This window comes from Beta vulgaris, chromosome 1 (assembly GCF_026745355.1).
Source record: "Beta vulgaris subsp. vulgaris cultivar EL10 chromosome 1, EL10.2, whole genome shotgun sequence".
Lineage (NCBI taxonomy): Eukaryota > Viridiplantae > Streptophyta > Magnoliopsida > Caryophyllales > Amaranthaceae > Beta > Beta vulgaris.
The window spans coordinates 62,378,078-62,450,166 of NC_079202.1; the positions used below are offsets into that span (position 1 = coordinate 62,378,078).

Sequence of the window (72,089 nt, forward strand, 5' to 3'; positions counted from 1 at the left end):
ATAAGATTACAGTGTGAGGAGCTCTATGCAACATCAGATCGCATAAATCCAATGAAATAACTCATCTTAATTATATCATAAATAATGGATGCTATCTAGCTTAATTTACCGGCGACTGACCTTGTAGTCTCAAGAAGAGGACTGGTAAAGTCTTATGAGAATGGTAACTGAAACCTGAAATCGAATCTCGTCTACATCATTACGTTTAATCGCTCATTTAGCAAAAAAAAAAAAATAAAAAAAATCTTGTATCATAACAACATTATTGTAAATACATTTATATATCTTCCTTAATTCAATCTAAATCTATAAAATATTAAAATGGAAACTAACATATGTACATAACACCTTATAAAATGGCATAGCTTATTACGAAAGCTTATAGATTGGGAATGCAATGCTCTTATTATCACAAGAACAGCCATCAGTTGAAATCAACATTGGGCCCACTTAAGCACTGGGCCCCACTCTGTGATTATCCACCAACCACTCCTTCCTCTCACTCTCTCTCTTCTTCACTCTCCTCCGGTCGACAATAACAACAACAATTATCGCCCAAATTTAGACACAGAAGAAGGCGGGAGGTTACAGAGAAGAAAAATGGCGTGTTTTGGGTTTTCTTCCATTTTAGGAAACCCTAATTCCGCGAGTCTCTCTCCTCCTTCTACTCCTTCCCTTTCATTCTCTCCTAAATTCTCTTCACTTTCCTTCAATTCTCATCCTTCTCTCTCTTTTCGCTTCCATCAATCCCTTTCTCCACGCCATTCATGCAAACATCATCATCATCATCTCAATTTTTCGGTAACTTTTTTCTTTAATTCTAATGATAATTGTAATTTTCTATCAATTTTGGATTTGGAATTCAATTATACAGGTTTCCAATCACTTTTAATATGGATAATTACGAGGGATTGGAATAATGTGATTATTATTGTTTGCGAATAGTGGGGTGGGGGTATTTGAATTGGAATTGAAGGAGTGAATGATTGATTGTTTTTGTTACATATTGTTTGCAGGTTATGGCATCCACTGGTAACTCTAGGCCGTTGAGGATTATGATTTCCGGTGCGCCGGCATCTGGGAAAGGGACGCAATGTGAGCTCATTACTGGGAAAGTAAGTACTCCGTCCTTCAACTCAATTCGAAGATAAATGGATTGAGAATGTTTCTCTAATTCAAATTGTAATTAAATGTTATAATGCGACATGTTATTGGAATTGGCTCAATGTATATTTTCAAAACCTTAACTTTATAGCGGTTTTGAAATTTGCTAATGATTTGATTGTGAAAGGTGTGGATGGTTAATGTTGTGTGCTGACAAATGTGGAAGTCAAAGTGTCGCAACTAACAGAACAGTGAGGGATTGTATATTGGGTTTTATTTGAAGAATGCCTGATGATTATTAAGAATGTGCAGTACTACATTGTCTTCTGCCAAGATGTTTGTATTTGAGTTAACTTAATACCATGATATGAACCATGGAATACGTATGCAGTTGAGCTTGTTGTGGCACATTGGCTGTATTTTTCTATGTCTAATGTTTGTTGGAAGATGCTATAATCTCTCAAACCATGGCGTTCTATTTCCAGGCCTTCGTTGACATTTAACAATCTACTTAAATATGTTAATTTTTAGTTTACTGCATGAATTCCTCTTTATGGGATTGTCCCTGAAGAAAACAAATGAATCAGGTAATCCTCATATATGCAGTATGGTTTGGTGCATATTGCTGCTGGAGATTTGCTTCGAGCAGAGATATCGTGTGGTAGTGAAAATGGAAAACGAGCTAAGGAATACATGGACAAAGGACAGCTGGTTCCTGATGAAATAGTTGTCATGGTAAACTGCGTAAGCTTAGTTCACAACTTATTTCTTTTTGTTGACGTCTTTCTTGACTAAGCTTTCATTATGTAGATGGTTAAAGACCGTCTGCTGCAGCCTGATTCACAAGAGAAGGGGTGGCTTTTGGACGGATATCCAAGGAGCTTATCTCAAGCAATTGCTCTTAAGGATTTTGGGTTCCTGCCTGACCTTTTTATTCTTTTGGAAGTAAGATTTTGTTTCTCATATGATTTCTTTTGTTTTTTAAACAGCCAGATTAACCTTTTGCACCACAAATTTATCTAGGTAGATTTTCAGATTATACACTTATTCTTTGCTTGATTCTGCTAAATTTTTTTCTTTTCTTTATTTCTGCTTTTACAGTTGATTCAAATGAGTGTTAGACATACCTACTAGGTCATTACCATGGTTATATAGCCTATAGGCAACATATGACTCCTTAGGTTCCTTTAGTTTAAGTGCCTGGGTAAGTAGAATGTAGAACTCAGCCTGAAGAAGACGAACTTCCAGGATCAAACCTTGGCCATAGGAGAGAGCAATGTTTGTGGTTTAATCAGTATCTAACCTATAACAATCTTTTTCTGGCACCCTGCCCCTTTTCTCCTTTTGTCTTTTGCTTGCATGGAAACCCTATACTTAAGAAAGGTCATACAGGGTGTTCTGGGTTTTTTGAAATCTTAGTGAAAGCAATATCTTTGGACATATGTGTGATGTGCACTAGCTATAGCTCTAGCCTCTAGCAGACTGAGGATGTGCTTCAGTCTACTGATCATAGATTTTATTGCATGGAGTTTTATTCATTTCATTTGCTGAGTTCTTTAGGTTTACTTGCTTTTTCTAATTAAATGTGCAGGTTCCTGAAGAACTACTTGTTGAGAGGGTTGTTGGACGGAGACAAGATCCTGTTACTGGAAAAATATACCACTTAAAGTATTCCCCTCCTGAGAATGATGAAATTGCTGCCAGACTCACCCAGCGCTTTGATGATACTGAGGAAAAGGTATGCACTGAGGCTTGTGTTTTCACTTGTTTTTGAGGGATGTATGAACTGAGTCATTGACTGTGCTGCATATTTTCACTTTCATTTCTTTTGAGATTTTGTTCTACCTTGCGCCCTGTATAGGCATGTTTATCATTTAACTTTGCTCTCACTTCACTGGCTGTTATTTAGGTAAAGTTGCGTTTGCAAACTCACCATCAAAATGTGGAGGCAGTGCTCTCCATGTACGAAGATATAATCGTTAAGGCATGTCATCAACTTTTCCTTGCATCTGTTTGTTGATCCACTTTTTCTTTTCATTTTAATTATTTTTTCCCTTTATAGACGTTTACCATGTGTTGCCTTTGAGTTTCTCTATATTGGCTGTTATTTTCGTTTATATGGTATCTCAATACCTCTCCAGTGCCTATGACAAACTCTCTGATTCGTCTTTTTGCCTCCCTTTTTGGATGGGCAGACTAGACTATATTTAATATTCTGAGCTCTGTACATGCCATGATCTGGATTTCTCTTAGGGGGCGGTTGACTTATATAATAGGAAATAAATGGTATGAGTATGAGAACCCTATGGTTATGGATGAGAAGATCCATGACTTTTTTTTAGAAACACATTACTAAAAGGGTAGGTATGGGAATTTCAATCTATAGGTGGTGGTGGGTATGAGATTCAAAGGGTTCAGGGGGATAGAGGATGAGAGAGTAGTTTGTGTTGAACGTGTAAGGAAAGAAAAGAGTATTTGCTTATGCTTTGATTGGAATTTGCATAAGATCACATATGGTAATGAGGTTCCACACCCAAGTTACCTCAAACAAACAACTTTTCATTTTTAAGCAGCACATCCATTCCATTCAAGAACATTTAATCAAAGTTAGTAATCTCGACATGTTTTCTGTGTTACATGTCAGCAGAAAGTAACTCCTGAGTCTAGTTCATGGTAAAAAGTTAAAAACTTATATAGTTGCTGGTTTATTTTTCTCTATATATACTTTGTGGGAAGCACCTAATACCATTGGCAGGAGCATCTTCTGAATGCTTCTTTGAATATGTTATATGCCATACTTTTGTCATATGATCTTCATGGTGGCAAGAGGAAATATGGAAGCCCATAACTCAAAAAAAAACCACTCTTGTCCCTATTCTATATCTATAGCATGCTATATTCAATTATTCTTTCTTCCTTCCACGGCCAATGAAACCACCCTCTCACACATGCAGACTGCTGACATAATGGCCTTTGCTACCCAGCATTAGGGGCCTGTGTGTCTCAAACTATCACAGAATTTTCTCCAAACCCACCAATATGCGTACCATCATGAGTATCCATACATCCCCCTCCCCAATTAGCATTGAACATGTGAGATACCACTTCAGCTGAATTGAACCTTTTGGGATCTATATGCTGAATTGCTGATAATTCATTATTGCTCTATTTGGTGGAGAGGGAAGATTTCAGTAGTTGATTTATTGATTATAATGTTCTTAAGTAGAAGAGAATTATTATATGAGATGGGTGTAGACAATAAGACGCCTTATTGCCTCAAGTCATATATCTTTTTAAGGAGTACATATGTTGGTATATCCATCCCATCATAAGATTCACATCTCTATGAAGGTTATCTGATAAACATCAATTTGTATCCATAGCGGGAGAATTGGGTTTCAAAACACAAGTATATCATTGAGCGTGAAATGAACCCAATTTGACTTTTGGAACGCTTATATGTATGTCCCAAATTTTTTCCTGAAAACTGTGTTTTGGTCATGATATCATCAGTCCAAACTGAAATGATAAATTTTATCACCCGAATATGAAATCAACCCAATTTGACACTTGAAAGGCTTATATGTTTTTGACCCAGTTTTTTCCTGAAAAATGTGCTCAAAGCACATATTCAAGAGTCCAAATTGAACTGATTACACTATCAACCAACTTGGCTGACATGTTTGACGGATTTGAATTAGTTTGTTGCGTTTTGTCCATCCCAAAAGTTGGAACCCCCCCCCCCCCCCTCCAGGCCCATGCAAAATTGTGAGTCATTACTTAAAGTATCCAACTTTTCGGGACAGAGGAATTAATAGTCAATATATTCATCAGAGAAGTGCTGTTATGTGCTATTTTTACTCAGGAGCTGTATATTGCTAGTTGCAGGTTGATGGGAGTGCTGAAAAAGATGATGTATTTGCTCAGATCGATAAGGCACTCTCCAATCTTGTGGAACAAGAGACTGCTTCAAAATCCGTGGCAGCCTAGATGTAGACTAGTAGCAATTGGGCATAAGTGCCCATCCTTATTTACGCCAAAGGTTCCGTATTTGTATTAGACATCCGTTTCTAAGACTGGTAATTGTCTCGGTTATTGGTAATTCTTTTGTAGAAAGATTTTGATCAGGTATATATAGAAGCAGCTCAGCAGCTTTTATAAGAAATTCCCCAAAATTAGTTTCCTTTGTAGACAAATGGAAGATCTGAAGATTGTAGCTTTTGTATAATGAAAGCTTTCATGCCATTGTACAATTTTGCAGGCATCCTATTACTTTTGTCTATGAACCATAAATAAATTTAAATATGTTTGCTCTGTTCTATTGTGAAAGTATTGTTAGCAGAGGTCGTGTGCGAAGGCATAAAGCTGATCTCGGGCTGCCCTGCGTCACCCAACAAAAATCAGCCTTTTTTGGTTGTGTCACTGGTTTGGCCACAATTCAGGCAAAATAAGGTCTCATGCTCTGTAGAATCAAGTCCGGCAGCCCGACTTGGGTTGGCTCGGGCTGAGTCGGATAGACTGGTAAGTGGTAGCATAGTGTGGTTTACTGGAAGTTTTTAAGACGTAGAAGAATCGCTGAAATGTGGAAAACTATCTGAATGACTGACTTAGGATTTAAAATTCCAGTTTTTTAAAGTCTATGGTTGACGTCAACCTTACAGAAGTCATACGCCAAATATAGTTGATTGCATGAGATATCTTTATAATTTTTTTCCTACTTTTCTACCTACAGATAGTGGGTGCACCTGTCCATTTCTTTGTATTTTCTTTAGCTAGGACAATTTAGAAGAAGTTTTTTTTTTCTTTGTGGAGGATAGAAAATTCCTGTTGACGTTTGAAAAAATTTACAAAGTTAACAAACGAAAGAATATGATTTACAAAAGGTAGAAAAGTCCTCCCTAAAAAAAATTAGACTTTCCATGATGGAATTGGTCATCGTGAGGACACAGTCGAAGATGGGGACAATGTTGGCTGAACCAAACAAGCTGTCAGGGCCCTCTCCAAGCAACTAACAACTTCTGACATGGACGGTCGACATCGGCCTCGTATACCAACGCAATCCACAGCAAGATACCCTATGAACTGCACCGCCTCGATTTCTAATGGTGTTGGAGGCGGTACGTGTGGGTCCAAAACCCTATGGATCTCGCCTCGCATAATGTACGGCACCACAAAATCCACAATGTTTCTAGGCATTCCTTCATCATTGGTATGGATTGCTTTGTACCCACTAAGTAGTTCCAAGAGAACTACTCCAAAACTATAGACATCACTCTTCGTAGTCAATATGTGCAGTCTATAGTACTCAGGGTCCACATATCCTAAAGTACCGGCAGCAATAAGGGAGAGATGAGTCTCACCGTCTTTGGGTCCCATCAATGACAACCCAAAATCTGATACCTTTGCGGTCCATTTACTATCTAGAAGTATGTTAGAAGGTTTAATGTCTCGATGAATGATAGGCGGCACCGCATACGCGTGTAGGTAGTCGATTCCCCTGGCTGCATCTAGGGCCACTTGAAGCCGGTTTGGCCATGACGTGAGTGGAGATGACCCCTTCAACTTGTGAATATGGTCATGGAGAGTGCAATTACTCATGTATTCATATACAAGTATTCTCTCATTTGCATCTTCGTAAAACCCTAGTAGGCTTACAAGATGTTTGTGGTTAAGCCTAGAGAGAAACTCGAGCTCTGCCACAAATGCCACATCCTTATCTTCTTGCTTACGCTTGACTCCCATTGGAGTTGGAGCACAAATTTCTGCCCGCTTAATTGCAACCTCTCTCCCATCTTCTAATATTGCATGATAAACTGTTCCAAAACTCCCTATTCCTATTCTATACTCTTGGGAGAAGTTGTCAGTCACTTTAATCAACACCTCTAGGGAAAACTCTTCTAAGTGTCCTCCATTTCCCATACTATACATATGGCTTAACCGTTTCTCCAATGCCTGTGGCGCCCTTTGTTGATCTTCTGGCTCACGTTGTGGTCCTTGGGGATTTCCGGCTAGCTCAATAGGTCCCGAATCATGCACTCGACTTCCCCCACCTCCACGGTATCTACACAAGAAGAAAGCAAGTGATGCTACCAATGAAAGGGACCCTAAGCACCCTACTACTAGCAACACAACCATTCTGGCTGTCCAACTACTACTATCCCTCGAAGGCGCAGTCGTCGGAGCCAAATCCAAGCCCGGAGACAATGGCGTTGGTGGTTCCATCGGACCACAGCGCTGGCACACCATCATCCCCTGCCCACAAAAACTACCATACCCTGGTAAAGCACCACAAGAACCACAATGACTAGTACAAGGTCCAGGCATCACCCTACTAAAGACCATATGATTCCTATCAAGTATGTCATTCCCCCAACACATGACTGAAAAATTTGAAGCAACAACACCACAAAAAACACTCCCTTTTGCTACAATCCTTGTAAAATGAGTCTCCTGCAACGTCGTTGGCATCCTAAATTCGTCGTTCCCCCAACAAACAACCGTGTCATTAACACGCATAACGCAGCTCCGATCATCTCCTAATGCTAAATCCTTGAAAACTCCCTCAGGTTGATTACTTCCTACCCTATCACCCCAACAATATAAACTTCCATTCAAACTTATTGCACAAGCATAACGTGATCCAGCTGCAATATAACTATAACTCCCATTTCTAGGCTCTTGTCCCACAACATTACTATCATTTCCTAAGCAAATTACACTACCATTCCCATCTAATAACCCACAAACAAAATCCTCACCAACAGCAATGCTTGAAAAACTTTGTGTAGAAGTTGATTCCCATCCATTCCATAGCCAACAATTAATAACATTAGACCCATTTACAATCCCACAAACATGGTGATTCCCACCTTCAAGTTCACTTAAAGCCGGACCGCGATAAATTCTTTTCCTTGATATGTTACTCCCATTAGCTAAGAATCTCCAACATTCCATGACTGAAATGGTTGTATTAAGAGATTGTGATCTCATTGCACAAATGAATCCATTCCCACCCACAATGCTAGAGTATGAAACATTATTAGGGAAAGGGATTTGGATTCCACTTGGGAAACTAGTACAGTTTATGAATGATTGTGATTGATTAGATGAAGGTACTTCTAATGCACAAACTAATGTTTGGTTATTAGAAGTATAGGAAATGGAAAGAGTGGAAAGGGAATTAAATTGATGGGGAAAAGACAGGAATGAAAAAAGAACTAAAATGAGAGAAAAAGTTGGAATTTTGAATGGGAAAGCCATAGAAATGATGGTTTCATTGTTTTTGGAGAAAGAGTAAGCTAAAAAGCTGAAATGAAGAAGGTCTTTAAAGTATTGTGTAGGAAATTACAGATGTTTTATAGTCTAATTTTACGCGTTAAGTGGAGAATGAAATGATAGTTATAAAATTATTGAATAGTTGTTGAATGACTAAGTCGTATACTCGTATACTATAAAGTTTGAATTGATCATAATAAAGCTTAAAGGTTACACTAATATAGGACTAAAACAGGCGCGTCAACATCCGAGTTACTCGGTGTGTCAAGTGGGGAAACTCGGTTTAGTTGGTAATGGCTAAAGAGGTTTTTGCTTCGAGTTGCTCAATTAACTCATGTGGATTGTGGAGTTAAGATTGTTTAGATACTCGTGGGATTCATGCATGCATTGTGTTATGGTTTTACTGGGCTTGTTCTCTTCGGCATAAAACAACTGAATTAAATTGAATCGAATTGAACTAAACTAAACTGAAATGAATAGTGATATGTGAGAGTATGGGCCTGTTCTCTTCGGCATAAAACAGCTGAAACTGAACTGATTGGAGCTGAACTGAACTGAACTGAACTGAATTGAACTGAATTGAATTAAATTGAATGTAATGAATATATAAATAATATCTAAACAATAATAATATGAATATTAAATAATTATTATAATGATGAGTAATAATAATGAATAATAATAATAATATTTTGGATATTTTTAAATGATAGTTATAAATAAATAATATTAATAATCATAAATTAATAATAATAATTAATGATAATAATGATAATTAATAATAATTAAATTATATTATTTGTATTAATATATTAATACTTAATGATGATATATAATAACAATAATATCTAAGAAGTAAATTAATATTATTATTTTAATTATTAGATTTAATAATATAATAATATTTAGAAATAAAAAATAATGATTGGGTTGGACCGTGAAATTACATCATAAATCGTCTTGACGTGATTTGATTGGTTTATGGGCTAAAAAACGTGGGTTTATTTGTGCTTTGACCTAAACCATGTTCCTCCTAGTAATAATAGTAATAATAATGAGTAAAGCTATAATAAACAAAATAATATATAGAAACAACAATAATAATAATAATAATACTACTTAGTTGTAATGATATAAAAATAAATAATAATAATAATAACAGTAATTAGTAAAATAAATTATATCAATATAATAATAATATCTAACAAAATGGTTATAAAAGAATGGAGCTGAACTGAACTGAACTGATTAGAGCTGAACTGAACTAAATAAACTGATTGGAGCTGAACTGAACAGAACTGAACTGAAAATAAGCTGGAGAGAACAGGCCCTAAAAGTATTGTCCAGAGTTGAACTGAATTGAACTGAATTGAACTGAACTGAAAATAAGCTGGGAGAACATGCCCTAAGTATTAAAAATAACTTTTTGCTTTTTGAGGTTGAACTTCGATCATCAATTTAACTATATTATTCTAAGTATTGTGAAATTATTTCAAAATTGAATTTAAAAATATATATTTTCTCGATGTAAAGAGTGTAGAACTTAAAATTTTGAGAATTTAGTTCTTATGTTTTTAAAAAAAAAATATTGGAAAAGTATAACTTCTACCTTGTTTACCTATCCACTTTGACCGTATTACTTAAGTAGTACTCCCTCTGTTTCATTTTAATCTACACACTTACACTTTTCACGCATGCCAATGTAAAACTTTAAGGACATATATCTTTAGTTTTGTATTTGTAAAAATTATAAAAAATACATATTAATAAAATACATACTAAGACGAATCTAACAAGATCCCACATGACTATGTTTTTATTCACGTATAAATCACAAACAAGGGTCAAAGTGCAATTTGTGAATAGTGTAAAATGTCAAAGTGTGTAGATTAATATGAAACGGAGGGAGTATATAAAAACAAATTTTATTGTGCAGTGTTATTGGAATTGTCTAAGTGTATATATGTTGGAAATATTCATTTTTCTAATTAGCTTATCATATTAATAATCAAATTGTGTATTGCGGTGTCTTATAAGAACTTAGAGAGTTGTGGACTTGTGGTTATTACTTTAGATTTGAGATTGATAAGCTATTGTATTAAGGTTGCGTTTGACAATAGCTTTTCAAGTATCACTGCTAAAGGTGAGAAATGGTGTTTGGTGGAGAATTAAGGTAGGTTATAATGGTTGATGAGGTAGTGTTTTGTGAAAACTAAAATCTTAAGATAGTAACTTTTGAAATAGTAGTTGTACGTATAACATAATTCATTTTTGTTTTACTTATTCAATACGTACGTAATTTTATTGAACACTAATTCTATTTAAGCTAATTTACTTGCTAAACTATAACCATTAATAACTATATATTTTTTGATGAACACATCCTATATATATTGACATTCCGAATGACAATTTATATGAAGTAAACAAATTTATAAGTGCTCTAGCAATATGAAATGAAGGGTACTTGCATGCTCAAATAGTATATTTTATGATAATCTTCGATTCATTGCTACTACACGTTTAATCGTTGTCTATAGATTAAGAAAACAAAGATTGAAACTTTGTCAAATATTACATTTTTGTAAATAAAGATTTGACACCTAAATTTTTTTTTTTATTTTGAAGGGGATTTGACACCTAATTTCTATACAAGGGAAAATAATAATTAGGCAAACGGATAGTTCACTTGACACCAAAAAGGTAAGAATAGGGTTGTAAATGAGACGAGATAATTCGCGAGTTACTTGAAATCGACTCGGTTGAAACTCGATCAAAGCTCGACTCAAGTGAGCTCGAAATAAATGAATTACCTTGAAGCTCGACCCGAGAGATTGGTGAGTCGAGTTGAGCAACTCGATACTCGAATTGAAAACTCGTGAGAAGCTCGAATAACCAATAGTTAATAGCAAAATACGTAAATTCGACATTTTTTTACCTTATTGTTACTTTTAACGTGAGACACTTGCAATCTATTCAAAATCTACTCGATCAAAGCCCGACTCGGTCAATGCTCGGTCAAAACTTGACTCGAGTGAGCTCAACTCAACTCAAACTCGACTCGAAATGCTGATGAGTCGAGTTAAGCTAGTTCAAAACTCGAACTCGACTCCCATCATTGACACCCCTACTCCTATGATCCAACTTGTTCCTGAATCATAAAACCTCACTATAATAGCAAGAGCATTGAATCATTGAGCACTTGATCAGTCACCAAAAATCGTCCGTTAATTCAAATAATATTACTCCATAATCAAAAGTCAAGAATGGCCCACAATTACTGGGTCTTGTTTCTTCCTCTTATTCTTACAATAGGTATACTTTTTTTGTCTAACTACTACATCTCTTTCATAAAAAATTTTAGTTGACAGAAATGTCAACAGTTACAAAGTTCTACTTGACACTACAATAAATCAACTGTAAGTTTCATGTCATTTAGTCCAATAATTTCTCACTAATAATTTATTCTAGAAACTGTTTATCTGAACTCATATGTAGTTTATACTTGAGTGATATATGTTGAAGTAGATTGATATTTTAAGATTCTTTCTGCTGATTTAAATGTGCTCTTAATTCATTTTATATAATAGGGTATGATATTTGACTATTTCAAATACATTGATGTAATCTATGACCTACATACATCTTAAATTCATGCATTCGATTATTCAATAAAAGCCTACATTAATAAAGTTCTATAGTACAAGATTAGTCCACTTTATGGATACTTCTATAAGAAATACTAATAATGTAACGTTATTAACACTTCGGTATGACTATGAATTTTAAAAAATTTCCTATTTTATTAATTTTGTGAATTATCTAACGGTTGGACAAAATATCAATAACAAATTTTAATAGGCAAAATTAATTTCAACACTACAAACTATACCTCGGGTGCATCCAACATCACAAATTTTAACTAGTAGCCAAACCACCACAAACTATTTGCCTAGGTGCAGTTCATGTCATAGTAGCGTCGGAGGTACCTTTTCTCACCAACACTAGTACCATCTCGAGCTTTCTCTCTCTAAAAATTTTCTTCTTCATGAAGATATCTAAGAACTTTTCCTAGAAGGTTCAGAGGTATTATAAAAAGATACCTCAGACGTCGTTTACGACACACACAGCACACCATCTCAACCAATAATTTGTGGTGTTTTGGCTACTATAGTTAAAGTTAGGGGTGGTGGATGAACCGACGCCATATTTTGTGATGTTGAGGACAAATTTGCCTTTTAAATATAGCTCTTAGTACAATATAACTCATAAGTCGTAACTAATATTCAGAAATCCGGATATTTTACACCGTGTTAATTGGCATTATTATATATATGTTTTTGATATCGAGGGTATTATTATTGTTATTTTCTTGTGAATACATAGTTCATGACTGAATTATGTGACAAAAAACAAATGAAGCAGGAAATATGACACGAAAGCCTCATGGGTCGAGCTCGCAAAAAATCCGGTCCAACTCAGCTCGAATTGTGAAATTGGTGGGTGGACCGCGGCCCATATTTCTTGAGCCCAATCCACTAAAGTCTATCCAGTCCGGACCACGAAACCGGTCCTGTCCGGCCTATGAACCGGACCACCCCAGTCCAAGTAAATATTGAACCAAATTGTGTATATTTTAATCAAATTGTATATATTTTAATCAAATTGCATATATTCTATTTCAATCAAATTTAAAAATAATGAAATTATTTTTTTATATTCTAATTCAATCAAATTTAAAAATAATGAAATTATTCATTAATATTAATAATTGTATATATTTTAATTCATTTTAAAATTTTTATGTAACAATAATGAATAGTTTCAATGATTAAATAATTTTGAAAAAAAAAATCCCATATTGGTCCGCCAGCCCGGTCCAGCCCACCAGACCCACGAACCGCCAGATTCGCTTCTCGAACCGTGAAAATTGGTAATAGACCGGTGTGGACCAAGATTTTTCAACTTGCGAAGTCCGCTCAACCCATGAATTTTACGGTCCGGTCCTAGGTCGTGAAATATCAGCACAGCATGCTACGATCCACGACCCGACCCGTCCAGCCCGCATCAGTGGCTATCACTACTTTGAAGATACAAAAGAAGAATATGTAGAATGTAGCAAGTGTAATATGACTTGTCAAGAAATGCACCAGAATGTGGGCGAAGGGGTTTGTAAGTTGTAGATGTTATTGTCCAATGGCCATGCGTTCCATCTCATCCAATGAAGGTCGTTGCAGCAGGACCCACACCAGCTCAATCATCTATTGTTGAATGTTGATCTTCCTTGCCATCAGATTGGTTGGAGTAGGACCTCGAAGTTTTGAGTAAATCTCCTCCATGAAAATAAAATTATTTGGATTGTGTTGTTAGATTTAGAAATGTTAGATTTCGTAATAATTATTGATTTCCACATCGTAGTGGTCCTTTTTTTTGCCGATTCGTTTGCGTATTGAGGATGTTATTATTTGTTTTGATGAGACGGCTATGTGATTTTTCTCATATTGAACCGATCACACGAAATAAATATGTAGATTAAGGCCTCTAAAATTGAGAAAAAAAGCGTAAAACTAGTATATAAAATGAGACAATTTAGGTGGATTTTTAGATATACAAGTCTCACACACTCTAAATCTTATGCAAGCTCCGAAACTTCAACTTTGAAATTCAAAGAGATCCATTTTTCAATTCTGAATTTGTCAATAATCTGAAACTCACATTAACTAAGGAAAGCTTGAGTCACAATTTCTATTAAACAACAAATCTGAAATTCATTTCATTTATGTGTGCAATATATAAGAAGATAAATCCTAGGCCCATATCTCAATTATAGTTGACAGGTCCATATCTCCATTATAGTTGACAGGCCCATAGCTCCTCAACCCACTAACTCAAATCCTGTAAAAGTAGCCATAGGCCCAAGCTCTATATTAAGCAAGTTGATCTGAATCAATCATGATTTTGTCTCTATTGTGTAAAGAATTTTATTATTTTTTTATTAGGAAAGATAATTGATTTGAAAACCAACTCATGCTAGACTACTAGTTTGCGGCGCATACCAGTTCAGAGGTTGGTTACAAGATTAAACAATTCAAAACTAAATGCCCACCATATTGTTGGGATGAGGATTCGAATCCTCTTAAAATTCGAGATGGTAATCCATTGAACTACCACCTCTCCCTCAAAAACTTTTATTGTTGATGTCTCAAATTATATTTTCCAGTATACAGTATATCTAGATTCAAAAATAAAAATTGTTTTTTTTGCTGTACCTCAACATAATGTCCAAAACTTATGTAATTTAATAAAAAAATATCTCAAATTTTGAACCGTGAACTAAAGGTGTGCTCTTCAAAGTTTTAGTTAAACTACATACTATGTTTCTAATGACTTTTTATTTTGACTAAATGCATATATGTGTTAATATATAATGAATAATATATGTCACTAAGAAAATAATCAACGTTTGATAATTATATAAAAATCCAATATTATGTAAAATTATAAAATCGTATGAGGGAGAACAGTAGAATGTAAGAGGTGAATCATAACATTTTAGAGGATTCATTGATTTTTAATGTAGCATTGTATGTTACTAAACTTACTAGTAATATACGTAGTTCATCTCTACTAATAAGTGAAAGGGGAGGAAAACAATGCCCTTCTTACAAAAATTTAATATATATCTTTAATGAATTTGAATTGTCATATACAATAATTTTTTTTTTCTTCCTACTTGACATATATATTGAACAAGTTAACAATGAAATTGAATTTGAAATTTCAAATAAATATAAAATTAAGAAGAATCATTTTCGCTTCTTACATATGTGTGAACTTAATTGACACAATTAAAAAAAAATAAAAACTTGAATTTCATATTGTACAAGTGTGGGAAATAATTGTGTTAACCTTTTGTAGGTTAACCTGACATTCAATATATATAGTGTTTACAATACAGACCTATGACTATGAAAGTACCCTTCTACCCTTTACAATATAATATTATCCAATACACCCCTCAATCTTTACGAGGTGAAACAACGGATAGATTGGTACGATGTTTAGTAAATAAGTCAGTAGATAGGCCTTTAGTAAAGATGTCTGCAACCTGAGACTGTGTAGGAACATGTCGAACAATAAGACCTCCCTTGGCAACCATTTCTCGAACAAAGTGATAGTCAACATCGATATGTTTGCTACGATCATGATGAACTGGGTTAGCAGTGAGATAAGTAGCAGAGACATTGTCGCAATAGACAATCACAGGACGACGGAGAAAATGACCAATGTCAGCAAGAAGTTGCTTGAGCCAAATAGTTTCTGCAGCTGTGTAGGCCACTGCCTTGTATTCAGCTTCAGTGGAGGATTTGGAGACAGTAGGTTGCTTTTTAGAACGCCAGGAAATTAAATTCTTCCCAAGAAAAACAGCATAGTCAGTAGTAGAACGCCGTGTGTCAGGACATCCTGCCCAATCTGCATCAGAATAGGCAATAAAATAGTAGGAGAGCTGCTGCTGTACAAATAAGCCATAATCCAAAGTGCCCTGCAGATATCTGAAAAATCTTTTCACAGCATGAAGGTGAGTAGTACGAGGAGCATGCATAAACCGGGACACCATATTAACAGCGACGAGTCATAGTTAAGTACTGCAATGCACCAACCATACTACGATAATCTGTGGGATCAGCAAGAAGTTCTCCATCAAGCAGAGACAATGTTACTCTAGAGACAACAGGAGTGGTAACTGGTTTAACAGTATGAAGATGGAATTTACGAAGTAAATCAGAAACATACTTATGTTGAGAACAAAATAAACCAGAGGAGTACGCACAACCTGACACCTAAGAAATAATGAAGATCCCCTAAATCCTTCATAGCAAATTGAAGAAAGAACAGAAATGAATTTGGCAACAAGAGGAGGACTACTACCAGTAAGGACAATGTCATCAACATATAAGAGAAGAATAATGAGATGACCACGATATTTGAGAGTGAACATAGAAGTTCACAACTGCTGCACTTGAAACCAATAGATAAAAGAAAGTTGCTAAACCGGAGAACCAAGCCTAGGAGCCTGTTTCAAACCATAAATGGACTTTCGAGACGACAAATATGAGTAGGTTTAGATGGATGAATAAAACCCGGAGGTTGACGCATATAAACCTCTTCATTAAGAAAACCATGGAAAACATTTTTGACATCTAACTGACGAATAGACCATTTAAGAGAAACTGCAATAGTAAGAACCAAGCGAACAATAGTAGGTTTAACAACAGGACTAAAGGTTTCAAAGTAATCAATACCTGCCTGCTGGTGATTGCCAAAAACAACAAGTCTGGCTTTGAACCGCTCCACAGACCCATCAGAATGATATTTAGTCTTGAGTCCCCCCCTGTCACTCCTCCTCCCTCGTCGTCAGTAGCTAACCATCATCCGATGGTTACAATATTATCCAATACATATTAATAATTATACTAGATTCATTTCAAAACCTAAATATTGATTGTTATTTGGTAATCTTTATTATATAAATTAAACTCTTCCACTTTATTAATATTCAACGATTAAACCTTATACACAAATTATTCCATTTTATTTGAGCACAAGCTTTAATCTGCTTTATATTTCCTTTTTCTTAATAATATATTTGAATGATAATGATCAAATAAATAAAAAAAACCTACGAAGCATTGATTTAAGAAAAATATATTGAAAAAATAAAAAGCAATTATAAATGTCTTTTCAAATTAATTTTTTTATAACACTGATGAATAATAAATTGAGAAAAAAAATTAATATGATCGACAAACACATATGTGCAAAAACTGCTAGTATTTTGGTAGGTTAAGACTTAAGAAGATCCATGTGTGAGGTAAGTGTAAGAGTCAAAGAAAAAACAAACTCCCAAAAAAAAAAATAATAAAAGTGGAAAACATTGAAAAACAAAGAAAGTATGTTTGTGCATTTTTGGAAAATAATCGGATGACAAATGGAAATATATCACGTACAGGCCTGCAATATGGTCTTACCACTAATGTTTTATGTGATTTACTTACTTTTTAAGGATCAAGATTGACATAATTAGTCAAAGGCTCCTTTTACGTTTTTATGATAGGGGTTTGATTCTTGCCTTTTATAATTTATAAAAATTTCAAATTCCCCCAATTATAAGGGATATTTGTTTTACCTCGAGAAAAATCTCTTACTTCTGTGTAATACTAGTTGTATATGCAAGTGATGCGTGCGTCGACAATTTTATGTAGTTATACATAAATGGATATGTTTTTTATCCAAAACAATTTTGATAGTGATGTATATTATTAAGATTCTTTTGTAAATGTTATTATCTCTTTAAATTAAAGGTGAATGATATTTAACTGTTCAATACCTGTAAAATTTGGTCGATGATTTAATAATTTTCTTTTCAGCGACTTTAGGATAGTTCTTTAACAATTATAAATTTTAATAAACCATATTGTTTGAACTTTGTAAATATGAAATATTATGTTATCACGATATATTGTTAACTTTTTTTTGGTAGAAGATTCTAATTGATTTCGTGAATTGATTGAGTCAATCTAGTTTGTCAAGTTACTAATCGTATTGCATATTCCATTTTTGACCTACTCATATGACAAGTTTCATCGATTCTCATTTTTCATTTTTCTATAAAAAATAATACATTATTGTTTTAAATTATTAGAGGGTATTTTAGTCACTTCAAAAGAGGACACTACACCTCCTCCCTTAGCTTATATAATAGAGATTTTTTTGTGTAACTGATTTATAATCTATTTGTTGTCTAGTTTTCGTATTTTGGACAGTTTTTTTATTACACTATTCATATAGTTTATTTGTTGTCTAATTTCGTATTTTGGACAGTTTTTTATTATACTATTCATAGGCTCTACTTTAACCATGGTTTGTTAATTTGTTATATATCGTAACGAACAACATATTCATATGAGATTTTACTTGATAATAATACTCAAAATATTGTATTGATAAACGTAAAAGTTAAATTCTACAGATCGAAGATTTTCTACTCAAATAAAAAATTAAAGACATTACGCACTTAGACATATTCCATTGACCAATTTGGTAAATTGAAATATATTTCCTAATTAGACAACTACAATCACCCCCCCTCCCCCCAAAAAAAAAACTATAAATACTTATTCATGTAAGACGTTGACTATGTACTGCATATCTCAACCTAAAAAAAAGTACTTCACATCTGTATCAAACATTCAAAAATGGCCCAGCAATTTTTGCATAAACTTATGCTCTTATTCGTCTTAACTTCACTACTTTCAGGTATATATTAGTCATCTACAATGCATCATTCAAGTCAGGTCTAGTTCGGTATAATTTGTTTTAGATCATTTTTGAGTGACGAATCATTTGATTTAGGTGATATACGCATTTACACTAATCAAATAAATTCAAAAGTTCAATGGATGCAAGACATTATATATCCTATCGATTGATTTGGATTAGGTCAACATTAAGTGTATTAGGTTAGGCAAATTTGTCATCACAAACTTTTTATATGTCAATATTTAGGGAAAGCAACTTTGTAAACTTTTTCCGACAACTTAAGACCTTGTCAAATGCTTAGCCAAGTAATCGGGCAGGTTCCAATTTGCTTTTGAGTTTCTCTGATAATTTGAATCTTGAAACTATTTTTTGCCTGATAACTTGATTCTTGGACTTATGTTTGAATAAAATTTTGGCTTCATATAGAGGAGTAATATGCATTTCATGCTCAGTGAATGCCTTTAATCGGGCAGGTTCCAACTCATGTCAATGTTACAAGGTCTAATAATTAGATTAGATAGGCAATAATTTTTGTTTAGAAATATTATATTATACTTATTTAAAGTTTTGCACTGAAAAGATGAATTAATTAAGGAAAATGATATACATTTTTTTTTTTTGAGGGGAGGAAAATGATATACATAGCCCTTAAGAATATGTATAAGAAGCTTAAAATAAAAATAAAAATTTGAATCAAGTATTTATTACCTCAAATGTGAAATTTTGTCATAAATTCATAAACTGTTTCCATTTTAAAACATGTATTTAATGCTTATACATAGCCCTAACATTACCTATTAATTAATTGACACTAATCTCATGCATATACAGTTAAGTGTCAATTGATTTTATGATTTATATTTCCTATGTCCAATGAATATGCAGGATATGTGATGGATAAAGTGAGTGGAGGAGAGATATGCGTTATAGGACTAGGAGAGTGTGGGAAAGATTGTGAAGAAAGGTGTACACAAATGCATCAAGGAAATCAGACTCATGGGGAGTGTGATTATAGCATGAAGCCACCACTATGCAGTTGTTATTACGATTGCACTCCGCCTTCGCCTCCGCCTCCGCCGCCGCCAGCAAAAAAATGCCATGAAAACGACGGTATATGCAGCCGAGAGGGCTGTGATGATGAGTGCTGTATGGCTAAGTGCAAGAACAAGTTCCCTGGAGAAAGTGAGGTACTAGGGATATGTCAAGAGATTGTAGGGGCTTCTTATAGACTTTGTTTGTGCGAGTATGATTGTTGAAATTGTACTCCTACTATCTAAATCAATTCTTATAGTAGTCCTCAATATGTAATAAGACTTTAAAAATAATTTTTTTTCGAGGAATACCCTTGACTTATTCTTTGGACATTGACCAAGTATTTCGTGCTTTCGATTCAGTAAAATCAAAAAATGCGAGGCACGTAATCCACATTTCTTATGTTTTAACCCTATTTCCCCTTCATTAACTGATAAATTCAATGTTAGAAAATATTTGGTCGAGGTCGAAAAATGGAGAAAAACAGAGTTGAAATATAAGAGATGCAGTTTACTTGTACGTCCTCCACATGTTTGATTTTAATGATTCAACATTGAAAAATGCTTGGTCAATATCGTAAAATGGGATGAGGTTATTTCTCGCAATGATATTTTCTTCTTAAGTTCTTATTTTGCCAAAAACTTGTATTTAAAAAGTTGTTTATGACAAATTTCCCTTTCTAATAATATTAATTCTAGAAAAATTTTGTATACAATAAGCATTCGTGAATGAGTGGAAAACACTAAACAATGATATGCATATACAAAAGTATGTATACTTAGCGGTTCTAATATGGTGCTGCTTTTTTTTGGGCCCCTTTCGGAAACCCTATGGTAAGAAAAGTATATCTCTCGATTGTCCTCGTATAGGACCCTCACCCAAAGGTCCAACAAGCACTTATATATCTTTAGGTTGTCCTCGCACAAGACCCTCAATGGATGCAAGACATTATATATATCCGATGGATTGATTTGGTGAAATTTCGTGGCGAATTTTGATTATATGGTTTGGTTTATTTTCTTGGAGAGTTGGAGTTAATCTTTGTGGATTTGATCACTGTCTCGGATCCTACACTAATTGAAAATGAAAGCAATTGGTTAAGCTCGTTCATCATGCAAAAGGAGAAGTAAGATTAGAGTACTCGACCAATTCTAAGTCAATGTAATTAAATTATTATAAAACACATATCTATTGTTTCATGTTGGAAAACAAAATATCAATAAGCAAACAACATGTACATTAATAAATAAAAAGAGATGTGTCATTGGCTTTTTCAAGTCCCATATGTCCATTGGCAATGAGGAAAGAAAGCATAAAATCTTTAGTTATTGTGACAAATTACTCATAATAAGTTAGAAATGTAAGTTTGACATAGTTTTTATTTGTTGTTTGTTTTGGAGGATATAACTATACAACCCACATAAACAGGGCTAGATGAAAGTGTGTAAGGAGCTCAACGACACAGGATTCCAGAATTATAAGGGTCTTAAAATATACTTCATTTTGGAAAAATTACTTTATATTTGAGGAAATCTCCTTTATTTTTTTACCCTTAATAATTTTCTCAATGTTTCAACCTTCCATCTTATACCCCAATCTTCCATCTTTATTTTATATAAATTTGAGGGTCTAATTTTCGTATTAAAACAAGGGCACAAAAATCATCAAGACGGCTCCGCAGAAATAGTGAAATGAGGAAAGTTTCAAGTTGATGTTACTTCTAAATATAAATAAGTTTTAAGTTGATGTAACATATTAACCATACTTGATGTTTTCATGTTTGAAATAAAAGGTATTCATACCATACATAGAGTTCCACTCAAATGCCACTTTTACTCAATTGACATAGTTGCAAATATTGTTAACAAAACACCATGAAAGATTAGTAGACATTGAAATGGTCGAAAATTCATTTAAAAAATTAGTTTACAGCCACCTATTCTCTAGGGATGCTTCACATGGTGTATGAAAGGTCGTTTATCATTAATAAAGTTGTGAAACCAAATGCCCAAAGATACATTCTAAAAGATTTCATGAATTGGTCGAAATAATTCCTTCCCTAACTTGTTTTGTGAAGAAGTTGTAGGATTACTATTATAAATAGTTTGGAGTACAAAGCTTCACTCTTCATCTAAGTTCTAACGATCATCTTCCTCCCCGTTCTCTTACATATATAGTTGAGCGTTTGAAAGAGCCATATAATATGGCTCTCAACCACTCCTTTCTTGCATCCTTGTTACTTTCATTTGTGGTCATCGCTTCTGCAAATAACTACTACGCTTATAGTACATCGCCAACATATAAGTCATCATCGTACATACCATCTTCATACTACTCTCCAACTCCGATTTACAAATCTCCATCTTATATACCATATCCTGAATATAAGTCTTATTCTCCATCTCCCGTTTATATGTCTCCATATCCTGAATACGAATCCCCACCTTACTCTCCATCCCCTGAATATAAGACTCCATCCTATTCTCCATCTCATGTTTACAAGTCCCCATCTTACTCTCCATCACCCGACTATAAGTCTCCTTCGTATTCTCCATCACTAGAGTACAAGTCTCCGTACTATTCGCCGTCTTCGGAGTATAATACTCCATATTACTCCCCACAATCAGTTTATAATTCTCCTTACTATTCTTCATCCCCAGTTTACAAATCCCCTAAATACTCTCCATCTCCCATCTACAAGTCACCACACTACTCACCATCTCCGATATACAAGTCTCCATACTACTCCCCATCACCAGTATACAAGTCTCCGTATTACTCACCATCTCCAATCTATAAGACTCCATATTATTCACCATCACCAGTCTACAAGTCTCCATATTATTCTCCGTCACCAGTATATAAGTCTCCTTACTACTCCCCGTCTACTGTTTACAAGACTCCATACTACTCTCCATCTCCCATCTACAAGACTCCCTACTATTCACCATCACCAGTATACAAGTCTCCTTACTACACCCCATCTCCTGTATACAAGACTTCATACTACTCCCCATCTCCCATCTACAAGACTCCATACTACTCGCCATCACCAGTATACAAGTCTCCATATCACTCACCTTCCCCTATTTATAAGTCCCCATATTACTCCCCATTTCCTGTATATAAATCCCCCTATTATTCTCCCTCACCAGCATACAAATCTCCTGTTTATAAGACTCCATACTATTCTCCCTCTCCCGTTTACAAGTCTCCATATTACTCCCCATCACCAGTGTACAAGTCTCCAAAATACTCCTCATCTCCTATCTACAAGTCTCCATACTACTTCCCAACACCAATATACAAGTCCCCATACTACTCCCCTTCACTAACTTACCCTGAAAAGCATGAGTACACTCCATCACCTAGCTACTACAAAACGCCCAAGTACTCTCCTTACTACAAGCCATACTCTCCTTCACCGAATTATTACAATAAACCAGTCTATTCTCCATCCCCTGCCTATGAAGCGCCAGTTTACAAGTCACCAACTTATTCTCCGTCTACGGTCTATAAAACTCCTGATGGCTACTAATTTATGCACTACTAAACTATAATTGATTACTTTTGTATCACTTTATTTTCTTTGATTTTTCAAATATTCAAGATGGATTGATTTTGTACTTGTTTGTTGTATGTACCTGAATAAATAACAATTGATTTCCCTATGTTGTCAATCATATTGTTGAGGATGATGTTTGCCCTAATCCTTTCTAATGTTAACATAATTGATCTTATATTGCATTTTATGCAAAAGGGGTTTCAAGATATCACATGCTATCACGTGACATAAATGAACGGAAAATAAATCGACGAAAGAAACCGGTATGAGGTAGTTGTCAACAACAAAATGATAAAGAAGGTAGTTTAGGACAATATACTTTTTATAAGGTAGTTTCTCGCAAAAAATTGAAAGTTAATGGTATTTTAGGACAAAAAATCCTTAATATAATTGCAATATATAGTTATTTGTAACTATTATTATGTCCATCATTTCCATATACACAAATTATTAGAATAGACGGTCTAAATTTAACATAAAATTAGACGAATCCAAGATTGAAAAGTCCATTCCATTTCATTCTAGCCCAACAATATTCTAGTCATCCCTTCACTTCTCCTTCCTTTTTATCTTGATTATCAAACTACAACAAATAATTTCAAAAAAATAACTCGGTAGTTTTACAGAACGAATTAAACTAGTTACTAAATCGATTAAAGTAGTCACTGAATGGATTAAAGAATGTCTTTACTGTATAGATTAAACTGATCACAAAATAGATTAACCTGGTACCTAAATAGATTAAACTAGCAATCGGTCTTGCATGGACCCGGTTCACACTAAAAATAGTGTGGACCAGGCCCAGGCACGTGACCGGTTAAGAAGTACTCACTTATACACTATATCAAAAATAGATACACTATATAAAAAATAGATACATTATATGATACATAGGTACATTATATCAAAAAATAGATACACTATATCATAACTACGTACACTATATCATACAGAGGTACACTATATCATAACTAGGTACACTATATTCTATAGGAACACTATATCAAAACTAGGTACACTATATCCTATAGGAAAATATTTACTTAAACGCATTACAGAAACATAGACTATATCAAAAATAGATACACTATATCAAAAATAGATATACTATATTATACATAGGTACACTATATCATTTTAGCACACACTATATTATTTTAACATACTATATCATTTTAACATACACTATACACTATCCTAAACTCGCGTGATATGGATCGGGTGCACACTAATTAGTGTGGACCGGGTTCATATTAGTTTTTTTATTAAACTAGTCATTATATTAAGATGGCATGTTTCTCTCTTAAAATTAGAATTGGGTCGTGCCTAATCTATACAAATATATTAAAAGGCGTGCGAAAACAAGAAACTGTGCCACGTGGCGCTCTCCCTATGGAGTTTTAGTTCATGTAATCCATGTACAATAAAAAAATTAAGAAAATGCATAGTATAGGGTTTGATCACAAGACCTCAAGTATATATACTAAAGTTTTAACCACTAGGCTAAGCTGTACTTATTGTTATTATCATAAAGTATTATATTCATAAATGAAATTTTTTCTTACCCAGGGCATAGCCCGAGCCTAATAACTAGTTTTAAGTTAAAATTAGGCGGTCTCTTGCAATAACACATATCAAGTTTATATATATACTTCATATAATAGCATTATAAAAAGAATTTGCAATTTGGTTTCATAATCATGCATCGCAAGGAAACTGACCTAATTTCCTAAACTAGAATGATTAGTTGCAAGTTGGATACATATGCCACCAAGCTTTTCCACCGTCCAAATGCTTAACTCAGGTACTCCATTCATTTCCCTTTGTTCTTCCTATTAAGATCCTATTAAAAGACTAATTAATTATCAAATTTACATTACAAAATTTTGGGGTACGGTACAAAAAGTTCTTTCTTATGCAAGTATAATGAATGGATGAAAACATATGCAGATGATCCTGTAAAAAAAGAGAGTATATATTATGCTATCTGTAAAAGAGATAGATTTACTGCTCTTTTCTAATTAAAGATCAATACAGTGTACATCTCACAGAAGTACAGATAAACTATCTACTACAACATTTTCTAATTGACATAAAAGTAGATTTCTCATGAATAGTTGAACCTATATGCAGTAGAAAATTATACAAGATAGTTTCTTCAACTAAAACAAGGGAGGATAAAAGTATTAAAACAAAACCTTCTGAAGTTTTTCAGAGTGATCATCCAGAGACTTGAAAGCACAAGGATCAACATCGACGAGCATCTTAACAACATCTCGCATGGTGGGACGAAGAGATGGAAGCTTTGTGGTGCATAGAGTAGCAATCTTTAAGACTTTCATCATATCTTCTTTGTTGCATTCTGATACTATCTTAGTATCAAGAACATTAAGCTCGCTCTTCTTGTCTTGTAAGGCACACAAAACCCAATGGACTATGTCTCTTCCTTCTCCATATTGCTCCTCAATTGGCCCTTTTCCTGTCAGCATTTCAAGAAGTACTACACCAAAACTGTAGACATCGCTCCTTTCCGTCACCTTGCATGTATAAGCGAGCTCTACATGGACATCGAAAAGGTTTGATGTGGATTAATCACAAAAGAACAGATATAAGAACACTGACTTAAATATTTGAAAGTTTATCTACAATCTGATACATCTAACAAGATATCAGTTTAGATACACAAGAGACGCGAAAAAGATTGTAGTTGCATAGATATATTACAATTAAGGATATGTGACTGAAGTAGCCAAATGCAAATTTTGGGCATTTAATTTCCTCAACTATGTTATAAGACCAAGCTTCCATATATATAAACTATAAAGAGTGCAATTTACTTTCCTGTCGAGACAGGGGAGGATCTTATGCCTGTTGTTCTTTCACCTGATTTGAATTGAACTCAAACCCTTTTTACTAAAACTCTAGTGATTAATACTAAAAAGAACTTGATTCTTGCTGAATTTTTAGTGTTCTTTTTCTCATATGGGATTGCAGATTTCTACTGAACTTTACTGATCTCGAATGCTTTATACTAATTCTCTAGTGTTTACTTTTGTTGATTCACTAGTACTTTTCTTATTTGGGAATATTATTTTCTACTGGTTATTATCGGATAATGAGAATACATAATGCAATAGTTCAGAAGATAGAGAACATACCAGGAGCAAGATAGCCATAAGTACCGGCAAAACAACTAAACTCAGACCCTTCTGGAGAATTTTCTGTGTCTCTGGCAACCCCAAAGTCTGATATTTTAGGCTCATAATTTTGATCAAGTAAAATGTTGGTTGATTTTATATCTCGATGAATGATAGGTGGTGAGCAATCATGATGCAGATAGCAAAGACCCTTTGCGACTCCTAAAGCAATCTTGTACCGCTGAATCCAATCTAATTCCGGCTCCCCACCTTTCATCTCATGGTGAAGCACTTGAAACAAGTTACCCTTTGCCATGTACTCGAAGACTAGAAAGGACGTGTTTCCTCTCAATAAACAAGCATAAAGCTTTAATATGTTCCTATGTCTGATTTTTCCCAAGATATTCATCTCTGAAGATATCACCTTAAAGGAAGTCCCCTTCCATAGTTGCTTTACAGCTACTGTTCCACCATTTTTCTTAAGCTCCAAACGATAAACCTTTCCCGTGCCTCCAATACCAATCAAATTCCCTTCATCCAAGTTACAAAATTCATCCACATCAAATTCCAAATGATGGAAAGACTCAACTTTCCATTTTGGTTCCTTTCCTTCAAGATCATCTTCGGAGCAAGAGTAGTTTGATACCTTGTAGTGCCTGTAGTAATTCACAAATAACAGCCCGGATAAGATGAAAACAAGGAAGGACAGAAGAACACAAGTCAGTATCAGCTTATTTGAAAGGCCTGATTTCTTACGAGTGTCTTCACCATTGCAAACTCCTATTCTCCCATAATTTGTAAAGATTTTTGTTTCCTTTTCGACACAAAGTCCCTTGTTTCCTAGAAAGGAATCAGTGCTGCCGATCTCTAACAACCCTGGAGGAATGATCCCCGATAGCTCATTATGAGATAAATCTACCAAACTCAATTTCAACTTTCCTAGATTGCTCGGGATGGAACCCTTAAGCCTATTGCTTGAAAGATTGAGAGAGTTCAATGAAGCCATTTCAGCAAGTGTAGTAGGAATTCTACCATCTAATAAGTTCCCGGCAAGATTGAAGTCAGCAAGCCTCGTGCACTCACTTAACTCCTGTGGGATGGACCCTGTAAGAAAATTTCCTTGCAGCTGTAACGACGATAGCTGTTTTAAGTCGCCAAGTTGAGGGGGAACAACACCAGAAAATGAATTATTACTCAAATAAAGCCTCTCTAATTGAGTAAGTTTTCCAATTTCAGGTGGAAGCACCCCTGAAAACATATTATTCTCCAAAATTAGCTGACTCATTGCAGCAGAACTCCCTATGTCCGAAGATATCTGTCCTGAAAATTCATTGTCACTAAGATCCAATATATCTACATTAGGCATTGCCCATATACCATCCGGGAGTTGGCCTGATAAACGGTTCTGATTGATTCTGAACCTTACAAGTGATTTACAATCAGCATAAGAAGTCGGAAATTCACCAGAAAATCCATTATCCAGAGCAAGCAGGAACTTCAGGCTCCGGCTTTCACACAAGTAACTCGGAAAAGTTCCAGTGAAGTTGTTCTCTGAAATATCTATACTCATCAAAGGAGAAAATCTCCCAAAATTTGCAGGAAATTTCCCTGAAAAACTGTTTCTGTAAATCGAGAAGCCTATAAGATTGTGCAAGTCTCCAAAACCTTCAGGAAGTTCCCCTGTAAACTCATTCTCATACAGCTGAAAAACTGTCAAGTTCTTCAGATTCACCATCTCTGGAGGCAACTTCCCATAGAAATGGTTAGCTGAGATATCAAATTCCTGCAAAAGAGTCAGGTTTGCCAATTCTGAAGGGATTTCGCCTGTCAAATTGTTCGCGAAAAGCTCAATTTTCGTCAGTTTTTTAAGCTCGGAGATTGATTTTGACAATAACCCAGATAACCTGTTTCTTGATAGATCAATTGTATCAAGCTCTTTCAGATCAAAAATTGATTCTGGAATTTCTCCTACTCTCTTACAGTTGGATAAAAACAACCAAGTTAAGTTCTTCAGATTGCCTAGATTTTCTGGGATTTTCCCTTCAGTAAAAAAATTATTTCCTAATCCCAAAGAGATCAATCCTCTCAAATTACCAATCCAAGTAGGAAATTCTCCAGTCAAAAAATTCCCAGAAAGATCAAGCACCTCTAAACTCCTTAACCCAGAAAAATCAGGAATTTTACCCACCAATCTATTGATGGTAAAGTTCAGAACTTTAAGATTTCTACATTGGTTCAACTGTAATGGGATGTTACCAGAAATTGAGTTTGATGTAAGAACAAGGGCTTCAAGGCTTTGTAGCTTACACAAAGACGGCGAAATCTCACCGGACAATGAAGCATTTTCAAGCAAAATCCTACTCACAGCTCGAGTTTCCGGGTCACAAGAAACACCAATAAAGTTACAAGGAGAGTTGGAAGAAGTCCATGATTTAAGGTAGTTTGATGGGTCTTTTAGGTGGGATTTAAATTCAAGGAGGACAGTTTTTTCGACCGTTGGAAATGCAAAATTTGGCGGGAAAAAGAAAAACATGAAAAGGAGTAAAAGAAACATGAGTTGATATGAGGTGGTTGCCATTTTTGTTGAAAGAAAGGGGTAATTGGGTTATTCAATAAGGAAGATAGGACAATCTTGGCGTGTAGTAAACTTCCATTTTTTTGTTTAGTGACTCCATAACCAACTTTTTTTGAGTACCTAAACAAATGATAAATAAAAATTATATATTATTATACAAATATTATAAATTGAAAGTAAAACATAAAGAAGAGAATTTTAAGTTTAAGAATTCCTATTTGAATGCTAATGAACAAATTTAGTAGTTGGTGTTTGGTGAAAATGAAACACTATCACTGTTTAAGTGTTAAAGTTGAAATAAATCCTTCCAAAAAGTCGATTAATTTTGATAAAGTAACTCTCAATATATACCTAAATGCACAATGAGAGCATATTATCACAATATTAAGAATATCTTAGTCTAGTGGTTAAGATTGAGGTGTCGTGAACGATAGTTCACAGGTTCGAATCCCCCTCTCTTTTCTTTGTACTGCTTTTGTGGCTCATATGGATAAAAAAAGAGAGCATATTATCACAGAGCGCTGATAAGCACATACCCGGTATTTACAACTTACATATTTTTTTTTTATATTTTTTTTTGGGTTTTTACTTACATATATTCATGATCTGATTCACATTATAGTTGATCTGATTCATATTGTAGTTGATCTGATTCATATAATAGTTGATCTGATTTCTCTCCAACATGATCAGAGTTGTCTAAGTCAACTTTTTTTGTCTTTTTCTGGCAAAATTACTAACACACCCCGGTATGGACACTGTTGGCCCATACCGGGTATGTGCCAATACTTTCTCTATTATCACAATATCACTTATTACTATATTGGTTTTCTACCTTTCTCATGCATAGGATTATGTGGGAAAAAAATATTCATTTATGAAGGATCTTATCTAGACTTCCATCAGCACGGTGTTAAAGAGTATTGGACATCGTGAAATAGAAGATAGAAAGGAGATAAAAGAACGGAGGAATTATATCATTTTACATGGTTCTGTTTTTTTTTTTTTTTGTGTTGGGTTTAAAATAGTTGCTAGTTCTACTTCATACAATCATACAATTTATTTCAAGTTTGATAATAATCTTTAACCATCATTAAGTGCAATGACTACCCCCCATGTTCCATAAAGAACCAATAAGTGTGTCAAATTGCCGATTGTGATCACATGGGGCATAAAGAAATTTATTAACACCGATTTTTTACTCTTTGCCCCTTTTGTAGCTCATGATCTCACATCATTTGTCAATCCAATAATAGTTCAATTACTATGTTGAACTTCTTAATTCACGTAGTTTTAATAAAAAACTTAATTAAAGTTTAAAGGAAGTAGTTGATCTACAAAGAGGGTGTTAATGTGTCAAGGAAATGTCATCAATAATGTGGATCGGAGTTTTCTTTTTGGCGTTAAATAACGACTAGATGCAGACAAGATTCAATCCTAGATCTTAAGTATTATCCTTATAAGACTTTACGAACTAAACTAAATAACATCCACGTTAAGGTCAGAGTTTGTGTGAATTAGTGAAAACAAAAGTTCAAAACTTTCCCTATTTTTACCTTAAAAGGATAACTATATTAGATTAGAACTTTCTTTGAAGCCACTCATATAGGGGCCATCTCCAATCAACCTAAATCATTGTAAAACATGCATGTATGACAAGCCACAAACATGGCATGTACTTGCTTTCTAAATTACTCCATATAATTTTGATTGATTTAGAAAGCTAATGAGGCCCAAAATTCAAGGCAAAAGATCACAACTTTATAATTCTTTTTTCTAATCATGATCCCGATTTAAGCAATAATTAACTATTTATCAATAAAAAAATAAAAAGTCCCTTAACCTTACTTAATCAAGTACTATTGAAACCCCTCTTTAAAAAAAAAATACTATTGAAATCCATTAAATGTCCACTTGTGAGTGTCCCACATTGGAGAAAGAGGAGAAAATAAACCACTTTATAAGATTACGAGTGTTACTCTTCCTGGCTCGCTCCTATCACCAACTGGTTTTAAGATAGAACCTCATAGTTTGTAAGTGGGCTAAACTTTCCTCCTCCTTATTGGATTACCCAGACTCATTTTCATATAATCTGAAATTTAACAAGTACTATATCCATATTATTACTTACAACCATTCTAAAAAAGCAAGAGACCAAATCACAGAAAAGAAAATGCTACAAAAAGAAACCAAAGTTTTATTCAAAATACATTAATATACTACTTTTGTTTGGATTTAGTTGTTTGGAGTACAAGATAGCTTCAAATTATTATTTGGTGGTAGAGAGGCCACAAAGACAAGAGATAAGAATCGATCATAAAATTTCTCGGAATTGAAAGAGAAGCTCTTTTTAACTAAGCTATCCCTCGCTCTCAACATTACTTCAAATTATGACTTTAACAGGACTAGATTAATTTGGATTTAAAGAGAGTAAACATACAGTAGAGTACCTTGATGATGAGTTGACACTGCCAAAACTCCTAGCAACAACTTTTTCTGTAAGAATAATATGATTCAGTGTAGTAAAAGTTGGATTAGAGAAATAATTACGATGTATTTTCTTAACTTGTAACTCTTTTTATTAGTATGTATAGATAGATGTATGGTATGAAACGAGAGAGAGAAGAGAGGAAGGAAGAGATGTAGAGCCAAAAAAAATATGATTAGGAAGCAAAATATATGAATGGGTAATACTCATGGAGTGATAAAATAGGATATGAATTTGGTGAAGTTTGATAAAGACATGCATGGACCCAAGTAGTCAGTGTCAAGTCAAGAAGAGTGGAAAAATCTTGTCCATTCTCGAAATAATTAATTACTCATTATTTAAGGTTTTAATGTAAGACATTTTGTTCAATAGTTTTCCAAATTAAGTTAGATTTTTTATTTGTTTTTGGCCATGATTAAGTTAAATTTTAAATTTGGTTTTGGCCATGCAATATGTATGTTTTATGGAGATTAGGGTAAAAAAATCAAATCATAGAAAAGGAAGTGTGAAAATGAATTTGATCAATGAATAAATGTTTTGTCATGGAGGCTTGAGGATGTTGGTTTTTCAAGTATTTTATTATAGTTTTTTCGAAGAAAAATTTGATTTAATCTTGCTTAATTGTATTTTGTTTTTCTTTAATATCTATTGTAGATGTCGTTTGACCTTCAATTTAGAGCTGGTCATTTTGGTCCGGCCTGCTTTTTGTGCGGGTTTTGCACAGAATTTTTTGGCCCGCGGTCGAGCCCGTCCCGAAATTTTTTAGTCTATTTTTTGGGCCGAAATAACGGGCTTTGGTACAAAATTTTGGCCCGAATTCAGCCCAACCCATGATCACCTCTACTTCAATTAATGAAATTTCTCTTTCAGAAAAAAAAAAGTCATTATTTAACAAAAATAAGTTTAGTTCAGCAAAATAAGCGCAAAACCTTAGTCGTATTATAGAAAGAGGAATACACTTATCATTATTTAGGCTTTTTTCTTTTTCTTTTTGCATAAAATATCTCCAAAGTTCATATTATATATATTGTATAAACATGTAAGTTTGTCAAATGTTGTACGTAGAGTCCATGTATCATACATACCGCCGATACCGGTGTACTATATGTACAACTAAAACTATTTTTTGCTCATTTGCTCGTTAAAATATCTGAACTTTAATAGCGAATATTAGAGCTAGCAATTACAGCACTTACCCCAATCAAACTATGCTGTAAATTGTAGCAGAATTCTAGAAGGTCTATTCACTTTTACTATGGATGATTTTAACCTGGAACTGATATTCAGAATCACGTATGTGATCAATTTTAGTTACATTTGTACTTTGATGCGAGAATAAAGGCTTTTATTGATGGAAACTTGTAAGAGGATCTTCATTTCCGGACGCATTTGTTATCTAATGAAGAATTGACAATTTTCTTGTTTGTCTTAGCTTATTATTTCACCCCAAAAAAATTTAGGAGTTTAAGATTGTTATAACAAGGAGAATGTTTCTGCAAAGACAATCACATACTTTCTATATTCCTTAATCCTTATCAACTTTCTTTAAAGTTAATGTACGAGATTAAAAATAATTATACATCAATATTAAATTACCTAATAACCAGATAAAAAAGCATCGACGTTTTAAATGAACTACCACTATTTAAACGGCGAATGGATCTAGATTAACAATATTCTACATAATAATTCTTTTATATCTAAAACTTTAATAGAAGAGGAAGAAATAACTACAGTAAAGTCATACATTACAATGAGATACTCCATTTGTTTTACAAAAATTGTTGAATTTTGGCACTATTTATCTTTACCACTTCAACCATCACTTGTGTTCTATAGGTAAGGAAAAATATTATCATGTGAAATTTTATCCGATTTAATCTCAATATGTACTCTCGAAATATCAACTTTTCATAATTTTACAAATACATAATCAAATATATTAAAACTCAAAATTTCGCATAGTAAATATGAAAATACAAGTGTGTAAATTTTAGTAAAATTAAACAGATGGAGTATTATTAATCAATCTCGAGATCTCGAGGAGTATACCATTACTCAAATCATAGAATTAAGGGAACATTTATTTTGAGGAAGGAAAGATATTTCATTTGAGTCTTTTTAATGCCTTATGCCAATTTAAAAATCCTTTTTCCATACCATATAACATATTGATGCAATAATTGTTTGGAGTTTATGTATAGGGCGGCCATGAATGTAGGCCTATAAGCCATTGCAACTCCATGCCTTGACAGCTTATTAGGCTTGTAAAGATAGTGCCGAGACTGCCGACAATATGCTAATAGGCCCTTATATGAGTGGAAGTTGGTCCTACACTTTCTAGTCCTGTCAAATTTATGCCTCAATCCATCAATCGATATGCTACCAACTATTAAACGTGTGCACATATGTACAGAGCTGTACTAGTTCTCTAGTACATTAATTGATGCATGGAAGCTCAACCTTTTTTGTTCTATAGGTGATGCAATGCACCTAATTATTTATCAATAGATTTTCTTTTTAGGAACAAGTTTTGGGATATGGTTAAATATATTTTGGTCCATATGTAATGTGACATTGAGAATAATGGTGGATTTAGAATATTTTGAAGTAGGACATGTGATAATGGTGCAAGTAGACTGTAGAGCATTATGTGGTTTTTGAGCGTTAGGGTGTTGTTAGCCAAAAAATGTCGGAAAGGTTAAGGGACAAACATGATGTGGCGTGATATGATTGTGTAAGGCGAGCAATCCTTCATGTTAGTTACAAATAACCAAATAGGTAAAATTTACTTGAAGATTCAATCATAAGATGATATAAAAATGCTCGTTTCGATCATTTATATGAATGTCACATCTAGAAAATAGCATTTGTTACAACGATAAAGTGCTTTAATAAAAATATAATAGCATATTACTTGATCCTAAAAACTATAAACTTCTCCAATTTCATCTTAGTGTTTTAGTATAAACTTTCTCAATTTTATATTTTTTTGGCTTGTTCAAAGTCAAATTTTAAAACATTGTACATATTGGTTAAAATATATTAATTAAATTTAGACACAAAAGTCTTTTTGACATAAAACATTCCTACATTTTGAATTACTTAGAACAAATGGACATTTACACTAATCATACACTATCTTTTGGCCATTTAGTACGATTAATATGTAAGATTAAACATAGTCATGTGAGATACGCTTAGATTTGTTTAAATGTATATTAATAAAAATATCACTTTTCATAATTATTACTTATAGAATAGAATAATCAATGATTAAAGTTGTGTATTGGGAGCCGTGAAAATCCTAGTGCTACAATGAATTAGAACAGAAGCAGTAATATCTATTAGCATATACATCAGTTTAATATTATTAGTATATGTGATCAAATCTATACAAATATATTAAAAGGCGTGTGTGACAATGTATATACGTCACGTGTCACCTCTATTACTCCACTAGAATTGTCCAATGTGTACATAAGTCATGTCGATTAACAAAAGTAAAGTTAACTTGCAACAAGATTTGAACCCATGACCTCTTGCTATTATAAAATGACACAATTACCATCTCAACCAACTTTTAGTCATGCTTTAAATGTCAACAACAAAAATTTAAATTACCATCTAGGAAAAGACATAATACAATAAGAAGCCACTAGAGAATCAACCCTATTGGTAAAAATAAACCCGGAGGCCATTGCTTTGCATTATGAAAAAAGAAAATATCACTTACAGAACTACAGAAGTGGAAATAAGGATGTGTAAATCAATAAACATTAAAAAAATTCTAAAAAACTATTTAGCAGGGAAACTCTCATGAAATCATGTTTCCCATTTCCTAAACTCGAGAGGACAAAATCTCTTTGAAAGATCAGCGAGTTTCCTGCCTCAATGATCTTCAGTAACAAAATCATATTTTCCCAACTAAAAATCTCTTAGCTAACTCTATAGTCTATGCCCTATTATATACATCTTTTGTCGGTAATAAACTAAACTACAACATATTTCTATGCAACAATTTTAATCCTAAATTTTGGGTTTCACGAGAAATTAACAAATGGGGTGCGTGTTCAGAGGCTTTTTCGAGGCAACACAAATGTGCCAAGCACCCGCGCAATGTTACAAGTCACAACGGCTTTCCGAGAAACGTTTCGGGAGAAAAATATGGTCGGACCTAAATAAGTCCAAAAATACCCCAAAAACAGTCAAAATTGAAGGTTATAATACACACTTTCGTACTTTCCCGTGGCTTGAGATCCGGAGGGTACGGGGTGCCTTCTAGGGACATGGGATGTCATTGGATAGAAGCAAGTGGCTTGGAACGAATATATGGATGCATTTAAGTTCATTTTGAGGCAATTTAGGGTTTCACGAGAAATGAACAAATGCGGTATTCAAAGGCATTTCGAGCTAAGGCAAATGGTGCCAAGTACCCGCGCAACGTTACAAGTCACGTCGCCTTTCCTAGGAATGTTTTGAGAGAAAATATGACCAGTCCCTAAAAAGTCCAAAAATGTTCCAAAAACCGCAAAAATTGAAGGTTAAAATACACGCTTTCAGACTTACACGGGATCCGAGCTCCAAACGCTACAGGAGGCCTCCTAGGGGCATGGGAGGTCATTGAAAAGGTGTCATGTGGCTTGGAACGAATATGTGGATGCCTTTACGTTCATTTCGGGGCAGTTTTAGATTTCACAAGAAATGAACAAATAGGGTATTTAGAGGCTTTTCGAGGCAACACAAATAGTGCCAAGCACCAACGCAACATTATAAGTCATGTCGGCTTTCCTAGGAACGTTTCGGGAAAATATGACCAGGCCCGAAGAAGTACAAACATGTCCAAAAAACAGCCAAAATTGAAGGTTATAATACACGCTTTCGAAATTTCCCGGAGCCCGAGCTCCGGACGCCACGGGATGCCCCCTAGGGACATGGGAGGTCATTGGAAATAAGTCAGGTGGCTTGGAAGCAATATGTGGATGCTTTTTACTTTCATTTCAAGGCAATTTTGGATTTCACGAGAAATGAACAAATGGGGTATTCAGAGGCTTTTCGAGGCAACACAAATAGTGCCAAGCACCCACGCAATATTACAAGTTTCGTCGACTTTCCTAGCAACGTTTCCGGAGAAAAAAATGGTCAGGCCCGGAGAAGTCCAAAAACGTCCCAAAAACATCCAAAATTGAAGGTTATAATACACACGCTTTCGGACTTTTCCAGGGACCGAGCTCCAAACGCCACGGGATGCCTCCTAGGGGCATGGGAGGTCATTGGAAAGGTGTCATGTGGCTTGAAACGAATATATGGATGATTTTACGTTCATTTCAAGTCAATTTTGGGTTTCACGAAAGATGAACAAATGCCGTGTTTACAAGCTTTTCGAGGCAAAACAAATGGTGCCAAGCACCCGCGCAACGTTACAAGTCACATCGAACTTTCTAGGAACGTTTCAGGAGAAAAAAATGGTCAGGACCAGAGAAGTCCAAAAATGTCCCGAAAACAGCCAAAATTGAAGGTTATAATACACGCTTTCGGACTTTCCCGGGCTCCGAGCTCCAAACTCCACGGGATGCCTCCTAGGGGCATGGGAGGTCATTGGAAATGAGTTATGTGGCTTGAAACGCATATGTGGACGCTTTTACGTTCATTTCGAGACAGTTTAAGGTTCCACAAGAAATGAAATAATGAGTGTTTATGGGCCTTTTGAGGCAACACAAATGGTACCAAGCACCCGCACAACGTTACAAGTCAAGTCGGCACGTCTAGGAATATTTCAGGAGAAAATATGACGATGCCCGAAAAATTCCAAAAATCTCCCGGAAACAGCCAAAATTGAAGGTTATAATACACGCTTTCGGACTTTCTCGAGGTCCGAGCTCCAAATGCCATGAGATGCCTCGTAGGGCCATGGGAGCTCATTGGAAAGGAGTCATGTGGCTTGGAACGAATATATGGATGATTTTACGTTCGGTTCAAGGCAATTTTAGGTTTCACGAGAAATGAACAAATGGGGTGTTTAGAGATTTTTTAGAGGCAATGCAAATGGTCTCAAGCACCCGTACAACGTTACAAGTCACATCGAACTTTCTAGGAACGTTTCGGGAGAAAAAAGGCCATGACCGGAGAAGTCCAAAAATGTCCCGAAAACAGCCAACATTTAAGGTTATAATACACGCTTTCGGACTTTCCCGGGGTCCGAGTTCCGAAATCCACGGGATGGCTCCTAGGGGTATGGGAGGTCATTGGAAAGGAGTCATGTATTGAAACGCATATGTGGACGCATTTACGTTCATTTCGAGACAGTTTAAGGTTTCACGAGAAATGAACAAATGAGTGTTTATAGGCCTTTTGAGGCAACACAAATGGTATCAAGCACCCGCACAACGTTACAAGTCAAGTCGGCACTTCTAGGAATATTTTGGGATGAGAAAATATGACGAGGCCCAAAAAATTCCAAAAATCTCCGGAAAACAGCCAAAATTGAAGGTTATAAATACACGCTTTTGGAATTTCTTGAGGTCCGAGTTCCAAATGTCATGAGATGCCTCGTAGGGCCAAAGGAGCTCATTGGAAAAGAGTCATGTGGCTTGGAACGAATATATGGATAATTTTACGTTCATTTCAAGGCAATTTTAGGTTTCACGAGAAATGAACAAATGGGGTATTTAGAGGTTTTTCGATACAATGCAAATGGTGCCAAGCACCCGCGCAACGTTACAAGTCACATCAAACTTTCTAGGAACGTTTCGGGAGAAAAAATGGCCCTTTAATAATAATTGTTTGTTCGTAATGACACTAATCAAGTCTCTTGATAAAACATTAAAAAAAAAAAAAAAAAAAACTCATATCCATACAGTTCATATAGTATTTTCTAATGAACTAAAAACTTACACGGTTAAACATTTTGTTTATATTACGTTTCACACAAATTATGGATTAAAATTAGTGTAACATCATAATTCATTATATGGGCCATCTCACTTAAATGTGTCACTATGCACGTTCTATTGTTCTAACGTTCATGTTCTTGTAGTATTATATTATAGGGCATAGGCTAGAGGTAGTGGTTGTTAAGCTCCTTCAATTAAAATGTACATTTTTGTCCTTTTCAACTTAACATACGTAAAACAGATGCAGTTTAGAAGCCACAATCATCCTTCATTTCACAGATTGAGATATATGTACATTTTTGTCCTCTTCAACTAAACATCCTATTTATGATATTTTTGGATCTGTCCAATGTATAGCCATACGATCCTTCCCAATCTTTTGAGCAAGCTAAGCCTACTTTATGGTGCAATTAGTGTCTGTTTTTATTTAATACTCTTTTGTTTGTCAATACATGATACATAAACATTAAGGTAAGAATTGAAAAGAGTGAGCAGCAGGTGATAACCTAGTGGTGTTGACGTCACCTCCGATTCCAAAGGTTATGGGATCGTGTCTCACCTCTTGTGAGGAGGGATCCCCAATTTCCCTTCTTCCCTGTAAGGGACTTCATCTTACTTTTAAAAAAAATGAAAAAAATAATAAAAAATAAAAGACTCATTTAAAAAAAAAAAGAGTTTTCTAATGTGTTGTATTTGTATGTATAAAAGTATCCAAACATAGAAAATATTGCATACTTTAAAGAAGGTTCAAATCATCTTTCTCTTTTTCTCTTCCACAACATCCGCTCCTATTATCTTATTTATCGCTAAAGATTTACTTATAAGATGGTAGCACAAATAATCTTTGCAACGTGTTCGATGCATCTATTGGTCGATTAGATGTTTATCATTCCTCCGTCAAGCAATAAACATTATATCACATCAAATTACGACAATCAACATCAGCAATAAAGTGGCTAGCTGGGAAATCTAAATCATACAAAGGAGATTAGAGACAAAAAAAAATCTAAACCATATATACATATCAACCAGAATCTCTTAGCATTTGGGACCATTAACCAGTCATATTAAATTTCCTCCAATATAGTTTTGATTGAATTTACCACAAACAACCCACAAAGCACCCTTGTGGAACTTTATGGACCGCCATGAAATATAAGAAAGTAGTAACAATGAAATTTCATGAGTTTCCACTTTTAATTAGAGTTACGTATGGATATTAACCTATGATTTGGGTAGGATAATATCTTATTTTCAGTGACATATTACTCTTATATCTTATTCGATCACCTAGCTTTTTGACGATTCTTCATTTATTTATTTTTCCATTGAAACCAACTATAGAGACTAATAAGAAGTAAGCAATATTGAACAAAGTGGCTAACAAAGTAGTTAATTGAATTAAAATTGTGGTCCTAACTCCCATTACAAGCAAAATAATGTACATGGAAATTGAATATGTTTGATCTAATCCTTTAATGTTAGATAGCATGCCAAGCTTTGGATAAGGCCATGGTAAAATAATTGTTTTACAAGCTTGTTCAACTTCTTTGTTTGCTAGTCGATTCGCAACACTATTTGCTTCTCTATAATGATGCTACTGTAGTTGTTAAATTTATAATTTAATATAATATAATAACTAAAATGTTTTGTTGATATTTGTTTATTATGATATCTTTAGGAATTAGGAGACGAGTTATTACGGTTTCAAGGAAACCCTATACCTTAATTTTGTTACCCGTTATCTTGTTGAGTTCGTGCCATTGAATATTGAAGAATATTCAATAAACTTCTACCTTATAGAGGTCTTCTCAAATGCCTCTATCCTACACATATGTTTGTATGGATATTTTGTCCTTTTAATTAATGCACTACCCTTTTAGTTTTAAGGGGAAAAAAGGTGGATGAAGTTATATGGAGAAAAATCTATCCAACACCTCTCTTTTTTTTCTTTTTTTGGAGGGTGCAAAAGAGGTCATACAAATGCACTAGTTCTCCTGAACTTTGTGCTTCTCAAAGTGCTCCCACTTTAGGTAGAAGAAAGTCAAGTGTGTCCATTGGTAAATGCGCACAAAAAAAGCCCAATACTTCAGTGTTGCTTTTCATTTTATATAGTATTTCCTCCGTTTAGAAATAGTTACACCATTTGCATAATATTTACTATGCATATGTTACACTTTGATTGTTTTTGTTGATTTATATTTTAGAAAAAAACATAATCATAAAGAATCTTGTTAGATTCGTCTTAATGTTTATATTTCTAATATCAACTTTTTATAATTTTTACTTACTAATAATTAAAGATGTTAATGTTTGAAAACATGCATTAGCAAGCTGCAAGCATGAAAATATAAAATGGTGCAATTATTTGTAAACAGAGGAAGTATATGTTAAGCGTTATATCAATGTCTCTTAAGTCTTAATAGGAATATATATTATAAAAATATCATCACATATATTAATATTGACATAAAAAATAATCTAATACAGTTATAGATTTCATAATTTTATCACATCAGTAAAACTATAATACTACTGTATTACAAACTTGTGCACTCACATATGGAACTTCTGGACATAGCACTCAGTAGTCCAGTACGACTTCATAAGCAACAATCATAGCTAAAATAAAGATTAATACAACAAGCTTTAATGAGTGATGCTCATTACACTTAATAAATAAAAACATTATAAATCATCCTAACTGTTTGTAATGATATTGATTAACACCATCATGCAGAAATATTCTGTACAAATTTTCAGAAAAATAAATTTAATGCTTTTGATTAACTAGTGCACTATTATCACTCCATCTTCATGACGTGAAATCACAAGATCATCTGTCAGCATCTACATATTCATAACTCGATAACATGAAACACTAACTCACAAATTTACCAAAACTTTGTACGATCTAGTCCTGGCCACAGACCAACACATCCTAAAATAGTTTCGCGTCTTCTTTTATTGTCGATCACATATGAGGAATTTTAGTACTGTTATCCGCGCCAAGCATGCAAAACGCATATTCTAGATGGACCAAAGAAAGCAGCGTACAGATTATCGTGCAGAACTAATCAAAATCCAGATGGGCCCGTTGTTCCTGGGAAGAGTTGTTGTATCTTGTTGAACACATCCATTACCTGAAACCAAAGATACCAACATGCAACAAGAAATGTAATTTATTCTCCTTCTAATCAACCACCTGAAATATTAATTAGTCATCTTGTTCAAGAAGGAAAAAAAGCTATATGGAAAACTTGTTCTGCACCGGGCAGAGCGAAGGAATTGGTATGGAGCTCACACCATATTAATTAACCAAACAGCGCCCTCCTGACAGCTTTGGTGCAGAACAATTTTCCATATAGTGAGTCTTCAACAAGTAATTTCAATTGAAACAAAATTATGTAACTTATAAAGTTTCTACTCCAAATAGCACAATTTGTAAAATTCGGGACATCAAACTAATATAAAAAACGTTTGACTAGGAAAATGAAACTGCTTGCCATAATTAGTTTCCTTACCTCCTGGTCGTTTTGATATTTAACAATATTCATGGGGTTTTGCGAAACCTGCAATAGCAACAGAGTTAGAAGAGTTTAAAACAAAAAAGAAAACAATTGGCTACGTAGAGCAAGAAGAGCATACATCCATAATCGCTTGTTGAACTCTGGGGTTCTGGAATGCCATGGCAATATCAGGATTAGCCATTATTTTTGAGATAACTTCTTCAGGTGTCAGGCCGATTTGATCTGCCACATAACCCAGTAATTAGTCCATAGATAAACAAAGACCAAGAAAATTCAGAAGATAAATCATGTCTTCTTTACAAATCATATGATTTCAAAAATTATAGTTTATAACCAACTGAATACAATCACCCCAAAGGGTCCAAAGGTGCAATCAGCTACTACATGTGTCTATGATAAAGTGTTGGACTTGGGAATTTTTCCGAAAGTGTGCAAATCTTCTGGCCTAAATTGAATAATTTGTTGGCTTTATAAGCATAGTACTCCGATATGAAGAAGTAACATATAGAAGAAATGCTAATGAGGAAACAGCCCGCCTCATTCAGAAAAATTGGAAAGGAAAAAATTGCTAAAGACAGATTTGCATCAACACTCTACATCATGAAACTCACAAACTGCTGCTTACTTCAGGCTATTCAAATCGAAATTTTTTAGATTTTCCACCATACTGTTGTCCCATTCTGGACTTCCCCCCATGTTGTCCCTGGAAAAAAGAAAAACTTAATAATTAGCATCGAGATTTCAGTTCAAACAAAATAAAGCTCTCGTTAGGCAATAGGTATGGAGACAATGGTCAAAAAAACCATAGCTACACAAGAGACAAAACGATCAGGCATAATTGCACAGCAAAAACCAGGTCACAGTTACTATTCTAGTTATGCCACTGTCTTGTAAGAGCAGCAAATGAGTTGTGAAGATCATAGGTGTAAGTTGACCAAAAACAAATAAAAAATAAAAAACAGTTTCAAAATAGTAAGCCAAAAAAATTTAACTCATGGTTTGCGACATAATTTTGAAAGAAGCCACACAAAGGGCACTTAAACTGCTAGATGGGAAGAGAAAATCAACGATAAAAGGGAAATTGATCGCCCACACTCTACTGACAATCTCCCATGGAATAGAGTGAGCTAACTTATTCTCCTCTATCGTCATAAATGACCAACTAATAGACTCGAAATCAGAACTGAACTCCAGATGTCTTAAATGATCAGACGAAAGATCACTAGGAGCAACATTTTGTGAATTCAATGCATTAGTGACAAGCAGACAGTTTTTTTCCATCACAATGTTCTCGAATCCTTGCTCCACTGCTAGTTTGATACTCCACAAAATACTGCCTTCCACCACTTGAGCTTCTCACCATTGACGAACCTGCACCACTGCACACATCCACGGAACCCCACCAGAATCTTTGCACACATCCCCAGCACCTGAGCCTTGAACCTAGCGACTTGCATCTACATTCAACTTCACCACATCGCCCAATGAAGGTACCCACACCTCAACCTCTCTGCCACCACCACCACTGCCCAATAGCCACTTATTACAAGCTTTCAAAATCAACCAGCAATATGTAAACAACAGCTGTCCCTGATCCAACTCAATTTAGCAGCTCTCTCATTAATTTTGAACACTGCTCCGTAGATCAACATAGACAAAAGACCAGATACAGAAAGTCCATTGATCAACTAAAAAAACAAAAGGATGGCATCCAATGAACCAAACATACACAGGAAGAATATGAAACTCACAACATATCCTGCAGTTGCTGACGGTAAACAGGATTTTGTAGCATCCCTGCCATAAAGTAGGTTTAGCATCTTCAGTAACATAATTCAACAGTCGCCAAAGCAAAAGGTAAATACGAGAACATGATAAAAATTAACGATCAAAGAACATATACATAATCAACTGTGGCAATGAAAAAGCATCTTCTCAACATTGAAGTAATGAGAGAACAGAATGAAATTAGAATCAGTCTATTGAAAGGCATGAGCTTTACAGGTCCGCTAAAGGTCCTAAATCACATGTCCTAACCCAAAATTAATATTTACTAATATTTGTTGATTTATTACAATGGACAATTGCCAACAGACTCCAATATGACCCAAAGCTGAACTAAATGAGTCATCACCTAAATATGACTAAACAAATTGAGCCGAACTGAACTCAGCCTTAACAACCTGTTTGCCACCTCTATTAAATAATGATGGTTATGCACTGTTGCTTATTATTAAGTCCTCCCACTCCACTCGTTGTTAAATGGAATATTTACTAAAACAACCAGGAAGAAGTGGTAGCAAATAATATAAAGTAAATTGGAAAGCTTTAATGCCCTCTGACAGCTTTCAAGCAATTTCAATTTTGATATGACGCACATTTCAAATGAATGAAAACATAAAATGGTCCAGAGTCCAGACTTTAAGGACAGTTAACAGAAAATATAAAAAAAAATCTGATTCAGCATGCTTACATTTAAAGGTAGTAGGATCCCTCATCTCCTCAGGTAGATGTCTGCAACAAGGAAACATTAAATTAAAAAGCTTCATGGTGTTTTACTCCAAGATTTTAGCATATCAAGCTTAGAATTGTTAATGGGAAAAAGAAGGAAACAACTAGATGTACATACCACACCACAAGATAACCAAGTAAACTCCATTGCTATGGGATGAAGGTCAGAATAAAAATACGCCTCTCATAAAAAGTGCCCCTTTAATAGAGGATATTGAATTAGGGCTCTAATGAGATATATAAATGTCTTTTTGCTAAGCCATTGAATTAAATCTTCCCAAAGTCTGGTTTCAGAAACCATCTAGACCAAATGTATGAAGCTGTAAGGGAAGGTAGAAAAATCTTCAGTACCTTGGAGGATGGAAGAGAACTCTTCTGGAAGACCTGATTCCCCTCCTTTTATGCCAAGGCCCCCTAAATATAGATGAGGAAGAAATCTATGCTTCTTCTTTCATATCCCAAGGATCACTAGATGTCTAGACCTAGTGAGCGCTCAAAGTCTAGACTTCACAAAACCTCTTCATATACCTTCTTTTGGGGTAACATACAATACCTACTTTAGGCAAAGCGAAAAAAATTGTTCTGAGATATCGTATGGTTACATATAGACTAAGAACTCCTTCACTTTGCTATGATCGTGGACGTGGACCCTGAATGGTTATCGCATCCCAGCACCCCCTTCCAAGAAACAAAAAAGCAAAGATCAAATTATAAGAAAATGAAATTCTTCTCGTAGTTAGCTCTAGCTCTTAGAGCACATTCATATCCAGCCAACTCTTCATCCTGTGGGATAGAAAACTCAAGCTAATTTCCTGTTCTTTTGATTCCAACAACCTGAATCTACCCTTCTTACCATGAGGGACTGGTCTAGAGCCACTGGAACATGGGATATTTTCCACCTCCAACCAAATTTGTTTTTACACCCCCCCCCCCCCCCCCCCACCCCATGGGAGTGGCTTCACCCAGTTCACCAACTTATCCAAGTAGCATGCTTCTCTTCTCCATCTAGATATACTATGGTTTTGTTGCTTGGGAGCTATGGAAAAGAAGAAATCTCTAAGCCCTTTATCCCACCACACATCTTGGATGATCTCCACAATATAGGCCTACCTGAAATTTCACAGCCAACCCCAAACCCTGACCTAAGATCTTCCAGCCTCCATTAGACACCCCCAAAGGCTCAAAAACACACACACACACACCCCAGTTGAAATAAATGTGGATACCTGATCTTCCAATTCTTCTTTAAGGACCGGGTGGCTGGTTTCCAAATAAAATGAAGTACAATGAGGCAACAACAGAGTAACTCTTAGCCACCCTAGCATCAGGTCATCTGGAAAATAGATGGAACTAAACAATCATAGCCTCACACTACAATTGATTCTGACCATAATCTACAGCATGATCATAATATGAAACTAAGGTCTAAATTGTGAAATGATAGCACAGAGCTCTTTGAGAGAAGTCGTAGGAGTCTCACATTCGAGGAAAGTCTAGTGAACAAAGGACACAATGTCATCTAACCGCCCTAATTATGCACTACTTCTAGCCTACGTTACTCCGACACCCTATTCAACCTCGCGTGTCGCGTGTCGACTCGACACGACGCGCGACACGACGCGCGACACGCCTGGAAATGGGCGTCGATACCCGTATCGGAAAAGTGTCGGAAATTGGACACCCATTTGACAAAACTAAGAAAGAAACACAGAGAAAAGGGTGAAAAATTACCTACTTTGTTGAAATTGTAAACCCTAGATCTGCTAATTGAGGTCGAATTACACGAAATTTTCTCATAATTTGTTAGGGCTTTTCCTCAGGAGATCAAGTCGTGATGGGCTAATCAAAGAAGAACGGTTCGCACTTTGCACTTTCGCAGGCTGCCATTGTTGCACAGTGAGAACTGAGAAGAGAAAGAAGAACGAAGGGTGGTAGAGAAAGAAGAGACTGAAAATTGAAATAAAATACTCACGTGGATTGTTAGCTGTATACCACCCCTCTTTCTTTTCTTTTCTTTTTTTTACTTTTTTTACTGCCTTTACTATTCCCTTTTGACTTTTCAACTTCCAATATATTTTTTTCTTTTTTCAAATCAAAGACCAAGTAAACACATTATAGTACTAGTTCTTTTCTTTATAATTTTCTAAATGTATTAGTATTGATTTTATTTTAGTATTGATTTTATTTTTATTAAAATAAAGTGTCGGAAATTTTTTCCGACACTTTCAATCATTGACGTGTCTAGAATATTGGTCAAGACACTCTATTGACCGTGTCGGAGTATCGGCCTAATTTTCGGAGTAGGGTGTCGGATCCTCCGATCCCTACTTGGATACGACACCCGTATCCGTGTCGGAGTAACATAGCTTCTAGCAATATCCCCACAAAAGTGGTGGGTCACAGCTATAATTCTATTACTCAAGTAATCTATATAAACTATTTGCCCCAAAACAAAAATTGCTTACATATGGAAGAAGTCATGAATCAGGTCTGGCAGCCTACTTATGGGAAGGATTCGGGATCATATATGGATAGAGGGGGCGGGGTTTGAAAGGGAAAATCTTAGCTTTCATAGAACAGGTATGGTAGGAAGCTCGAAATGGCATCTCATACAGAATAAAGTCCAAGATGACCAAGCCTGCCATCACCACAGCATACCTCGGGTAACTTTATGGTATTAGTCTACTCGTCTCACCGTACCAACTTCCACCCATAAGGCCTCAACGTCTTGCCAATGATTTTGGTGGATCTCAACTTCAAATATAGGTCTAGGCCTTAGGGTCCATTTCTGCCTCCCAGTCCGAGCCATATTCCATTTCTGCACCTGGGTCAGATCGAGTCAACAAAGGTACGGCTGGGTCATTAGAAGAATCCAAGCATCAGAAGTCAGAATTGATGCCTTAAAACAGCTCCATCCGCAAAGATGGACAGCAAAGCCATTGCCAGAGCAAATTCAATATTACTAAAAGAATGCTTTACAATGCTGCTGATCAGTGAGCATTGTAATGAAAGTGATAAGGAGAATCAAAGCTTAGGCTCAGAGATAGAAATAGCCTTCTCGCATATCTCATTATATTAAACAACACATATCCAGAAAGAAAATCAACTTTCAGGTAGGCGCATGGGTGGTGCAGATGGCTGGGTGCAGGAGAGATATAGTGAAATACAGTAACTACAGAAGAATGAATGTCAGAAAGTATGTTAAAACCATACAAGTTCAGAGAGAAAGAAGATATATTACGGAAAAACCATCTTCTGCACTGTTGGATCTTCCATCATTTTCTCCAGCGTGTCCACAGATAACAAAGAACCGTCTTTTCCTGGGAGGACATATATGTCACAAACAACATTCCGTGATGTTAAGGAAAGAAAATATAATCATAAAAAAAATCATGTTGAGCAAATTATAAGATACATCAGAAGTAAACTCGCGAAATTGATCATTCATTAAACAAGAACATAGAATCTGATGGGTACAAATGCTCCAGCTTAGTCATTTTACTCAATTAGTCAATTCTCTCTCATAAAGGGAGAGGCAGCCATACAACAGGTCTTATCACTCTTATTTCATTTATTCTCTATTGGTAATTATACCTTGAGTATAAGAAAAATACACAATCAGTTGTGAGCTAAGCCAGGTGTAAATTTCACTTACGAGTAGATTGCGCCTGCTCTGAAGTGCTTTCCTTTGAAGCAGCTCCGTTTTGTACTACCTGCACAAAATGAAATTAGACATGCCATAATTGGATTAAAATTACCATACCAAACTTATTGCTGCCCCATTCTACCTCAGCAAATTTAGCATTCTCGGATGATGTTGGTGAAGATGAGTCCTTATATTCCTCAAAAGCAGTATTTTGAAAAGTTTCTTCAGGGGTGACATCCATAAATGCTGTAGACAAGAAGAGCGTGACTTGGTGAGAAGTAAAACAACTGTCATTGCTGAATGTTAGTAATGAGTAGTGTGTACAGTGAGAAGTAAAACAAATGTTGTTACTGAATGTTAGTAATGAGTAGTGTGTTGTCTGTGTACAGCAAATCCACATGGCATCTATGGAACATACTTAAGAATTAAGATAATAGGCGATAGTACACCCCATCAAACACAAACTTGGCTAGAGAATATCAGGAGGTCTAATCCCCAAAAAATATTAACCCATCAAACCAGCCAGGAATAATTGACAAATTTTGTTCTGCAACTTATTCCAAATTTCTTGCATTATAATTCTTGGGACATGGTACGATATCAAGTCCCCAGTTTATGGTAACACAAGGAAGTCAATAGCTACTAAAGAATGTCTAAGATGAAAAGAGATAATACCAGATCTTTTTGCTTCAGTCTTTTTCTCATTTTCGTCTTTCACAACTGTGGGGCCTGAGGATTCTGTTTCAGTAGCAGAAACATCTACTGTCACCGTAGCTTCAGAGGCAACAGAATATGGTGAGCTAGCCTGGCTTGGTGCAGCAGAAGCAGCTGACGCAGAAGATTTATTCAGCCCTGATGTAGATAGTGATTGGTAAGGAAAACCCGAAGTACTGGGACCTGGTGTAGCTGGAGGAGGGTATGCAAAAGGGGAGCCAAAAGAAAAGGCTGCATTGCTAGATTGATTACTTTGAGGGCCCATCTGATTCATCACAGTCTTAAAAGCTTGTTGCATCGCAAATTTCTGACAGAAAATCAAAAGCTCGATGTCATGAGAACATATAAATATACATGAATAATTTTTGGAGCATAGAACGCACCAACAATGTGTGCCATCTCAGATGATAGTTTTTAAATCTAAAAAAAAGGCAGAGTTTTAGAATGACTACAATAGACATTATGCTTAAGATACGAAAATAATGAAGTTCGACTTTCAATAAACCATGAGTACTTGAGAAATTAACAATAAAAATAAACAAAATGAGCAGAACTTTCACTACTATCATCAAAAAATCAGTCATTATAAGAACAAAAGAGCTCAAAATAATAAAATATTAATAAAGTACTAATTGAGACGAATCAAACAAGTGACTATAATTTTTCCTTATAAATTGAGAAGATTCTCTCTACATATGAATAGTGTCAAGATTCCAAGTAAGAAAGATTAAGAAAACAAAGGGAGTATAATAGTAAAAACATATAGCTACAATTTTATAAGAAACATACTTCCTCTTTTTCTTTTTACTTGCAACCGTTTGACTTTCACGCTTGCCAATGCATAAAAATTAAAAATTATAAAAAGTAGATATTTGGAAAATATACATTGAAATGAATCTAACAAATCCCACATGAATATGTTTTTCCTTAACTATAAATCACCAAAGATAAACAAAGTGGAGCTTGTGAATAGTGTAAAAGTCAAACCGTGCAAGTAAAAAGAAACGGAGGAAGTATAAAATAAAATTAGAAATAGGATCGTTTTACTATACTACATTCATGATTTTCAAAATTTCCTTAGACTCCCTCTGTCCTCCTAAACATCTTGCTATTTATATATCAAAGAATTTCAAGGTAAGGAGGAGAGAGAGTGAAAGTGGGTCCTTTTTGTTTATACTAATAGGGGAAAATATGGTTGTGAGAGAGTGTAAATTATATCAGTCCAATAAGTGAGGTAAAAGAGCATAAAAAGGAATGAACATAAAAATAGGAAGATCTTCTGGAGATGGACTTTATTAGTTTATGTTAAGATCATCTACTCTTTATATTATACATGGGCTAGGACTTAGTGGAAAATAAACTGCAACATAGTAACAAAAAGGCGAGAATTGAAAAGGTTAAAACACGTCAACCACAAAAGATTCAAGATAACAGCACAAGGTTAGATAGAGTTATGCAAGTACCATCACTAAATACCTATTGATGCACTTTACGGACGTAATGGATGAAATGTGCAAATCCTCTACTTCTAAATCTACGATTGTCAAGCACTATCAACATATGATTTTCCAAAACTATCATTGTACAAATTTTAAAAAGAAAATAAAAAAAAATTGTTCTAAACAAAGATTTCAAATCCCATAAACTATTCTAGTCACAAGGGCTTTCTTATTCAATAACAAAGTATTTAGCCTATTTATTATTTTTACAACTAACCCCACCATAAGTGAAACTACAACCATACTTCCATCTACTATGAAGAAACCGTATTTTGTTCAATCATGCATTTCCTTACGTGTCAGACCACCTAACCACAATGGTTCATGAATTTACCTCTACTCTTTAGCATCAGGCATCACCAGTGGCGGAGCCGGGATTTCAAATTCAGCGGTCACAACACAAACGATATTTTTGAAGATCGGGTTGTTTTTCTATTACCTTTTTTTTTATCTAGGTGTATCACATATCATTTCCTATATTTATCGTTCCACATAAATTAACTATATGAAAATCAACCCAACAAATTACCATCATATAAGTACTAAAATAGAAACTAAATTACCTGCTAAGAACCAAGATGACTCTAAGCTAATTTCTCAACATAAACAGCAGATTTAGAGGAATTAAAAAGAATTACTAATGAATATTGAAAGATAAAACTACTAAGATATGATTATATTAATTATAAACACCGATCACAACCTAACCAACATTCGAGAGGTTGGAGCTCTCCCAAGTAACCATTTCCCTGACTCAACTTATCAATTTTCAAGATGCCTTTTCCATTCACAGTTACTCTATATTTATACTACTCCCCTTAGCAAACTACCCTACTTATTCCCCAAGTAAACTAAAGAGATAATATCTAAAATACCCTTCCCCCTACAATATTAGTTCTTAGCATTATCATGTAAAGTAATTAACATTACTTAATTCTATACTTTTATTTTAGTTACCATTATTATTAATTTGATAAATTAGATATTATTACCCTATAAATTAACAACACCTAATTTCATACTCTTATTTAAATTCGCAAATTCACATAACAGCCAAAAAAGATTCAAATATACAATATAGGAAACTAATAATGGTAAAAAAAAATACTCGACGCCATGAATAGTGGTGGTGGCCTAGTGGGTCTAGGGGTACTGTCAGTGGTGACTGGTGCACGTTAGCCGTTAGGGTGTGGCGGCGTGAATAGTGGGAAGCACTTTGCTCGGGGGCTGTGAGAGACTAAGTGGTTTAATGTTTTAAAAGTAGTGAGGAGAGAAATTTTTGTGACAATTTTTTTTGATGGGAAATAATTTGTGAGAAAGTGATTTCGTAGGTTTATAAGTTTAGATCTCTTAATTTTTTTAGATTAAAGTTTATTAGTTATTGATGGGGCCCATTTCCAAAAATAAAAAGCATGGGAGTGGGTCGGACAATTCAGAGTCTTAGAGATCAGACAATGACTTTCCAACTTTCCCATAATCCCATATATCCATGTGATTACCTTCCATCTTTGAAGTGTTGCAGTCTTCTTCACTCCGGCCTCCAAGTCCCAACAATACGATTTAAAAAAAAATTTCAACGAAAAAACATCCCATGGCTCCGCCAGTGGGTATCACCTTTTATTTTGAGGGGAGATTTTAAAATATACAAATAAACAAGTTAGCCTCACACGCACATAATCACATTGCACATCAGGCACTCACTATACTCATTTTTATCTTTTGTAATTTCATTCTTACTTTGAAGTCTCTTGGTAAAGTTGTCTACTCAGCAAAAACATCCTCAAATTGACAACAGTTCTATGAATATCTTACTTTGTTAACCAACAAACAGCATCTACGCCTACAGAGAAGAGACAGTTTGGTCCAACTTGATTAGAGTCATGTGGTCTCCTGGCCCTCCCCTATTTCAGCCACCAAGCATTAACCCAGGAAACAATGTGTTCATTAATCTCTCAAGTCTCAATTCACCAGAAAAGTGGATATTAGATCCCACGTAGCTTCACCCGTGCATCTTCAATACAGGATTCCCGCCAATTCTGATTTCCACGCTTCAAGTCATGACGCATTTCTATCACCATTAAAATTGTGTTCCATGTTTGTTCTTTCTAACACTAGCGCAAACAGTCTAAAGTCATAATACTTAATTGACGCATTCTCTAATACCATATTCTAAAACAAAACCTTTTCCAAGAAGAATACGCCATAGGCCAATAGCATAAGCCAAACTCCTTTGCATGTGGTAGTAAGCACATCCATGACTGTTGATATAGAAAAAAGAGCCATAGCTGCTGATTGCTGTCAACAAGAAAGGGATAGACATCTCCATATGGTTCCTGAAGTGGTATATCGTGAAGCTATTCTTAAATACCACATATAAGCATGAAGCATCTAGTAGACATCCTCTCAGACTTGAATCCTTCACAAAACATAATTAAGCACTTAATCGTTGGCCTTCTCAGGACTGATAAAAACCATGTGTAGATGGCCTTTTATAGTACCTCAATAACCATTCCAAAAGATTTATGGCTCTTTGTTGGCATGACAGCATATAAGTTCTTTGAGATCTATGTTTCTTTTCCAATCTCTTCTCCAGCACTCCGTTTTACAATATAGTATGATGTTGTAACTCAGGTACCTTAACACCTCTATACTTGTTATAATGGTAAATGAAATCTCTTGTTTATAACACAATAAAGGTTTTAAAATCTTACTCACTTCAAACTAAAGTACTGACATGACAGATCATTAAGCACCAGCTCAAAGATAAATTTCTAGAAGATGTTACTACAAATTTCAACTTATATCTTCCATTATGAATTTAAACCATTCACATAAATGTGTTATGAAAACATTTAAATATATAGGGGATTCACGACCCCAAGATAAAATTCAGATATATATATTTTTTATTTATTAGGAAATTAAGTTAGCCTGAGGGCTAACCCCCTACAAGGCTACTAGCCTGTAGGAAACACCAACACATTGGCTGGTAACGCATGCATAGCATGTTAAGGAAATACAAATGAGGGTAAGGATCGAACCCCTTACCTCAGGAGCCAAGGGGGAGCGCTCTACCCACTTGAGCTAACTCCTATCCTTAAAATTCAGATATATATAAAGCTTACAACTTCCATCCTTCAATTAGTAATACAATCAATTGGGAGTCACACAAATCAAATAGGTCATCCAAATAACAGAAATACACCAAATATACTTTGTTGCATAGAAATAGTTCTTCATACCATAAACCACATGAAAGGAAATAATAATTCATACATCAAGAGGAAATTCATACTAAATAGCACAAATGTCAATAATACTACTTACCTGCAACCTTGAAGCAACAAAGGAGAAAAGTGCAGAAAAGCCAACACCAACTCCAATCCAAAACAAAGGTGACCCACTACAAGCCAACATCAACATATGTCATCAAGAACCAATCTTTCAGCTAAATTCAATCCAAAAGAAAAAAAATGTAACAAAAAGAATTAAATAGAGAAATTACAATTGAGAAGGAGGAGGTGGATAAGGCTGTGGATTAACCCCAACAGAAATTGTTTCTTGAGCACTACCCTTATTAGTTGCTGAAGAAGTGCTTGCAAATAACTCAACTCCATTATTTTTCTTATCATTATTGCTACTATTACCAGATTTTCTTCTAGAATTAGGGGTGGAAAAGGCAAAAAGTATAGTTTTTGATCTGGGTTTTGTAACATAAACAGACCCAGATGGTTTTTTGGGGAGAAGAGGGAGACCAAAGCATTGTTTGGTAGAAAGGGTTTTATAAATTGGGGAATAGCTTAAACCCATTACTGGTTTTGAAGAAATTAGGGCTAAATTCTCCATTCTTCTGCCCCAAAATTAAAAATTTCAAGAAGCAGGGAAGAGTGTTAATGGAAATGGTGGTAAATTGGAGGATGAAGATGTTAAAGTTTGGTGCTTTTTGTGGGTTTTAGCTTAGTGTGCGAAGAGAGAGAATATTGGCTTCTGTGGGAGTGTGGGACTACGAAGTACGAATGAGCGATATTAGGAAGAAGAGTGTACATAACGGGCTTGGAAAATTTGTTCTACATCCTTATGATCCCTTTGGGCTTTGAAGATGGCAATTTCAACACCCACACAAAAGTGTTTTTCTTTTTTTTACAAGAAACCCACAAAGTTATTGAATCAAAGCGAGCCTAATTGACGATTATAGATTGGGATGGCAACCCAGTTCGGATTCGATTCTAGTTCGTCCTGATTTGAAGAAAAAAATCCGAGTCGACTCTGACAAAAAAAATAATCCAACTCCGTTTAAAAAGTCCGGCTCCGACCGATCTCATAAAATAATCCGACTCCGACTTTCAGTGAAAACCATAAACATACTATTAATTTTTTATGTTATACGCATCTTCTAAATAATAAGGGATCTTTATTCTTGAGAGTTCGACGGGATAAAATAAAACCAAACAATATGTTATTTGTGAATTAAATGTGAGGAAAAGTATAGTTATGTAAAAACTTTTTAAATTTATCTAAATATATATTTGATTCAAAATATTAACTTTTATTTTTTATTAAAATATAAATAAAGATATTAATGATAAATTTGTGCATTTTCAAACCTGAAACTTCAAATAATGCAATTATAAACAAAGCAAGCAAGAAATAATAATAATATTGGCAAAAAAAACCTTCACAAATAAATAGTTACATTTTATTTCCTCGAATTAGACCTAATTGGCAAAACTTGTCAAATATTTTTTTTCCAAATACAATTTTGACCTAATCTAACCTCTACTCGTACTTCAAAAGTTAGTGCGAAAATGCCTAATTATACTATTCTATTATCGTACTACTTTATCAACTAGGGCATTACATTATTTACATGCAACTATGCAAGCAGTTGAACTCTCTATTATTTCATTTAGTTTGATTTATTCTATAACAAGAGCCAAAAATAACTGATTACATATTCACTAGTGATCAGTATTCAGTACCTGAACTTCTATACATCGCCCAACAATTACTTAAAATCGCCTAAAAATAGTTAAAATTACCTCTATAACCTTCTTCCTTTTTTTCTTAAATCATCACCACCCACCTGCTGCCAAACACCCACCACCACCACTATTTCAAACCCGAAGACATTTTCTTAAACAACCTAAACTCTCCTCTCTTCATCTTCTCCACCATTTCCTCCAAATCACAATTTTCTCCATTAAATGGTAAAAACCCTATACATAAAACATACAAAACAACACCACATGACCATACATTAGCCTTCGCACCATAGTACCCTCCACCTAAGTTGCACGAAAACGGGACACGGAAACGGACACGGGGATACGGGGACACGGGGAAACGCGAATTCTAAAAGTGAGGAAACGTTTTGGGAAAACTTTAAACTATTTCCATTAGTAATTTTAGTTACTGTACTGCCTTAGCTTTATATTCTAATCAAATTTCAATTGTCTTAAACCTTTTGAATTACTGATATATATAATGGATATGGAATAGTAGCATATAAATACATTGATTCAGTATTGACTATAGTCCTAGATGAACTGCATAGTTGATGACAATAGTTGCAGGCTTGCAGCCGGCCAGCAGAAGGAGAAATATTAGATAGGGTGTCCATGAGTGTCAAAAACGTTTTCTTGTGTTTTGACACGCAAAACGTTTTCGACACGCAAAACGTCTACCAAACTGAAGTGTTCGTGCATCATTGCCCTCCACCTCTTCCTGTAGACATTAACTGTTCATTTACGAAAAAAATAAAAATGGGATGGTTAATTTGAAGGCTGAGTGCAAGTACACTCACAAATTTCCCCAAGTTTCACATAATTATACCAGGGAATATAACAACAAAGTTCATCCAACGCATTTGATGTTAGCGAAATTTTTTTAGGCTTGGGCGAACGTCCGCGGTGGACGTTCGCCCCATGGCCGGAACGTCCAGGCCAAACGTTCCGGCCATGAGGTGTACGTCCACCGCGGACGATCGCCCAAGCCTAAAAAAAAATTGCTGCAGAATGAACTAATGAAGTTCGGAGCTTTCTTTCCCTACGACTTACAGTGCCAATGAGGGTAATGATGCATAGGACATAGGAGCTGCACATACATTATCTAGTTAAGCTTTGTATAGATTAGATTAGAAGTAGGGTCCTGTTCATGACCCCATCATTAAATTGTAGAAAGTTGTGGGCAAGATATAAGCCTTTTTAGCGAACCTGCTATTCCTTTCTGGTACTAGGAGGCGGTTTTTTTCAAAGGTTTTCTTGTCAAGTGTACAGAATTTGGGAGAATTTCTGTAATCAACGAGGTTGGCCTGTGAAAGTCATCTTAGCTTCATTCACCAGTAGCAGTAGCATCTATCATGCTCTTATATTTTTGTATAGAAGATTTTTGGAGCAAGAGGTAATAAAAATGGTGTCATTTGCTTCGTTGCTCAGCAAACTTTGCTCTTCTAATAATAATTTTAGGATACAACTATTAATATGGCACTAACTAGGAGCAAATTTCAAGAATTCAGCATATTAATCATACCATTAAATAATAAAACCAAAGTTAGTTCATTCGAAAAACATTCCAATAAAAGGCAGACACCAGTTACATTAATATGGTGTCATTAATCGTATGTGGGTGATGGTGGTGGTTGGGGGAGGTAGGTGACGGCAGTGGAGGATCACAGGTGGCAGTGGAGAGGTAGGGGATGGTGGTGGGGTGGTGGATGGTGTGGAAAAGAGGAAAGGGTAAAATAGTCCAAAAAAATGGATTTGTGGCGATTTAAGTAATTTTGGGGCGATAATTAACAAACCTCCTTTCAATAAGGGAAAACATGAAAATTTTACGGACTTTTAGAAAGATGAGAGAGAAAAGAGAGAAAACTAGAGAGAGAAGGAGAGAAAAGAAAAAAAGAAAACCCAGCCACAAAGTCCCCAGAAAACCATCTCCTACATCTAGAACATTTCTACCTAATACCATTAGAATCCTATGCAGCCTAATTCTTTCGTGGAATGCATTACCAAGTTTCTCATCTTTTCCAATCAACTCAAAACAAGATCAAAGCCACAAAAATCAGAAAAAGCTGATAACCCCAAGCCCAAATTGCTCAAACAACTTCCTTTATCCTGCGGGTAAAAGAGTAAACCCTCATCACCTGATTTTCTTCAAAAAGCTGAGTCAAGCAACATTAAAAGAAGACCAAAAAAGCTGGAATTTCAAAAACATTTTTAGATGGTTCTACTGGTTCCTATTCAGATTCAATAAGGCAAATTTGCCAGATCTAGGAATGTCTGGGGCTCCCCACCTCACGCAACTCAAAAAAATTTCCCATGTGAAGATTAAGGTGAAGATGCCGAGGAGATCGACGGGCGAAAAAGTTGATCCCCCTCCCCAATTAGCGTCAACTCGTAACTCCTTCATCTATTATGGTTCGGATTTCAAGAATGAAAATATCTGTTTCAAGTCAAAGATGCAACACAATTTGAAAGCAGAAGATAGTCAATCCAAAAGCCCAAAGGTATCCCATCTCTATTTAAAGAGAATAAAGGTCAGTCTTGATCTTATCCACTCTCTCCCAAGCCTAAGTCCTTTACTCAATACATTTTCAATTTCTTTAAGAAAAATTTTACGTTGTCTAATATGGCTGAAAAAAAATCTTTCAAAGAAGTGGTAATTCAGGGCTCTTCTTCAGAGCCTTTGAACAATGAAACCCCCTCCCAGAATTTGAACTCTCCCTCTGAAACCCCCAATATGCACTCTGTTCCCCCCTCCCCCTCTGAAAATGGCCCCCATCCCCCCCTCTCTGAAAATGATCCTTCTCCCCAGCTCCCCTTGGATGAACTCCCTCAGGTCCAACAAGACATAGAGGAGCTTTCAAAAACCTGTCTAATTGGCAAAATGCTTGGTGAACCTCTAGATATTCGCACTGTCATGTCCCGCACTAAAGCGGATTGGAAAATGGTGAGGGGTGATGTGGATTACCATGATCTGGGTAATCAGTGGATCCTCTTACGATTCGCTAATGTGGCTGACAGAAACCTGGTTTGGGACGAGCGACCCTGGATGTGCAAGGGGAGCTCCTAGTCCTACTACCATGGAGACCCTTTTTTGACCCCTTTTCGGAGGAAATTGAAAAAGTGGATCTATGGATTCGCATCCCCCGCTTCCCCACTGAATTACTAAACTCCCAATCTGTGGCTAATCTGGTTGAAATGAATAAAATTGGAAAATTCATTAGACTTGACCAAAGGTCCCTTCTGAGAAACAAAATCCGTTTTGCTCGTGCTTGTATCACTGTTAACATTCTTGAGCCCCTAAAAACATATGCTGAAATTGTTAGACAAGGTGGTAAAAAGTTTGGTTATCTCATTTGGTTTGAGGATTTTTCGAAAGGATGTGCTTTTTGTGGTGATGATTCTCACCCAATAGAATCTTGTCCCCTTCTACATGCTCCTCCGAAAGAGGTCAAAATTGTGCTGGAAAAAGCCCCGAGTTTTTCGTCTATGGCAGGTGAGAAGCCTACTCATTGTACTAGGCCAGAATCGCATCCCACCACAGCTCAGTCAGCGTATGTGGTGCATGCTAAGCCTAGACAACGAGGCAAGGCTCCACTCCATGCTGAGGGTAGTGTGAAAAACAAGAATGTCCAGGTTCCCCCTCCTCCCCCTCCCTCAGCCAGGGAGGTGGGACCTCTAAAAGACACGGTTATGCAGCAGCCAGATCATCAAGACACTGAAGTAGGGTGGATTTCAGTCCCACCTAGTGCTAAAGGTAAAAGATCACTCAGGGTGGCCTCTTCCAATGCACCCAAAAGCCCCTCTAATGATGAAAGTCATGCAGTCCTACCTCAAGTACTTATCCCCTCTTCTCTATGTCAACACCCAGAAGGTGTGATGTGTATGCCTGATGCAGCTCCCCCAAATCTGATTTTTTGTGGGAAAGAAAGCAGTAGCAATCTTCAGTTAGCTATCCCAGGTAACAGTTCAGAATTTATTGAGGATGAACTTGATCGGTTGGAGAAGGAAATGTGGAATAATGACCCTGATAAGGGCCCAATTCTCCTGGAAAATTCAAACAACAGCACTAGCCATTCCAACCTCAATGTAAGCCCGTTCCACTCTCTTAATTCAGATGACTCTTTCCTCAAACAAATTGAAGGTTTGGAGGTTGAGCAGCCAGGTAATTCGAGCACATCTATCCCTTCGGATGTATCTAAGAGAAAGGGAAAGGAAAGTGATGAAGATGACTCAGCATCAACCTCTCTGAAGAGGGCAAGAAAATAGTTCTATAATCTAACGAATCATGACAATTGGCTTTTGGAATATTAGGGGAGTAATGAGAAAGAATGCAATGCAAGAAGTCAGGGATTTTTGCCTCGCCAACCAAATCAGTATTATGGCACTAAGTGAAATAAAACATGTATCCCCCCCTTCTCAAGGTTTAGCACGCAAATGTGGGTTTAGTTTTTGTGATTTTATTCCATCTTTTGGCCTCTCAGGAGGATTATGGTTTTTTGGAAAGAAAATATTGTAAACCCATATAATTTAAATGTTATATTCAAAGCCAATAGATTTATCGCTACTAAAATCAGTTTGTTGAATGAAGACAAAAGTTTTATAGCAACTTTATTTATGCTCCTCCCAATTATTCGGAAAAAAAGCCTTTTGGAAAGAACTCATGCTATTTGTAAACTCATTATCCACATTGTTCATAATAATTGGAGATTATAATGAAATTGGGGCACCACATGAAAAAATTGGAGGTGCTGCCCCTAACTCTTCGAGATTCAAAAGAATTAACATGTTAAAATCTAATTGTAACATTCTTGATATTCCGTTCTCTGGCCAAGTCTACACTTGGAGGAAAAAGGTAGCTGGAGATCGAAAATAACATTTGGGAAAGACTTGATAGAGTAATGGCTTCCCCCACTTTTGTAGAACAATTTCCAACAGCAAATATTAAAAATCACCTCTTCACCTCTTCCGATCACTGCCAAATACAACTATCCTTCACTAGTAATACTAGAGAGGTCAAAGCAACACCATTTCGCTTTGAAAAGCAATGGACTTTTAGAAAAGATTTCTTAGTCTTAGTGGCCAAAATCTGGAATAAAAGATTGGTGGGCTCTAACATGTATTGTTTCACCCAAAAATGCAAACTATTGAAAAACAAAGCAAAGGAGTGGAGCAAAAATAAATTCGGAAAAGTAACGGATCAAATTAGAAAAACTGATGCCAACTAAATAATATTCAACCCAAAATAATAGACAACACTGCATCAATAGAGTTGATCTCTAAGTACAATAGACTTTTAAAGAAACGCCACAAATTAATTGATTTTTCAACTACGTATTGGCAACAAAGAAGCAAAATCAAATATCTAAAACTCGGGGATCAAAATAACACGTTTTTCCATAGAGCAGCCTCCATAAGAAAAAACCGCAACATGATAAAAATCTATACAGCCCAAAATAATTCTTCCTCACAAAACCCAAACATTATACGTAAGCTAGTGGAAGAAGATTTCAAGGACAGATTCAAATCAGATGAAAATAGCAACTTTGATACAAGGATAGACTTCCAATTATTAGATAAAATAATTACCCCCGAGGATAATTATGAATTATGCGCACAAGTCTCAGACCAAGAAATCCATAGCGCAGTATTTCAACTAGACCCAGATAAATCTCCAGGCCCAGATGGTTACCCCCCCTTATTCTTCCAGAAGTATTGGGGAATCATAGGTAAATCTGTAATAAGATCTGTTAAAGCATTCTTCCATTCTGGAAAACTATTAAAAGAAGTCAATCATACTTTCATAGCTCTTATCCCTAAAATAGAAAACCCTTCCTCGGCAAATCACTTTAGGCCAATAAGCTTATGCTCAACGATGTACAAGATAATTTCAAAAATTTTAGTCAACAGGCTTAAACTAGTTTTAGGGAAAATTGTCCACCCCCTCCAAGGAGCCTTTGTTCCAGATCGAATAATCCAGGATAACATCCTTATGGCGCATGAAGTTTTCCATGCTTTTAGAAAAAAAACTGGAGCCTCCGGTTGGATTGCAATAAAGCTGGATATGGAAAAAGCGTATGATAGACTAGAATGGGGTTACATTTTTACTACGCTAGAAAAACTAGGCTTCTGCCAACAATGGATTGATTGGATCCGAGAGTGTGTTTCCACCGTTTCGTTTTCAGTAATAGTTAATGGAATACCTTCCGACCAATTTTTTCCTTCGAGAGGAATAAGACAGGGAGACCCTCTGTCACCCTACCTTTTTATTCTATGTGCAGAACTATTAGCTCGACAACTTCAGTATATAGGGCCAGAAAGAGTTCAAAGACTGGGGGTTAGCCCAGGTCAATCAGGAATGAGAATCCCATTTCTCACCTTTGCTGATGATACCATGATCTTTGCAAAAGCTAACGTTCAATCTTGCCATGTCATAAAGAACTAAATAAATATTGTTCCATGTCCGGACAATTAGTTAATTACCATAAATCGGCATTCCAATGTACAAGCAACGTGTCAGAACAACAAATCTCAGATTTCAAAACAATTCTAGCAATGGAGTATGTTAACTCCCTAGATTCTTACCTAGGATGTCCTATCATAGACAAAAGAGTGAATGCAAATACTTTCGAAAAAATCATAACAAACACAAATAATCAGCTAGCCAAGTGGAAAGCAAATTCTGTGTCCCAGGCAGGGAGAGCAACGTTGATAAAATCTTGTCTGGCCACTAAGCCAAACCACCAAATGCAGAGCTTCACTTTGCCAAGCTCCACCCTAGTAAACATTGATAAGATATGTAGAAATTTTTTCTGGAATCGTGATCCAACAGCCTCTACCCCCACTCTTATTGGATGGGATAGAATCTGCAAGCCAAAATATCTAGGTGGACTTGGACTTCGTAAAGCTGAAGTCAATAACAAAGCAATGCAAATGAAGCTACTTTGGAGAATTCTAATGGATCCTTGTAACGCCCCGACCTCTAATCATCGTGGTTAAGTTAATTAATCGATTATTAGCAGCGGAACCTAGATAGTCGGCGCGTTACCGCCGTACTTTCCATAAGGAAAATACAAGGCGACATAAAATCATAAACTTAAACATTTATAATAGAAGCATAATATAGATCCAACATTAGTCTTATTAATAGAAACTTAGTTACTAATCAGAGTTTTGACATAAACTTAAATTAAAACCATGAGAGTCTAGATAATCTAGATATTAATTAAATCCTCACTGCTACGCCATCCCGTTATCACCATCGGTACCTAAAACATAAAACAAAACGTCGTGAGCCGAGGCTCAGTAACATACTACTCTAACATCGTAAATTCATTTCACATCATTTTAGTTAAAAACAGGAAGGAGAGAATAAGTAAAACATTTCATAAACATATCATAGTAGGTTGCATTATCTTCTTTATCATGTTCATCATCATATATTTTACTTTGGTAACTTGGCTAGTACAACGGAAGGGACGTCTCCCCAAAACATCATAACATCATAAACGGAAGGCAGCCACCCGAGGACAAAAGCCCTCACTAAACGGAAGGTGGCGTTATTTGCCCAGATGCGCGGTGCCACCCGAGGACAATAGCCCTCACTAAACGGAAGGTGGTTAACCGGCCGGAAGGTACGTGCACGACCCGGGATAACAGAATACTTGCCAAGAACCGTCTTTCACTTGAATTTATCATGTTTCATTCTTTTAAGCATATCATCATCATCGTGAATAATTATATTCATTTATTTCATCATAACATCATCATCTCATTTCATAGCATCATATCATCATAACCATCATAAAACATTTCATTTCATCCGCAATCCATATATAAAACATAATATTAATCATGATCATAAAACATACTTCGAAGGGGAATGCGGGTGTTAGCAGTAGACGTTACCTGAATTCCTGCTTAATAACCTTGATAGCCGGGGGAGGCTTGTAATATCCTTTATCTTCCTTAATCTATTCAAGAATAATTTTATTAATGAACGTTTCGTTATTTAGCTTTTAAGCCTAAATATTGTTAGCGCTTATTAAGGTCATAACGGTTATTATAACGTCGTAAAGGTCTCCTTAAAGGTCATTATTTCTTAATCGTTAATAACTTTTTAATTAAGGTGACTCTTTAACAACTATTTAATGGAATAACTCATTTGGCTATATTTTTAGAATTATTGAAACCTTAAAGTTATACTATTACATATTATAACCTTTCGAAAACATACATTATTCTAGTTCATAGTTAATATTAGTCGTCCATTAATAAATTAAGTTTAAAGTTATAATAGATCCATTACATATTATTTAATATTATTTAGTCATTTAAAACTAACAAGTCAAGTAATCTAATTATTATAAGTGAATTAAGGATTAGTGAAGTATCATAACTTAAACTCAATTATAACAACAAGCTTAATGAATTATTTTTAATTAGTTTTAAACAACTCAACTAGTTTAGAAATCATAATTATAACCCAATAATAGATTTTAGTAAATAATTAGGTGGTTTAGTAAAACTAACTAAATCAGTCCACTAAAGCTCAATATATTAAAGCAACAAGATTAACTTGAATGATTTAACTAAGTAATCAGATTATAAGCCCAATATTATACTTAACTTAATAAATTAAATCATATAACTTAATCTAATACTAAATCAGTTTTAGTTTAACTCAATTTGTCCATCTAATACAAATAGCTTAGCTAATACAATTAAAAGTCAGATTTGAGCCCAACTAAAGAACATGCAACACATGCATTGAGTTGGTTTACTAAGCAAATCAGTTTTTAGGCCCAATTACACTAACTACAAAGGGTACAAGTGAACTATCATTAAAGTACTTGAAAAATCAGTTTTAAGAGGAAATGAAATAAAGAGGTGGTATACCTCTGCTCTCTTGAGCAGGGACGAAAAACACGGGCTGGGCGAACTCCGGCGAGCGGCGCAGATGACGGCGCGGGATGCCGGTGGTGGGAACAGAACAGCGACGACCGTAGTTCTCCGGAGCTCCGGCGGCGGCGGAACGACAGCAGCAGCAACAGCACGCGAAACAGAGGAGCGTGCGAGCGAGAGTGAGAGAGAGATTGAAGCTGCTGGCGCGGCGGTCTCCGGCGAGTGACGGCCGGCGAGGGACGACAGGGGGCGGGACTGAGCGGCGCACAGGTGGCGCGCGGGTGGCCGCGGTGGTCGGTTGTGTGGGGTCGAAACAGAGGAGAGAGAGAGAAGAGAGAAGAATTTTGTGATTTCTTGTGGTTTTAAGTTTGTAATTGAAGCCTCTTCTGTGTATTTAACAGATTTTGGAACAAATTGAGGTGGAAGATGTGATTGGTGGTTTGTTGATAGGAAGCTAGAGAGGGGACAATAGGGATAGGGGAGATGGTAGGTGATTAATGGTGGTTCAATTAAGGGAAATCAGTGTAGGGGGAAAAAGGTGGGTGTTGACCGTGGATTTGGGGGGGGTTTCTTCTTTTTTTTTTTTATTATTTATTTATTTATTTATTAATTTGCTTAAACTTGGTTGGTTTCCTTTGTTGTAATATAAGTGACTAACTTAGATTTTATTAGTAATCTTACTCTTCAATTACAATATTTTATAGAATTAGTTAGTTTATTTAAAAGCTCAAAAATAAAATAATTCATAATTAGACTTACTTAACTAAAACAATTATTAAGTGAACGATTTAACTTTCTTAATTATTTAATTAAACATGTTTAAAAGTTTGGGATATTACAATCCTAGCAACTTATGGGTTCAACTAGTCACGAAAAAATATCTGAAAAGCAAAACGCTCTTTGACTATGCACCCTCGCAGTCAAGCTCTTGGCAATGGAGAAATCTAATGAAATTAAGACCAATCTTTAGCAAAGGTCTTCAATGGAAGGTTGGAAACGGGAAAACGATTCAATTTTGGAAAGATAGTTGGATTCTTCCATATCCTTTGTTAGACATCATCCCTACCTGCACCAATCCCAACCAACGAGTGGAAGAATTCATTCTTCCCAACAAAACTTGGAACATTGACGCCCTAAAAGTTTGTCTCCCAGATCACCTTGTCCAGTTAATTAGTCATACCCCTATCCCTTCTAATGATATTCAAGATGCAATGTATTGGAGACTCACTCCTAATGGTGAGTTCTCAACCAAATCTGCAGCACTTCTTATCGAGGGGATAACCCCAGAAAACATCCAAAAATGCTCCTATAGGTGGATTTGGAAGCTCAATGTCCCGCCAAAGGTAAGCAATTTCATTTGGAAAATTTGTAATGATGGACTCCCAACGAAGGAAAGATTATTTCGCAGTCATGTGTCAGTGCCCCTAGAGTGTGTCTTCTGTAGTCACCATACTGAGACAACTAACCATCTATTCCTAAATTGCCCGTTTACTTTGGACTTGTTCAAAGCAATAGCTAGATCATTTAAATGGCCAAGATGTTGGGAGATGACGTTCCAAACCGAAGAAATGGTAGAAGTCCTAAGCAAGTTACGTGCTTCCATGACTTCGGAAGAAATACAAAAAGTTATGATTGGATGGTGGTTCATTTGGTTTTTTAGAAACAAAGTGTGCTTCAATGAGGAAGCCATTAACATTCAAAATGCGGCTTTAATCATCATCAATTTCTGTGAGGCTTGGTCTAATTCTTTGGTTGAGGATGTGGGTGGTAACCCATCCTCGAAAGGAGCTCCCACCCACCACCAGACAAATTACCCTATTTCGGTCGCCTGGACCCCCCCTCCCGCGATTGCTTCAAACTAACTTTGACGGATCCAAGTCAGATTCTAAGCACTGCTCTTTTGGGTTCATTATTAGAGATAGCTATGGTTACCAATCCATTTTGGGGGCTAAGGCCCTGCCAGCCTCGTGGTCTATCCTTATGCGGAAGCAATGGGCATGTATATTGGCATTAAGACAGCGATTTCCCCGGGCATTAGCAAACTTCTTGTAGAAGGAGATAACTTAGTGGTAATTAATTCCATTAGGAGGGAGTGGCGTGTTCCTTGGGAGATTTCTAACATCATCGAGGATGCAGGTCATGATATCAAGAGGATGGAGTTCTTCTCGGCCCAACACTGCTATAGGGAGGCTAATCAAGCGGCGGATCTGTTAGCAAATTGGGGCAAGAATCAACACCAACTCTGGGTTTCTTCTTCGGAATTTCCTCCGGGGCTTCCTCTTATCATCCGCAAGGATGAGTTAGGTTTCGCTTCCACTAGAGTGTAACCTAGTTTCCTTTCCTTTTCAAAAAAAAAAAAAAAAATAAAATAAAATAAGGGAAAACATGAAAATTTTGGTGTCACATTTAAATCCCTAATATATATATCTCTATGTAATTAATATTTAAGTTGTTAAAAATCATTATTTTAGTGATGAAACACATTTTCAAAGCTATTTTTCTAATAATTATGTTTTCAGTTCACCAATGCACTCATCGTGTGCATATGACCTCTTTTTATACCTTGGATTGTGTTTGTTTATTTGTATGTTTATATTCAAAATTATAGAGGGTCAGGGCCAGGGAGGTTATGATTTTTGTTATAAAACGGTTAACCAAAAAAGTGAATATATGCTTCTTTTTTTATATAAAAGTTAGATTATTTGATTACTACTACATGTTATTTCATGTACATACACAAAGATACTATAAAACTATGGAAGTAGTTTGATAATGTCGGCATATTCATACTTTCTAGTTTCATTCGTCATCAGCCAAGGAAAATCCTACTCCTTTCTCTCTAAAAAAATCCTGATTTTTTTCCAGTCGCAAGGGGCTACCGTCATCATCTCATTGTTGATGGTATTTGCTTCAGTTCCTTCTTTAATTCCTTAGTTTGCAATTGTTTAGTTTTTAATAGCCCTCCTTATTCTCTCTTTATGAGAGTTTCCTTCTCAATTTAATTTGTAGGTTTATTCTATCCTTTAGTGATAGTTTGTAATATGACGACTTTCTTGTCTTCCCTTATGGAAAATTAATTAGAATTAATTTGCTAATTGTAGTAGTACGCTTAGAAGATTAATCTCTTTGATTGTTCATCTGGCGACGAATGAAGATCTAGGGTTTTGTAATCAATGTAAGTTTCATAATCAAAATATTAACTTTTATATTTTTTTACTAAAATATAAAGAAAGATGTTAATGATAAATTTATACATTTTCAAATAATGCAATTATCAAACAAAACAAGAAATAATAATATTGGCAAAAAAAAACCCTCACAAATAAATAGTTACATTTTGTTTCCTCGAAATAGACCTATTTGGCAAAACTTGTCAAACATATTTCTTTTCCAAGTACAGTTTTGACCTAACCAAATCACTACTTGTACTTCAAAAGTTAATGCGAAAATGCCTAATTATACTATTCTATTATCATACTACTTTATTAACGAGGGCATTACATTATTTATTACATGCAACTTATGTAAGTAGTTCTCTTCCCCTCAAAAAAAAAAAAACAAAAACAAAATGTAAGCAGTTGAGCTCTCTGACTAGTGATTAGTGAATGTAGTTATCAGTAATTCAGCAGCAATTTTCTTCTCAGATTTGGATGTAATACTTGGGGACATTCTTTCTATGTGTAATGCCTTTTCTTCTGTTTCTTTTTCTCTTGTTAGAAGGGATGGGAATTCTGTTGCCCTTAACCTCGCTAGAGTAGTGCCGTTTGGTGTTGAGCAATGTTGGGAGCGTCATTGTCCTAGTATTGTAACACCTTATGTACTTATGGACACCTTGTCCCTTTGATTAATGCACTTCTCTTTCCCTTAAAAAAAAAAAAAGTAATTCAGTAGTGACTACTGACTAGTGACTACTTTCACTATTTTTTTTTTAAAAAAAAAAAAGAAAGGAAAAAGTTGTAGGGTTTACTGAAGAATAGCAACGGCAGATCCTACTTTCTATATTTCCAAAATTCCAACACTCAAAACTATCTCTTCTCATTTCCATTACTTGCAAAATCTTCCTTCCATTTCAAATCCTGCATAAACCCACTATCAGATTAATAACATAAGACCAAGATCAGGTAATAATAAAGCATTAAATTCATTGGGTTGTTCTTAATCCTTCTAAAATACATTTTTTACAAGTACAACATTTATTATTTGGTGTAAAATTTTATCTAAAGTACTCTTGCAAGCATGGTAATGTAACCACATTATTACCCTAATACAAGAAGAGATTTTCATGTGCAATCGCAAGTTCAACTAGCAGTTTCGTTTCTCAAGAGGTATTTTTTTCCCTAGTCATTAATCCTCATTTTGTCATACTTGAGGTTTTGTTGATTGATTGAGTTTTGTACTTTTGTTGATGTTTAATTTCATATGAACATGCAAGTCATATTTTTTTTTTTGAAAATAGAACTTCGATATTTGATAATCTTGAATCGGGCAATGCTACATTTACCCGGTGGATAGTTAACTCACGAGAAATAGAGCATTAAAAAACTATTAGAACTGATGAGTTGGATTCCACTATTTATTCATTTCTATTTTTTTCTCTTGAATCACATCTTTCTTTTTGAATCACACCATTTTAAAGAATAAAAATTCAATTCTTTTGAGGGAATAGAAAGTTTAGTTGCCATGAATGCAGAATTAATATAGAACAAACTGATTTTAAACTTACCTTTGACAACAGAAAGTTGGGTATTTTGGGTGTAGAGGAGAAAGTCAATATTTTGATTTTTGAGAGAGTTTTAGAGAAGTGGCTTAAGTAAATTATAATCATCAACAAACACCAAAAATTCACATATATATGAATATGATATATTCATCACCTTATGACCTAAAGATTCACAAAATTATAACTTCACTGACAATGAGCTTATAATGTTGAACAAGCGTCCGATTCCGCGTTTTTAGCGTGTGATTTTTGCGGACGGAAAGGAGTGACATTATTGTTGTGAACTAACAATAAGAGTTCCTTGAAATCTACTAAAATTGGGTAATGGAGTTTTTGTGGTGTTGGAGGAGAGAAAGAGGGAGTGGAGGTTTGGAGGGCTAAGCAATATGGTGATGGGATCTTTTAAAGATTGCAAATTAATCACTATATAATTAGGTGAAATAATATTAATAATTTTATAAAAACATCCAATAAAATCACTAATCTTTGTTAAAAGAATTAAAAAATATATATTTAATAATCCTTTAGAATTATAATAAAAAACTATAGGTATGCAACAAAAAGAGGAAATTGAAGTGATAATAAAAGATGTCAAAAACAATCACTCATTTATGAAAGAAAGAGGGCGAGGAAATGCAATTGTTATAATGTTGGTAATATGTTAATTGCAAGTAATTAGGCATAGGAGTGCATGAGGTTAGGCCAGCACTATGAATTATGAAAGCAAAAATAAAAAAGTGAAAAGCGCTACCGTATGTGTTTATTTTATTTACTTCGGTATTACATTGTTGTGCTAATTAAAATATTTTCTATATAAATTATATCATATTTTTATTAATTGGAACTTTGTGAACAATTTTCAATACATCTTATTTGTGGTTATTAGATGTAATTTTAAAATAAACTTTTCTATCTACTTTCGCAAACATCGCATGCATATATGTCTTTTTTATATATGCAGAGTTGAATCTAAGATCGTAACGTTAGTGGGGCACAAATCAACCAAACACATAACATGATAAACCTAATACACAAAAAGAAGTCGGAAAAGTGAGGAAATCTTTTCCCCTCTCCTTTTCTCTCTCTAAAACCCTAGCCTCCCTTACCCCTTCTTCATCAATTAGGGGGCTGCCATGGATGTTTTCATCCATGGTAAGCCCCTTTTTCCCTTTTATTTTCAGTTTTTAGTTCATTTTCTTGTTTTGTTCAATAAATTAGTATCTCTTTATGAGATTTTCTCAAACCTTTTTATGGGGTTTTTAGTTTCTGTTTTGGAAATCTCCTTCTCCCCTATGGGAGTTGTGAGTATGGTTCTTTTGTTTTTAGGTATGAGAAATTATTCTCATTGGTTGAAGTTCGAGATTCAACCTGAAGAATTAGGGTTTCACAACTTCTGTAAAATTATGGAAGACTATTGGAGTACGTTCATCCCAAAATTTCCGCATCTGCAGATCGTATGCCGAACCAGAGCGAACTCACAGATTGCATTGCTTCAGATGAAGATTTTTATTAAGGCAAAATTAAGTCAAATCTGCGATGTTTACATTTCTAGGGTGATATGTATTTCTATTAGAATTTTATGTTTTTCAGAAATGACTTGTAAGTGCCGTTTGGCGAAATATTAATGAAATCCCTTTTCTTTCAAAAAAAAAATAATACACAAAAAGAACAACACTTTGAATCTCATGCTCCCTGACTTAGAATTTGACATTAATGTTTGTTCAAAAATTATAATATCATGCCTCTCTACTTCTTTTTTAAAAATGATAATTGCTACACTTTGAATTCTATGCCCCCTAACATAGACGACTTTTACAATGTCTTACATCGATCATAACATTTGTTCTACTCTTTCCGTTCCAATTTAATTATAAAATTACCTCATGCATACAACTAAGGTAGATTGATGCTTACAAACTTATAGTAGAACTTGAAAATGAAATATGGCTACCTTTATTTCAAAAAAAAATAGTATGTATTTATTTGTATATTGTTTCAAAAAAAATAGGGAGCCCTGTATAAGTTCTATTGAAACTCCCTCTGTTTCTTTTATTGTTCTCACTTACAAGTTACAATCTTGACACTATTCATAATAAGAGAGAATCTTTTCAATTTTTTTCAATTTATAAGAAAAAATATGATCATGTGGAATCTTGTTTGATTCATCTCAATTACCACGTTATTAATATTCAATCGTTATAATTTTAACTAATATATAATAAAAGATATATTAGTTCAAAGATGTGCATTAAAAGATGTGCACATGAAAGTGAGAAAGATTCAATTTTTTTCAATTTATAAGAAAAAATATAATCATGTGGAATCTTGTTTAATTCATCTCAATTACTACGTTATTAATATTCAATCGTTATAATTTTTTACTAACTTATACCCCCTCCGTCCCATAATATAGTGCCTATTTCATTTTTGGTGGTCAAACTCTAAAATCTTTGACCGAATATTCTCATTTGTATATATAAAAAAATATATTCATGTAGGATCTTGTTAGATTCGTCTCAATGTGTAGTTTCATAATATCAACTTTTTATATTTTTTATTAATAAAGAATTGAAGATATTAAAGGTCAAAGTTACGTTTTGGAGACCGTGAAAAAAGAAACAAGCACTATATTATGGGACGGAGAGAGTAATAAAAGATATATAAGTTCAAAGATGTGCATTAATTTTTTTTTACTAATTACTATGCTCATTTGATAGGATTACATATGTGGAGAATGCGGATATAAGTGATCTACTACTACAACAACACCACCACAACTATTCCTGTATTCCAAACGTTATTTATGACTAATTTATGTTGGAAATGGATAGGGGTGGCAATTGTTATGATGTTATTTTTTGTAGTGCTATTCATTATTGTTGAACCTCCGATGGTATACGTGGAAATTAGGAATGATATACCACATCAATCATATAATAATAGTGTGAAGATGAATGAGAGTGATATTTTGATGGTGAATTGTATGAATTGCTACGAACGACGAGGTTACAATGAAATCAAAGATTATGGTGAAAATGCAGTGAAACCATCGTCTAAATATAAAGTTCATATTATTGCTCCAGCAAATGTTCGTGAATTTTTGGTTCGGTGTTCAATGAGATGGAATGAAGAACCTCAATTTGATGGCGTTGTGGTTTGGAATTATACTAGGCCTT

General features: G+C 35.1%; 5 protein-coding genes and 1 long non-coding RNA gene across 9 annotated transcripts; 2 read left to right on the forward strand and 4 right to left on the reverse strand.

Annotated features, from left to right (window-relative positions):
* The first annotated feature begins 386 nt into the window (after positions 1-386).
* Positions 387-5,419, forward strand: LOC104898882 (adenylate kinase, chloroplastic). 3 transcript variants are annotated; one of them, XM_010686034.4, is made up of 7 exons: positions 388-801; positions 1,017-1,115; positions 1,711-1,839; positions 1,915-2,049; positions 2,696-2,842; positions 3,014-3,088; positions 4,993-5,419. In XM_010686034.4, the coding sequence occupies exons 1-7, from the start codon at positions 601-603 to the stop codon at positions 5,092-5,094; spliced, it is 888 nt and encodes a 295-aa protein (XP_010684336.2). In that variant the 5' UTR covers positions 388-600; the 3' UTR covers positions 5,095-5,419. The 3 variants fall into 3 exon arrangements, with proteins under 3 accessions (XP_048500469.1, XP_010684336.2, XP_057251801.1); XM_057395818.1 differs by having other exon boundaries at positions 389-801; positions 3,014-3,082; positions 4,987-5,419; XM_048644512.1 differs by lacking the exon at positions 3,014-3,088 and having other exon boundaries at positions 387-801.
* LOC104898962 (serine/threonine-protein kinase-like protein CCR4) lies at positions 5,234-8,448 on the reverse strand. Its single transcript, XM_010686131.4, has one exon. It carries the CDS (start codon positions 8,362-8,364, stop codon positions 6,037-6,039), a length of 2,328 nt encoding a protein of 775 aa, XP_010684433.2. The 5' UTR covers positions 8,365-8,448; the 3' UTR covers positions 5,234-6,036.
* A 13,486-nt stretch (positions 8,449-21,934) lies between these two features.
* Positions 21,935-23,334, forward strand: LOC125499356 (extensin-2-like). The gene has a single exon (XM_048647957.2). The coding sequence runs from the start codon at positions 21,935-21,937 to the stop codon at positions 23,267-23,269; it is 1,335 nt and encodes a 444-aa protein (XP_048503914.1). The 3' UTR covers positions 23,270-23,334.
* A 1,948-nt stretch (positions 23,335-25,282) lies between these two features.
* LOC104899031 (receptor protein-tyrosine kinase CEPR2) lies at positions 25,283-31,679 on the reverse strand. 2 transcript variants are annotated; one of them, XM_010686194.4, is made up of 3 exons: positions 31,459-31,679; positions 26,455-29,128; positions 25,283-25,853 (listed from the first exon to the last, which is right to left on the reverse strand). In XM_010686194.4, the coding sequence occupies exons 2-3, from the start codon at positions 29,009-29,011 to the stop codon at positions 25,483-25,485; spliced, it is 2,928 nt and encodes a 975-aa protein (XP_010684496.2). In that variant the 5' UTR covers positions 29,012-29,128; positions 31,459-31,679; the 3' UTR covers positions 25,283-25,482. The 2 variants fall into 2 exon arrangements, with proteins under 2 accessions (XP_010684496.2, XP_048500334.1); XM_048644377.2 differs by having other exon boundaries at positions 31,449-31,679.
* A 9,145-nt stretch (positions 31,680-40,824) lies between these two features.
* Positions 40,825-42,189, reverse strand: LOC130591879 (uncharacterized). Its single transcript, XR_008969839.1, has 3 exons — positions 42,038-42,189; positions 41,914-41,961; positions 40,825-41,532 (listed from the first exon to the last, which is right to left on the reverse strand). It is a non-coding gene; the product is annotated as an uncharacterized LOC130591879 (long non-coding RNA).
* A 351-nt stretch (positions 42,190-42,540) lies between these two features.
* Positions 42,541-54,311, reverse strand: LOC104899157 (protein TIC 40, chloroplastic). The gene is made up of 9 exons (XM_010686318.4): positions 53,795-54,311; positions 53,617-53,692; positions 48,752-49,097; positions 48,219-48,322; positions 48,086-48,143; positions 47,672-47,750; positions 44,393-44,433; positions 43,671-43,716; positions 42,541-42,622 (listed from the first exon to the last, which is right to left on the reverse strand). Exons 1-9 carry the CDS (start codon positions 54,133-54,135, stop codon positions 42,541-42,543), a joined length of 1,173 nt encoding a protein of 390 aa, XP_010684620.3. The 5' UTR covers positions 54,136-54,311.
* Positions 54,312-72,089: the final 17,778 nt, after the last annotated feature.

Excerpts from the sequence above, each read along its gene's own strand:
- LOC104898882 (XM_010686034.4), top strand. The coding sequence starts at position 601 with ATGGCGTGTTTTGGGTTTTCTTCCATTTTAGGAAACCCTAATTCCGCG. Across the intron at positions 802-1,016 it reads ATCATCATCTCAATTTTTCG|GTTATGGCATCCACTGGTAA; the intron begins GTAACTTTTTTC and ends TATTGTTTGCAG. Across the intron at positions 1,840-1,914 it reads CTGATGAAATAGTTGTCATG|ATGGTTAAAGACCGTCTGCT; the intron begins GTAAACTGCGTA and ends TTCATTATGTAG.
- LOC104899157 (XM_010686318.4), bottom strand. The coding sequence starts at position 54,135 with ATGGAGAATTTAGCCCTAATTTCTTCAAAACCAGTAATGGGTTTAAGC. Across the intron at positions 48,323-48,751 it reads GACTGAAGCAAAAAGATCTG|CATTTATGGATGTCACCCCT; the intron begins GTATTATCTCTT and ends TCTTGTCTACAG. Across the intron at positions 42,623-43,670 it reads CAGCAACTGCAGGATATGTT|GGACAACATGGGGGGAAGTC; the intron begins GTGAGTTTCATA and ends TCTTTTTTCCAG.
- LOC104898962 (XM_010686131.4), bottom strand. The coding sequence starts at position 8,364 with ATGGCTTTCCCATTCAAAATTCCAACTTTTTCTCTCATTTTAGTTCTT.
- LOC125499356 (XM_048647957.2), top strand. The coding sequence starts at position 21,935 with ATGGCTCTCAACCACTCCTTTCTTGCATCCTTGTTACTTTCATTTGTG.
- LOC104899031 (XM_010686194.4), bottom strand. The coding sequence starts at position 29,011 with ATGGCAACCACCTCATATCAACTCATGTTTCTTTTACTCCTTTTCATG. Across the intron at positions 25,854-26,454 it reads TTATGGCTATCTTGCTCCTG|AGCTCGCTTATACATGCAAG; the intron begins GTATGTTCTCTA and ends ATGTCCATGTAG.